Raw genomic sequence first — 72,089 nt, forward strand, 5'->3', positions numbered from 1 at the left:
TTTACACATAAAATATTTTTACTTATTATAATATAGTATTTTTAATGTATTATGGTAAATAGATAGATAGAGAAATAGATAAACTATAGATACGTAAAAACAACGTGATACAACACTATTTTTTATTTATTTAAATCAGCATAAAAACAGTTCAAACAAACACAATCATGATGTTGAAATTTAAATAATAATTCTATATTGTTTTCTGTTTTCAGTATTTTTTCATTGTAGGTTCCTAACTGGAAATGCTTTTAAATTTCTCATTTATGAAGTAATTTCTCAGTTGTTTATTTTGATTATGTGGTGAACCGTGACAGGTTTCGTGAGATGCGTCATGACATCGGTTCAGTGTCGCGAGCACGTTGTGCACGCGCAGGTTTGTGTTGTAAAACAGGAAACGGTGAGAGGCGTTAGCAGCAGTTAGCCTGTTGGCTATCAGAACTGCGCACAGAAACGAAATCAGAGCATAGCGTTTATCTGAAGAAGGGGATAAAGAGTATCGTCTGCCCGGTTGACTGGTTTCATCGGTGGGACCGACATGTCAGAGACGTACGGTAATGACAGCTCATTTGTGTTGTTGTTAGCGCGTTTACAGCTAGCGAGAGCTGGCGCGTGCGTGTGGGTGAGCGCGCGTGCTGGATCAACATAATCATTATCAGGCAGACGAGTTCTGACTCCAAACCTGTAGTTTTTACGTAAACATCTATTATTAGTACGTGATATTACAATAATATACCTTTCGAGTCATTACTGTAATTCTGGCCTGCTCAGGTTGTGTGTAAATATGTGTTTATTGGGAAATTTCAACGCTCTCAGATGGGCCTGTCAAATCAGCTTGTACTGGTGATAATGATATCTGAAATAATATGTGTAACTACATAAATATGTTTGTGTAAGCCGGGCAAGAGCTGCTAAACTGATTTGATCACTGATAATAAATATTCCATCAACTAATATATACATAGCTGTAAAACTCATTTCCTATCTACTTAGAACTGCTGTAAGCTATTTATTTTTAATATCATACAATACTACACAAATAGTGTCCTTACTATCCAACAGAAATCACACGTGTGTTTGACAGTTCTAGGCTCTGTAGACAGCAGTAAAGACGAGGGGTGCGGTCCGCTCTTATTTAGCCAATCAAAACCCTTCTCTGCCTGTCAGTCATTTAAAGTGAATTGTGACTTTTTTCTCTCAGTATTGTGAGAAATAAACTCGCAATTGCAAGTTGTAATGTCTGAGTTGCGAGACATAAACTCACAATTATGACTTCGTTTTGTTTTTTCTCAGAATTACAAGTTTATATCTCACAATTCTGGCTTTATTGCAATTGCAAGAAATGAAGTCAGAATTGTGAGATATAAACTCGCAATTCCTAAAAAAAAATAGTTTTTCTTCAGAATTGGACATTATAACTTGCAATTTTGAGTTTATATCTCACAATTCTGAGAAAATAACTTAGAATTCTGAGATATAAACTCGCTATTGCTAGAAATAAAGTCAGAATTGTGAGAGATAAGCTCACATTTATGACTTTTTTTTCTCATAGTTGCGAGTTTATACCTTGTAAGAAAAATTGTCTGAATTAAGAGATAAAAAGTTAGTTACCTTTTTATGTCATATTCAGTGACGGAAACAGACTTCCATACTTTATCAACTTTATCTGCACCATTAGCAAAAACGGAGCATTTTTGTGTGTATCATTGAATCATTCACTTAACCGATTCATTAAAAATACTAAGTCATACATATTAAAATTTGTTTTTCCATATATCTCGTGAGCACTTTGCTACAAATGATGACAATTCATGTCTTTTTTTCCCTCCATTTTGTCCACTCTTGGGCATGACTTTTATCTAGATTTGGGGGAAAAGGCATAAATGAATTAATAGTTTTTAATAATAATATACTTAGTTTGGACGTTAGTCATTTTAACACAATCATAATCCCTTCTTCTCTTTCTCATTTTAAATGAGATTCGATTTCTTTTGTTCAGTCAGAAGATCCTTGTTCACGTACAGTTTTGTTGTTTGTTCAGGTTGTTCATGAATAAGTTGTTTTGTTAGCAGATCGGATGGGTTTTTGAACAGTGTGGTTGAATGGATGACTCAATCTGGTGAAAGTTAGCTGAAATCACTTACAGCAGCTTTAATAGAAACTTGACGCCTGTGGTTTAAGGATAGTTTCTTTGCACTGACTTTGTGCGTGTGATTTCCGTCTTCAACATCACGCATCATTGCTCTGCATGAACTGTGTCTATCTCCGTTTCATTTTTACACACTGAGAGAAAATCACTTCTTCAAACAAGCACCACTTGTCCTTGCTGTGATGAGCACTGATCAGTTGAAAAGGGAATGTTTACTAGAAGAGGTACTGTATTTTTCTTCTTTAATGTTAGTGTAACACCACCACTACTACTAATTATTTTATTACTGATATTAACGTTTTCATGCACATTTTGCAGTATAGCTGCAGTATTATGCAATATCCTGCATAAAGTTAAATTACATTCTTAATCCACTTTCCTGCTCTTATTGTACAAGGACATGCCAGTGTGAGTTTTTCACTCAAAGTTGCAACTAAAAATACGTCTGTTCAAACTGTAAAATGTTTTTAGTATGTGTGCGAGGGGGAGAAAAGGGGTCCTTAAAGGGATAGTTCACCTTCAGTTGCTGGTCCCCATGGACTTTCATGGAAAAAAAAAAAAAGCACTTTGCAAGTCAATAAGGACCAACTGAAGGTGAACTATCCCTTTAAAATGTTACCAAAAAAATTTTTTTAATGAAGTTTTGTGAAATTGTGAAAGTTGATCCATTGATGAATGTTCTTCCAAAGAAAACAAATGTTTGTCTTCATAATCAGTGGGTCATATCTTGTACCGTCTCTGAAACTTTGCTTTTAGGTTGATGTCACCAAGACTAGAGGTCGACCGATAGTGGATTTTACCGATACCGATATCGGTTTTCACAATGGATACTGAAAGAGAGCTAGTGCTTTACTATTTAAAAAAAAAAAAAGCAGCAACAGTACTGAACCATACTTTGTAAATAAATAAAAATATTAATATTATTTACTATATTGATCATTAAAGTTATTTCATAATTTGCTAATGTTAAAAGAAGAAACTTTAAAATGTAAAAATATAGCCTATTAGTAGCTAATAGTGAATGTTGAAATGAAAACATTCTAACAAGGAACAATACTTCTACAGTTTTCATTAATGCTACGAATGGACTTTTATTGTTAAATGTTACCATTTAATTTCAACAGTCATGCTTAAAGATGGCCATGTTTAAATATCTACACAAGGCCATAGCATTAAAATTACATACATATGGATATTGTGTGTGTACTCACACACTTTATTTGCTTCTATTTTTAACACTTGATAATTATCTAATCAAAAAAAAAAAAAAAAAAAGTTAGTCGCGCAGCGCTGCATCTAGGAGAACTCAGAGGTATCACACATACGCACACACACACCAGACGCTTTGCGTTCAGATCAAGTGGCGGTCTAAAACAATTTATTTAAATCACCAAACGGACATAAGTTTGCTTCAAGAATGAACAATGTGGCATAAATGAGTTTGAAGTTCGGTGTTTAAAAAACAGAGCAAGTGGAAAGAGAACGCGTGATCTATTACAGCTCTCTACATGAAGCATACCGACTTTATTAGAGCCACAGAAAGACAAACGTTTTGCTGAAAAATGCACAATACATAATTTATAGCCTAGGGTGAAGTATAATGTATTTTAATAGAAAACTATGTGAATGGCGTTCTGTTCAGCCGGCAGGCTTTTCTGTCGGCTGTATTTAAATGCGCGTCTGGAGTTTCCCGCTCTGTGTAGCGCGCAGTGTCACGTGTCAAAATAAACAACACGTGCTGTCAGTGATTTCCGCCTTTAGAGGCCGCTCTCGTACTGTATAATGCCAGCGGACCCTTCTCAGCCATTCCGGCAACGGTTGCAAACCGGAAAACTATCGGCATGGATTTTTGCCGATAACCGATAGTTGTGGCAAAACCGATGAATCGGTCGACCTCTAAACAAGACAGCACTTTTCATGGTACAGTCAGTTGCAAATTGATAAAATCAAGTTTCCTTTGAATAGTTTCACTCAGAAATGCGACATTATACTAAATTAAAATGACTTGTGAAAGCAGTTTAATGTTGACTCTTCAGTGCCCTTAAGCCTGTTATGAATAGCATTCTGCTCTTAGTATTATCAACGGTGTATGTCATTTATTCAAAGTATGCAAATGCGGTATGCAAATTCTGGAAAAAAAATGGAATGATACCAGTATAAAATAGTACAGCATTTGCCAAAATATACAGTATAAAATGGAGCATACTGCAAGCAATAGGACTACTTTATCCCAGCTTATTCTACCTGATTTTCCATATATAGTATGATGGGCTGTAAATCAGAAATATTATCAACCCTGACTTTTAACTTATCTTTCTCAACATGCAGTGCAGTGTATACTGTGCAGTAAGCAATAAAAGTCACACTAACATTGTGAATGTAGCCATAAAGCATGTGTGGCCTCTTTAAATCACTGGTTGAAAGCTTCAGACATGTCTTTTGTCTGATTATCGACTGATGTATTTGTGCTGTAGATGCTAAAATATTCATGTAGTTAATGTGGATAGTAGTTTCATGTTGCAGAAATCTCCCCCTCACTCTCATCTCTTCTTTCTCTCCTCCAACCCCCATCAATCCCCTGTGAAACTGAGTCAGTTTCAGTGCACTTGGCCTACAAATCACCTTTCCATGCCAATAGAGAAAGAATGACCATCTTGCCCTGGCACTGTAATTGCTCTACTATGGCGTATTGATATCCTTAGCCAATCTCCAGGGGCACACTTAACGACAATCCATCGCTCATCCAGGATACCATACTAGAATACTGATCGTCTTTTTAACATGACTTCACTCTAGCATTTGTCATGAGTGATATACACAGTATGATTCATCTGTCCCACTGTAGCAGATCAAGCCCCAAAGACACTGAAATCATCTCTTATACTTGCTTTTTTCCCCTAAATACTGCATATTGTTTTTTTAGATGGTATCTGGCACAGTATGTGTTATGCAACAATAAACATGGCAAAAAGTAGGGCTGCAAAATCGATTAATCGCAAATAATCACTTTCAAAACAAAAGTATGTGTTTATGAAAAATATGTGTGTGTACTATTTAGGCATGTGCGGTATACCGGTATAGGAAAAATACTGGAATATATTATATTTCAAACGGTACGATATCATAATTTTGCTCAATTCAGTATTTCATATGCTGCGGTTGCGACGTGCACCTGTAGGTGGCAGTGCTTCCCAAATTGTTGCGCAACCGGTAAATGTGAAAACAGAACAACGCGATGGATCAAACAGATCAAACTCTCTCAACTCACCTGAAATTAATAAAAAAAGAGAATAGTAGAAGTGAAATATGACATTACTTCGCATACAAAACAGAATGAACTGACCTTACTGCACCTGTATGCAAGCGTTGCTATAAATCATGTGTTGCCACAGGAGGCAACACATCAAACCTTTTTAAGCATTTTTCGCTTGCTCATCCTGATCTTTTCAGAGAATTAAGAGATTGACGAGTGCATCATTCATAAATCCAGATTTAATTTTAACTTTTATTTACAACTGATCAACGCACATACAGATGTGATACAGTAAGTGCAAATGTGTGTGCATGACACGCTAGAACCAGTGAAGTTTTGGTCACATAATATAAGCACTTGCATTTTATACAATCGAATATTAATTGAATTTGAATTAAGTAAGTTTTGCTATATTAATTTTGGCTAATATGAAGCAGCCGAGAGAGCTAGAGAGTGAGATTTATATTTAATGCTTTTTCTTTGGCTATCCGAGTCTGAAATCTGAAAAAAAAAATCTGAGAGAGAGAGAGAAATAATAACGTGATTTTGAATATTACTTTGACTGTTAGAATAACACTTTACAATAAAGCAACATTTGTTTTGTTATTTCAGTATTTTATTTTTTTTCTTCAAACTGTCAAAATATAACCTATGTTCCCGGTAGGTTTTTATGTTACAGTTTGATACAAATTGATTAAGATATGAATCTGTATTTATTATTATTATTTTAATCAAGTTGTTTTCAATTCACTTATCTTTTGAGGCTGGTTATTTGTCACCTATGGTATCGATTTAGTATCGATACCGAGGTATTACATTGTGGTATCGTACCGAAGCCAAAATTATGGTGTCGAGCCATCTTTAGTACTATGTGTATACACACAAACATGTATATATTTAATAAACATGCATATATTATGTAAACACATACTTTTGGTTAGGAAGCGATTAATTGTGATTTAATTGATTTTTCAGCCCTACCAAAAAGTAGTATGCTACTCAATACTTTGCATGTTTAATTCAAAATTGAGGTTGATATTGCCTGGTCACTCTGAAAATTGGCAGGTTGAGAGCAATGCATTGTGGTAGGGCTGCAGTATTTGGGGGGGATATCTGAACCCAGATAAAAAATTCAGGATTGCTATGTATTTTTGTAGGGCTGCACAATTTGGCCAGAATTTTGTGATATGTCAATATGTCTATTAGGGCTGTGCAAATATTCGAATGCGACAATCATGCGCATCTAGTCAGTAAAGCCGGTTCTGTGATTAGTAGTAAATCTCCTTCATGTGCTTTCAGATGGAGCCGCATTTAATAAACAGAGCCGTAGTTCGCTGACAATCTACGCAATATTGCATTCATAATCGAATGCGATTCATCTGCGATTATGAACACGATATTGCGTAATCATTTTGACGACGATGTAAAATTAGAAAATATTGTGAATATCGAATATTTCAAATTCAAGCATACCTTCCCAAAAGAACAAGCCGAACGTCCAATATTACGTCCCCTTACGTATTACCACGGAAGAGACGTGAGGTGGGAGACGGTCTTTTTTTAACACTTTACCAAAAACCTCTGTATTTTCCTAAAAAAAATTTAAAAGAGACAAAATGTTATTGCGGACTGCTCTACACGCCTCTACTACACAAGCTTTCATGAGTGTGGTTGCCAGATATCAAGAATTCAAATCCCCGAATCAGAGCTTCGCTGTTAAAAGGATACATTTTCTATTCCGTGTTTTGCTTATTTTAAGCAATCTGGCAACCATGCGCACACGCTCGCTCCTCATTGCGGAAGCCCCGCCGACGATGATCTGAAAACACCGACAAACAAGCTGGAGTTAAGCGATCAAAATGAAAGTGTCACTCAACCTGTCTATGTTCTGTCATGAGATCTCGACTGTATTGTTTGCGATTGTGATCGCTGAATAAATGCACGTTGTTAAATGCATAACTAATAAATAAATTAGGGATGCACCGAATATTCGGCCACCGAAAGACTTTTAACACCGATCAAACAATACGGCCGAAATGTTGTGATGACGCAAACAGAAACCGCGACCTGCACGTGCTTGTCTGAAGCAACATGTCTGCGGTGTGGACGGATGTTTTCAAATGGAGCGGCATTTAATACACAGAGCCGTAGTTCACCGACAAGCTACGCAATATCACGTTCAATATCGCAAACGATTCATCTGCGATTCTGAGCGCGAATTGCGTAGTTTGTCAGTGAACTACGGCTCTGTGTATTAAATGCTGCTGCGTTTGAAAACAGGTGATGGAGATTTAGCGCTAATCACGGAACCGGCTTTACTGACGAGATGCGCATGACTATCGCATGCAAAATATCGCGCAGCCCTACCTGAAATCCAAACATTCCGATCGCTACGCTGAATATGAGAGGAACGCGTCGCGGCACAGAAAAGGAAAACGCCTCCGAGCACGCCCGAGTGTCTGTGGCGGACGTTTTTGAAAAGGCAAGGAAGTTTCCCAGTGATGGTGTCAAGGCAAAGGGCATAAACATACACAAAAGTTAACATATGGGATATGGCAGTCTTTGTTTTGATACACTATTATGTTGAAGGCCTACAGAGAAAATATTATTGTATCTTTAAGCAGTTGTACTTATTCTGAATGCACTTTCTTGTAGTGTTCCTACAGAGAAAAATTTAAAATGCATTTGACCTAAATGCACTTTGTTTTTATGAGAACATTTAATTTTACAACCTTTCAGCAGGCCAGTAGGCCTGTACATTATTATTTAATGTACACATGAGTGGGGTCAAGTTAAACATTTTATACTGTGCATTGTTGCAATGTGCTAAATAAATATTTGCATAATTTGTAATTGATTTATTCTTTGAAACTTTAATATTAATTTATGCAATTGCAATGCCTTGATTTTAGTTAGTACACAGTCATGGCCATAAATGCAATGGTACTAATAATTGGCATAATTCTTTTCGGTGTTTCGGTTTTCGGCCTTGGTTTCCTCTTTTTCGGTTTTCGGTTTCGGCCAAGAATTTTCATTTCGGTGCATCCCTAAAATAAATGCATAACTGCTGTTGATTGAATAGAAAAACATAGGCTATTGCAATTTGGAATTACTATTAGGAATTTCACTGTTATAATAATTTTCATTTGTTTTACCAGTTTTCATAATATAGACCAAGGGGTGTCAAACTCAATTCCCCTGCAGAGTTTAGATGCAACCTCCAGGAACTGAGGTTGACACCCCTGATATAGACAGATAGAGTGCATAAGTCTTTGGTATTAATTTATAAAAGCCTATAATGAATCAGTACACTGAGGTAAAATAAACCATGTATGAGTCCACATTCTATTGATTTGTGCTCATGGTGGTGGAGCATCCATGAGGAACATTTCCCCAAATTTGCTAAATAGCTAAGAAATACCTGTGTTCCAGCAACTAGCTCCCCATCTGAGAGGGTTTTCCGTGCCAGTGGGAACATAGTTTCATGCCACAGAGCTTCTCTTAAACCAGAGACAGTTGACAGACTTGTGTTCTTGTAAAAAAAATAAATAAATAAAAAATCTTATCCCAGTTTAATTATTTCCCCCTGTTGCACAGTGTAAATTGTGAATTGCATGTACTAAAAAAAGTTGACAGAATGCACTTTCTTACATGTGTTCATTAATAAAAAGCAGTAAGTGATCACTTGGTCTAGATTTTTTTTTAACTGCTTAAATTTGCACTAAACATTTTGTAGTTACTTTGTAACAATAGCTGTTCTATCTAAATAGTTTTTGTTGTTTAAATGGGGGCAAAAGAAAATCGATCATGTTTTTTTATTATTTAAAAGCAAATACAAACATATCGAATATTGTAAAAATGTTGACAATATTGAGATATCAAAATTTTTTATATATCGTCCAGCCCTACTTGTCAGTGAACTACGGCTCTGTGTAGTAAATGCCGCTCCATCTGAAAGCACATGAAGGAGATTTACTACTAATAACAGAACCGGCTTTACTGCCTAGATACGCATGATCATCGCATTCGAATGTTTGCACAGCCCTAATGGCTATAAAGATAATTGTTATTATTTTTATTTACTAAATAAAAATCTAAAATGACTAAAAACAAAATACTATTATTGTAGTATTTCACTGTAAAACAAAAAAAGCAAGTATAATAATAATAAAAATGTTGTTGTTTTTTGCATTCCAACTGTAAAATTACATTATTAATATATCATTTTAAAAAATGCATTTTAAAATAAACAGTACCGAATGGTATCGTGGTCGGTACTTTTGACAACACTAATAGTATTATTTTGCATTATTAGTAATTTTATCTTAATGTCTTCCTTTTCAAATGTTAAACCATTTAAATATTTATTATTAAAACTTTTATTTATTACAACAAAAAAAAAAAACAACACTTATCTGCTAGTATGGGAAGCTGGTTGACACGTTGCTATCCTGAATGCATGTTAAAGTGGTGGATGGGTAAGAACACAGTGCTGTGCTTCACTCTTAAACATGCATTTCATATAGATATATTATTAGATTAATCGTTTTCCAGTTTGATAGATTAATTGTTGCAGTCCTATGATGACGGATATGGTATTTCATTATTTCAGCATAGACTGTTATAGGAAGTGAAATATGAAAGTCATTTGTTAATCACATGATCTTTTGACTTACTTTGCCTTATAGCCGAGTATGGACTTTTACCAGTATTTGGAAGTACTTCGGTCTGGCTGTCTTACTAGTGGTGTTGTGCATCTAAACCAGCAGTTACATTGGTAAACATGGGCCTGAAGTTCAGTCCTCTTTAATATTTACATCACTTTTCAACACCCTTTTACTTCCCTTTAAAGTTCATTAAAGGGAACTGATACATCTTACACATGTCAGATACAAGTAATTTAGTCTTAAACATCCAAAAACTGATGTTTAAGCTGCTAGTATCTGTACAGACTGGCAGTGAACATTTAGTCACCAGCTGCTTTTCCATGAAGACATCCTCAAGGTCATGTTGTCAGAGTACACACACTCGCACCAGAAATAGCACCCATTAGCTGACTGTCTGAGTCTGGACCACAATTTAATATGATTTATTATGCCTAAATGTCATGTTAGAGTGATTGTGAAAGTCATTTATGCATTGAAGGTCCTTGCCTTTTTACCTTCTTTCATTATGACAGAGTATTCATGAAAGATCTGTTCCAAAACCTTGTTGTCTATATAAACTGAATTTTGAGGCATCTTTTATTCAATGGGAAACTTATGCACTATCGTTCAAAGGTTTGGGGTCGGAAAGATTTTTTTTTTTCTTTCATGTTTTTGATTCAAAATCATTGAATTAATAATTTATTTGATCAAAACTACAGTAAAAAGTCATATTGTGAAATTTTAAATTGTGATTTATATTCGTGTTAAGGCAAAATTTGAATTTTCAGCATTATTACTCCAGTCTTTAGTGTCACGTGATCCGTCAGAAATAATTCTAATATGTAGATTTATTGCTGAAGTAATATTTCTTATTATCAGTGGTGAAAACTGTTTAGTTTTTTTTGTTTTTTCAGGATTCTTTGATGAATAGAGTTCAAAGGAAAAGCAGTTATTTGAATAAATCTTTACTGTCACTTTTAATTAATGCATCCTTGCTAAATAAAAAAATTTAAAAAACACCAATACTTTGAATTCCAGTGCATGTATCATTTGTGAATGTTGTCAATCCTATAAAAAAAAAATTATTACAATTATGCTCTCTTCAATACTGAAAATAGTCTGTGTAAAAATAAACTAATTTAACTTTTAAAATAATTTTGTAAGTATACTTTTTCAAAATCATTTTAAAATAATGTTTAAGGTGCTATTTTACTTGAAATTGTGTTTATTTATTTTGTACAAGCAGATTTACTGCCTATGTAGACTATTCAAAATAAATGTTGATGTCCATGACTGTTATGATACTGCCTGTGTAGACGACAGACACCTCAGAAGGTTTGATGTGAAACAGTTGATTTTTGTCCAAAACGCTCTGGCACACTTTCAGTGAGAATATACATGCTGTTCTGTTCAGGGTTCATACGGGTGCTTGAAATCCTTGAAAATGCTTGAATTTTAACACAGATTTTTCAAGGTTTGAAAAGTGCTTGAAAATGCATTTGCATTGGTGTCATGAAAAATAATTTTCTTACGGAATACTTCATATTATATATTTATAAATATATATATATATGATTTTTTTTTTTTTACATAAAATAAGCTACAGCTCCGCTCGAGTCCGTGTGGCTGTAGTGTGATCTGTCTGTCTTTATTGACGCACGCCCTCTGATGGAACCGAGCGGGAGATAAAAACACGTCGGGAGGTTGCCGCTTCAGTGAGTGTTGGCTTGAAAACGGCAAATACAAATTATGGTTAAAATAATGTAAAGTCTCCTGTAAATTCTGCTTTTTTTCATGGGAGAGTCTGCACTTTCAAGTTGTGTAAAAGGTAAGCAGAAATGCCCATACTCAGTTAAATTAAATATGTTAATATTTAATTTAATTAAATTTAATTTAATTTCCACGATTAAAGTGAAATAATAAAATAAACATTTCAAAGTCACAATGCAGGGCGGGTGTTTTTAATATTAATTTATCTCTGAAGTGAACCGACTGCCTTGGCATTTTCGTTTCATCTCATCGACGTACAGTATAATGTCTGAAAGTATCATTTATGAGCACAGCTTTGCTTTGTGTTCAGCCGTTACCGGGGAAACCGCTGTATCAATGCAGTTCCAAAAGCGCCACCTAGTGGCAGACAGAACCTCATATTTTAGCTTTTAAATTATTTTTAAGAAATAAAAGGGATGAGTCAAAAGTGTAAAGAACTATTTTAATTTAAAGCACACAAGACATCTTACTGTTTAAATGTTTTAGATTTTTGAAGGCACAAGCTTTTTGTTCTGAGTAAAAACAGCAGGCGGGCTTATTGAAAGTGCAAATTAATCCTCTGCCAACATAGCCGCTGAAAAACTAAATAATTCTTTATACTTCTGACTCATCCCTTTTTGTTATTTCTTAAAAATATTTTAAAGGCTGAAATGTTAAGTTTGTCACTTTATAAAACTCTATTTGTGAAAACATGTATTTGAACTGCAAATCTTGTTTTTTGCAGTCATATTATAGTTTAATGTTACCATAGAAATTGCCTTTCCCCACTCATATAGTATTTATTTGTTTTGTGCAGGTCTTAAAAAGCCTTACATTTTATTTTAAAAATGGTGGTACCCTGTAAATTATTTCTTTCTTTATTTTTTATTTTATAATTTATATACTTTGTTATACAATGCTATATGCGATCCAGACTGGTGGTTTTTAAATAACATTTGATTTAAAGTGAAAAACTCAAGTGTGTGTGTAAACATGTAATTTACCACAGTTTAAAGTGCTGGAAAATCTTGAAAATGCACCTTGAAAGTGCTTGAATTTGAATTTGGGAAAGGTGTAAGAACCCTGTCTGTTCTGATCCATATACACTTCCATACATCCTCCTGCTCCACACAAACCCTGCTCTGTTCCAGCCGCTGTGGCTGAGTGCATGTCATACCCACACATGCAAGTACTTCTTTTTCTGTCCTCTTCCAATACAAAGAGCTTTTGGGACGCTCTAGTCTCACCCTGTGGCCTGCTGCGTGGGCCGTGTCGAGACCCGCTCCGACCCCACTGAACTTCTACACCACACACTCCCTCACTACTGTGACATCCTGCCATTGTGTCTTCAGCAAGGACTCGCAAGCATTTCTTTACAATTTTGATAACTATTTTATTGCACTGATGAATAGCCTATAAAAGTTTATTATGTGATGTTTGATGAGCTAATGATATTAGATGTAGAGTGTTAGTGCGGAGGAGTAGTTGTCAACCAATAGTGGTTGTTTAATGGCCGATGCCAGTATCTAGAGAGCATTGTGGTTGGATATAGTCATAGGCTAATTATATATCATAAATAAGACTGATTGTTTTTTATATATAGTCAATGCCAATCCAAGAATTTGAGATAAAGGTGGGTGATTATTTGTGATGGACTATTACGTTGACCAAAATATATTAAAAATTTTTTAAAGTTCGAGATTTGAGTGAATTTTTAAAAGCCTTTGTAAAGTTTAGACTTCTGTTTATCAGATAACCTTAAGCTGGCCAAATATTGTCATAGCATTTTTTTTTTTAATTAATACTTCAATTGAGCAATAATTTGATAAAAGCAGACATTAAATACATTGTAACAAAATATTTCTATTTCAAATAAACAGTTCTTTTGAAATTTCTATTCAGAATCATCATAACAAAAATGTATCAGTTTTCACAAAAATATTAAGCAGTGCAACTGCTTTTAATATTGATGATGATAAATGTTTCTTGAGCTGCAAATCAGCATATTAGAATGATATTAGAAATGATGCTGAATTCAGCTTTGCTTCACATGTATAAATTACATTTTAAAATAGATCAAATGTATAACAATTACTGGTGCTTTAAATTCCAATAATCTTTCACATTTTTATTATATGTTACTGTTTTTACTGTATTTTGATCAAATAAATGCAGCTTTGTTGAGCATATGAGAAAAATCGCTCTGCTGGATTCATCTTTGGCAGAATCAGGACTGCCACATATGCATTGATATGAGCAATCTTCAGTTTAATGCATGTTTAGTCAGTTACTTGGCAACTCTTCTTGGAAGAACATTGCGTTTCACGATGGATTTAATTGTTCATGGAATACACTCTTCAATTTGACTGACATAAGAATGGAGAGATCATCTGTAGTTCAGATCAGGATGGCCCAGCGCTCTGAATGGCATCCAAACAGCCGTTAAACATGTTCTCTGTGCAATGCAACAGCGATATTGATTCTGTTTCCTTTTTTCTCTCCCTCTTGGTTTCAGATTTCCTGTTTAAGTTCCTGGTGATTGGCAGCGCTGGGACTGGGAAATCATGCCTCCTTCACCAGTTCATAGAAAACAAGTGTAAGCCCATATTAATGTTGCACTCTCACAAAGACTTGAATTAAAACATGACCTTTAATTCTCAGCAGAGAGAAAGAGGGCGGCTTTGAATGTTAATTCTTTGTGAAGCCAGAGTAGCTTTACATGCTTTTGAAACATGAATAAAGGTATGTTAAGCAATAAATGGAAATCATGTTGTCAGTGAGCTTAGAAAATCCAATGCCAATCTCAATTTACAGAGAAAATGGAAAAAAAGAGGCTTAATTGCTGTAAATTATGTCTTTGACATTAAATGGATTTTGAAAGACCCTGCCATTTATGTTGTTTCCGAAACAGAAACGAGCTTTGAATGTTATAATATAAAAATTGAAAGCGTATTGAGTCTACATGGGTCATATGATAAAACAAATCGAATTTTCTGTGATATTTTGATGTAAAATTTCTGTGAGTGACAAAACACACTGGACTTTTGAGAACTCGTATCCTTTTATTATTTATTAGTTTCAGTTGATTTCATTTCCATTCCATTCCATTCCAGAATTTGTTTCGTTGTATTTAGGTTGATTCAGTGATGCTAAATAATGTTTTTTAATTTGAATGAATATAGATGTTACCAATTGTTTCAGTGTAAAACTGATCTAAAATTAAAACTGAAACTGAAATAAAAATAAATTAAACCTAAACAATAATATTTAAAAAGAACAAAAACTAATAAAAATAACAAAAGCACATTACAAAATGACTAAAAATGTTAGTTCACCCAAAAATGAAAAATCTGTCATTAATTACTCACCCTCATGTCGTTCCAAACCCATTAGACCTTTGTTCATCTTCGGAACACAAATTAAGATATTTTTGATAAAATCCGAGACCTCTCTGGCCCTCCATAGACAGCAAGAATATTACCATGATCAACGCACAGGTTACAAACAGCGTGAGGGAGAATTTTCATTTTTGGGTGAACTATCCCTTTAACTAAAGTTAAAATGAAAACTAAAAATATAAAAGTAAATTCTAATTAATAATTTTAATAAAAAACTGTAATAGTTCAAATAATACAAACACAGCACTGCTGGCATCAAACATCAATGAAACGATCTCTTTGAGCAGTTTGTCAGCTCAGCTTCTAACCAATCATCTTCTGTCACAGTCAAACAGGACTCCAACCACACCATCGGCGTTGAGTTTGGCTCCAGGGTTGTCAACGTTGGCGGCAAAACGGTCAAACTGCAGATCTGGGACACGGCTGGGCAGGAGCGCTTTAGGTACTTGCCTGTGATTGGCCCATTAGCACATCCTCACTGCTCTGTGCTGACTCTGATTGGTTGAGGTCATTCTCCGCTTGTGTCTTACAGGTCGGTGACCCGCAGTTACTACCGTGGAGCAGCAGGGGCTCTTCTCGTGTATGACATCACAAGGTAAGGCAGCTGGGGGGTCACCCGACCACAAAGATATATTTTGTTGTGAAATGAAAAAAATAATCTTTTAGCTGCAGGAAATGAACTAAAACAGAGGCACATGAAGAGAATGATTGCGCCATTGAATTGAATGAGCTCCAGGTTGCCATGCAGCTGTCCTGGTAATAGAGACACAGACAATGGAGTAATAAAGACTGACAGTGCTGTAATAAAATGTCATCTTCTGGCGAGCGGCAACTCTCGGTCCATTAGACGGGTTGTGAGTACAGTGAGAGAGAAACATGAACAGAGTGATGGATTGTGTGTGTTTGATGAGGGTCGTCCTTCAGCACTGAACTCTCGTCGCTGCAGCTGCAGACCGTTTTCACTGCTTTATTCTCAAACACATTTACCACGCTCCCTTTCATCTGTTGCTGTGGCCACAGGCTAATGGTTGCTCTGGAGACCAGTGACTCAAACAAAACAAGATTCCTTGAAAGCATGACGAACGCACAGTGAGGAAATGTGAAGGACAGCATTATGAGTCATGTATTGTCTCACTGTTTCTCAAAGCGCTCCGAGGTCGTCACAGACATTGACTTCTGAGAAGCGGTATTAACAATTAAGTATGTTAAGTGTTCGCTGTTATTGACTCTCAAAAACGGTTTCTCTGGAACTGATTATAAATGGTGGAAATCAGGGTAAATGTTGACACTGAAAATTAGTAACACGCTTGGCAATTCTCTCAAAGGCAACATGTAATAAAAAAAGGTTGACATCTGGTAGTAATAATGTTCACACCAAGCACGATAACTATAAAGATAACGATAAAGAGAGAGTTCTAAAAATCGTTCTCAATATTAAAGAATAGCAGAGTCCACACCACAATTGACATTGACATCCAATCAGAATACATGCTGCTATAAGGAGCTCAAGAATGTAAAGCGGCAGACGCACGTGCACTTAGAATAAACAGACGATATTGTTTGTTGATGTGGACGCTAATATCGTTATCTTTATAGTTATCGTTCTTGGTGTGAACATGGCTTTACTCTGCACAGTTTGTCTGTGTAGGTTTTTAAATATTTGTGTTCATAATTGTTATTAAAATGTAACTTGCAAACCTCTGAAAGCATTTTCCTTTTCGGCTGATGTCGCTTAGGTTCCTCAGGCTATTGGTTAAAGGGGTCATCAAGGGGTCATTATTTTGTAGATTTGGTGTAATGCAATGTGTTTATGCGGTTTAAGGGTGCTTTCACACTAGCACTTTTGGTGCGCACCCAGGTTCGATTGACGCCAGAGTTCGGTTCGTTTGGATGATGTGAACGCTGTCTTCTGAACTCGGGTGCGCACCCGCGAACCGTACCCGAGTCCACCTTAAAAGGGTGGTCTGGGGTACGGTTCATGTATGGTTCGCTGCTGATGTGAACGCAATCTTACCAAATCACGGAAGTGAACCGCTATTCATGACGTATTATTTGATAAAAATGTAGGTTTGTGTGTGTTTCACTCACTTTCCTGACGAGCTCCAAGCAGTGAGCTGTAGGTCTCATTTCTGTTCGCTTTCAGCATTGTTTAGAGCATTTGCAGTACATTCATATGACAGACATAAGTGCCGTTATGCACTGAAGCTTTGTAAACCAAACGAACGGTACAAAACGTCAATATATAAAAGTGCAGAGAGCAATGTTATGCATTTTGACGCGTTCTCCTGCGCCGTCGTTACTAAGCAACGGGGTAAACAGCTGCTGGCTTGTTGACGCAAACAAACCGCGGTTCAGACCCAAATAAAATAAAATGAACGCAGTCCGGCAGGGGCAGGGGGGAGCAATCGAACTCTGGTTCGGACCAGGCAAGCGAACCAAGTGTGAAAGCACCCTAAGGTTCAAAAAACACATTATTTTCTACATACTGTACATTATTGTTGCTCCTCTATGCCCCGCCTTTCTGAAACGCACCGATTTTTACAAAGCTCATCGTTCTGAAAAGCGAGGTGTACGCTGATTGGATAGCTATCCAGTGCATTGTGATTGGCCGAATACTTCAAACGTGTGACGGAAATGTTACGCCCCTTACCATAATGTGATGCCGTGTCCCGGCGTGATGACACAAAAACAATAAAACCCATTACAAACAAGGCATTTGTTGCATCCAGTGGGGACATAATTACTTATGCTGTCTTTTTATGTGTTGCGTTGCATATTGTGCCACGTAAACATAACACCACGTTTGCATTTGTGATCAGAGAAACGACAAACAACAAGCACTACTCTACACAGCTCAAAATTTGCGTTTGAATAGTAAGTAGCAAATTCTTTAAATAAGCAAACATACTTGAAGGCTGTGAGTTAGAAGCGCCAGACTGTCCTTGCAAAGTTGGAATTGCCCCACTTTATAAAAACAGCCTTTGTGCACAAGCTTTGTAGGCTACTCTCTTCCCAGGTTCAGGAAACCACTGATTTCTAGTTGTGTACTCGTTTGGAAAGCCAAACAAAGTAGTTTCGCTTTCACAACGAAACACAGCGTCTCCACGACATGACGCCGGCGGCACCAACAATACTACAGTGAGAATAATGTTCCGACTTCTTTCTTTGTGTATACATTTGGGCGGTGTTATGCAAATCTTCCCACACAGTGACGTAGACATGTGGTGGGGGCGTGTATAAATGAGGCGTTTTAGGAGGGCGTGGACGAGTCTTGACTTTTATAAAGAATATCTCTTTGGGTTTGAGACTTTAGTCTTTGCAACTTTAGGGATCTTATCTATGCACAAACAACTTGTAACACTCCAAAGAGAAAGGAAAACTTGAAATCACATCATATGACCCCTTTAAGGCTTATCAGTAGCTATTTTGGCATTGTTTAGGCCCTATGAAATCTGTTTTAATTTTTTTCAAAATTCAATTTTTTCTGTTTCAGTTTTTCTGGATTCTGTTTTTTGTTTAAATGGTTAAATTAAATTTTATCCATCAAAAAGCATGTCTTATAAAACTTAAAATAATGCTTTACGTGAGTATATGTATGTATGTCCAACTTTATCTGCATACACACAGTATAATCGCATAGGGTAATATATTATGTAGCAAATCTCAGCTGCTTGATTGTATTGTTACAAAATGTGAACTATATTATCGCCCAGCTCTAATCTGCTAAATGCAACGATAAGACATGAAGATAGTAAGATATTATAAACATTAACATCATGATTTTCTGTAAACCTGCTTTGAAACTGTGAATTATGGGAAAAAAGCGATATCTAAATTAATTTGTCTTTGTGTTCATCTTTGTTCTCTAGTCGGGAGACCTACAATGCTCTGACTAACTGGCTGACGGACGCACGGACACTGGCCAGCCCCAACATCGTCATCATCCTGTGCGGAAATAAGAAGGATCTGGATGCAGACCGTGAGGTCACCTTCCTAGAGGCGTCTCGTTTTGCCCAGGAGAATGGTTAGAGCTGCTCTTTAGGCATAACACATTTGTAGCTATAGTCCAAAATGACTCTTTTCTTTAGGGATGCACGATATTGGATTTTTGCCGATATCCGATGTGCCGATATTTTTCAACTCATTTTGGCCGATACCGATATATTTATTTTTGTTTGGAAACAACACCAAGTCTCTCCTGTGTGGAAATAATAAGCAATTTTGGTTAGTTTTTAACAAGACCTTATTTGTTAGAATTAATACAAATGTCATGTTTGTGATTTTTTTTTTTTTTTTTATTTATTTTTTTTTAATTATTATTCATGTAAGCTATAGCTTCTGACCTTTAAATCAAAACATACTTGTGATTTTATGACATCAATTACTGCTTTATTTAATCACAGTCCAAGGGCCCTATCATACATGCGGTGCAAGGCGCAACGCAAATGTTTTTTGCTAGTTTCAGCCCAACGCAGTAATCATTTTCACGTCCTGCACCACGTTGTTTAAATAGCAAATGCATTTGCGCCCATGGGCGTGCTGGTCTGAAAACGAGGTGTGTTCAGGCGCATTGTTGGCGCGTTACTATTTTGAGGCAACTGAAATAGTCTGACCAACTAAAACCTGGTCTAAAGTCAATGGCGCATTATTTTTGTTGTTATTTAAAGAGCACGTTAGTAACATGCGCCTATAGGCAGGTCCACACTCTGCTTATGCTAACACAAACATGCCAAATATAAAAAAATTTAAGGATTATAACGTAAAAGATTATTATTGTGTAGTCTACATAAATATAAAAATGCCTACATGTCATAATGGATAGTAATTGCGGATATCAGAATTAGCCTACTTATTTGCTTGCGCATGAGCAGAACCATTTCCTCTCTGGAGACGCGTTCAGTCTTTGCGCTTGCAAATTCCGCTGTATAAATAGCGAAATAGCAGACCGTTTCTCCTGTCATTAAACTAGCAAAAGACGATTCGGACACGCCCTAAGTGCACCTGCACCTTGCACTTTAGACCATGCGCTTAGATCATTAAATAGGGCCACAAATGTTATTTTGCGTATTTTACATTCATTTTATTAGAAGTAGGCCAACAGCGCCCCCTATGGGGCATTAGGACCCGGGGGAGGCTGCCGCTGCACATGCTATTACTGTTTTCTCTTTCATACACCTAACGCGTCATTCTGTACGTGCATTCTCTGTTTAAATGCGGCGATCCAAAACAGTGAATCTAATCACCATTCAAGCAAAACTTTGCTTCAAGAATGAGCCAACACTGCTGACATGATCTGATCGCTAGCATACTCATGAGCAGATGTGAATTAATGTATTCCTCTTATCTGCAAGACATATCGGCATAATTTTTCATATCATGCCGATATTTACATTTTAAAGCTATTATTGGCCAATTAGTCTGATAATATCGTGCATCCCTACTTTTCTTTTCCGGTTTCTGCCTTACAATGTGACACAACATCAATTTTCTCTTGCTTCTGGCACCTGTTTGTCATATATCTAGAGAGATCTGTTTGTATTCATAATTCATAATTGACCAAACAGATGTGTGCCACTGCAGAGAGTGCGTCTCTTTCTCTCTGTTGTTAGAACAGCAGGATTTTTATGAGCGGCTCATTTACGAGCTCTTCTGTATTGGTCACAAGGGTGCTGTAGACACGGCTAAAGACCATAAGTTGGTTCTTGCGGATGATGCTCTTCACACTAAAGCAACCTTATGTAACTGACACTTAGCAAGCCTGATAACAGGTGTCCATATGGACCTTTACAACACAAAAGCATTTGTAGGGTGAGCAGATGATTTGATTTTGATGTGTTAGCCTGACTATGTCCTTCCTCAGAGCTGATGTTTTTGGAGACGAGTGCTTTAACCGGGGAGAATGTAGAGGAAGGCTTTCTCAAATGTGCTCGTACCATCCTCAATAAGATTGAGTCGGGTAAGTGAAAACTGCATAATAGTTTACTATTTCTTGATACATCAGGCTTTTATGGCTCATAAAGTATGATATAGGAGAATATAGAGCTCATATTTGAGGAGGAAAAAGAACAAATAATTTTTATTCAGAGGCCCAGATGGTCACACTTTATTTTAAGGTCTATTTCTCGCTGTTAACAAACCATTAACTATGACTTTTGCCTCAATAAATTCCTAATTCGCTGCTTATTAATACAGTAGTTAGTAAGGTACAGTAGTTGTTAAGTTTATGTATTGGGTAGGATTAGGGATGTAGAATATGGTCATACAGAATATGTGCTTTATAAGCGCTAATAAACAGTCAATATGTTATTAATTGGCATGCTAATAAGCAAGTAGTTAATACTGAGAATTGGTCCCCATACTAAAGTGTTAGCGTCCAAACTGAGCAAAAATATACAATTTGGTGCAGATGATGATATTTTTATGACCAAAAAGTAAGATGAAATGTAGCTTGTAAGTCAATGAGATCTTTATAACTGACAACTTGCATAAATGCATATAAATATCTGTTGTCACTCTATATTTCCCAGTAATATGTCTTAATAAGATGATATTTAAATACTATGGTCAAAAGCTCTGTAGTTTTTACTGTCGTTGGTAAATAATAATTAATAATTGTAAAACATATAATGCAATACAATAATGATTGAGACTATAATAAACATTCCTCAAAAGCCTGATGTATCATATTTAATACTTTTACTGAAAAATTATATATGAATGATCTAGTAAATCTAAGTTGCTTCAGTCCAGTAAGTGTTCATCTTGAAATATTACAGACCAGATATGTTATTCTTATGTTTACTTTAAAAAAATAAATAAAAAAAATCTATCAAAATTTCACAGCAAAACATGTTTACCACGACCTGAAGGTGGACATTTTACAATTACACTAAGAGGCCTTATTATAGGCATTAAAGGGATAGTTCACCAAAAATGAAAATTCTGTCATTAATTACTCCGCCTCATGTCGTTCCAAACCCGTAAGACCTTCGTTCATCTTCAGAACACAGATTAAGATATTTTTGATGAAATCCGAGAGCTTTTTGACCCTCCATAGACAGCAATGCAACTGACAAGTTCAAGACCCAGAAAGGTAATAAGGACATTGTTAAAATAGTCCATGTGACATCGGTGGTTCAACCGTGATTTATGAAGCTACGAGAATACTTTTTGCGCAGAAAGAAAACAAAAACAACGACTTTATTCAACAATTCTTCTCTTCCGCGACAGAACTTTAATTTTTGAGTGAACAATCCCCTTAAACGAGACGGCAGAAGGCATGTAGTAGATTAAATACAACAGGTTTTTCAGCAAAGTTTTGATCACATTGATCATTTAGAAGCCGTAGAAATTTGTTTATCAAATATGATACAGTAGGCTTTATAAGGTTAAGGTTTGTGTTCTCTTTATGCTCACACAGGTGAGTTGGATCCGGAACGGATGGGTTCTGGGATCCAGTACGGCGACGCATCCCTGCGGCAGCTCAGACAGCCCCGGGGCTCTGCTGCACAGGCCAAGCAGCAGTGTAACTGTTAGGGGCCTGGACACCCTGACTGCTACCAGACATCAGACCATACACACACAACCTCCCCCCTCAGGTCAGTTCAGTGTGACTGGGATATATTAGTGTTTCTTTCTATGACAGATTTAGAGGAAGGTTCTGGGATTACCACCCAAAAAAAAAAAAAAAAAAAAATTTGACATGCCCTGACACGCGCACATCTGATGTACAATAATGCGTTTACAGTGGAAACCTAAGGGGCAGTATGTTACACCAATGCAATTATTAATAAACACACTATTATGAAAGCATAATTACAAGATTTAAACATTGTGTTCATTAATATATATTAAAATAGTAAACACTCATTTTAACTTGTAATAGTATTTCACAACATTACAGATTTTACTGTATTTTTGATCAGGTAAATGCATGCCTTTTGTAGCAAAATATGACTTGTGTATTATATTACTTTATATTTCCTATTAACTGTAATGTGGATGAACTTAAACTGTAATTTATTTCTGTGATGCAAAGCAGGATTTTCTAAAGGATTGTCACATGATCCTTTAGAAATCTTTCTAATATGCTGATTTGACAAGACCATGATATTTTTTATCAGGATTTTTGATGAATGAGAAGTTCAAAAGAACAGCATTTATTTAAGGAAAACATCTTTTGTAATATAAAAGTCTTTAGTGTTAGTTTTGATCAAATTAATGTCTTTTTTTTCTTTAAATTGTACTGACCCCAAACTTTTTAATGATAATATCATGTATCAGATCATATTTATTTATTTATTTATTTAATTCAAATTGTCTAGGGTAATTGAGCATGCATCACAGATATAACTTAAGTTTTGTTGAAAATAATAATAGCGTTTTTAAATGTTCTTGAACTCTTTCTTTCAGCTCCGGGTGTCTCTGGGTATGCACACCCCTTACCCCTCTCCCAAATGTGACCCTTCCACACCCAGACACATCTGGATCATTTCTCATGATGAAGTCCATCTGCAAACTTTGACCTCTGACCTCAGAAAGCTGTTCACCTAGGACAGATCTCCCTGACTGCTTTGCGCTGGGCTGGGAGACCCCTAGCGAGGGGCACGGGCAGTAGAGGTGAATCAAGACCCGACTGAGAGACTGTGCGTGTTTTTAACTTCTCCTGTGATTCTTACACACACAGTCCCTTCTTATAAAATAAACAGCCATCATCTAGACTTCACTAGACTGGGAGAAACCATTCAACGACAGCAGTAGATGAGACATTCCTAGGTCTTGAATCATTTTATACATTGTGACATATCAGATCTTTGTTGGTGTTAAACTGAACGTCCCCTTGATTTTGTTTTGACATTCCCAAAAATGACAAATAAGCATATGAGTGGTCTGTGCAGGTTAGTTGGTCACTTATTACCACAGACTACATTTTTACCTGCTAAAATATGGCCAGAAAGCTAAATATTGATCTTCTGAGAGAACGTACAGCTCTTAAAACCCCATATACACAAAGATATTTACACTGTTGCATTGGTTGTGTATTTAAAGCGCTTCTAAAAGCACAAAGGAGGGGAAGGGGAAAAATAAGCATCCATTCCGATCTTGTCATTCGGTCGGCACTATCTGGTGAATATCAGATGTTTACCGCCATCTCAGTCTGGCTTGGGTTAGAGGTTATCGTCTAACTTAACCTCACCCGTCTTTCTGCACAGACCTCCTACCGTCGGATTTATTTTTAGAGATTGGTGGTTTAAAAATGTATTTCACGAATGCCAAAAAAAAAAAAAGAAAAACCTGCATACAAAAATAATAGATTAAATTTAAGCTTTTGGAGTCTGCATGGGTGAATCTCCCAAAAACTCAAGGACATGTTTAAATCATATTTCACCATAATGAAATTAGAGATACGTTTCCTAAAGAAAATAAAGGTTACTTTAGGACAATTAAGATTTTGGAAATTTTGACTTTGACAATTAAGCACATTTCCTCCTAACTTTTCACAAAAATAAATGATTCTGATTTTAAAATATGTTATTATTATATCATAGTGATGCAAATAGGATTTTTTTTATGCTTAATGTTCAGATAAAAAATGTCACAATGCATAAAAAAAAATTCTGATAGCAAAATTTCTTGTGATTTCTTGAGATATTTCTTCGTGAGATTCAACCCTGTTATTGAGTTAAAGTTACTTAAAAAGTGTACGCCACAAGTTATATTGTTAGAATGGAAGAATATTTCTGTGCAGCAACCAGCTCAGACCCTTCAGACTGCAACACGATTAATCTTCCACTGTAGCTGTGGTGTTTAGTCGTGCATATTTTGGGTTGATTTGTTCGTTGTTTGCTCTGGTTACCCATGACAGGGAGATCTAGAGGCGATGAGCGGCGCAGGGCCCCGTTCCCTCAGTGACATAATCATTATGCACCACAGACAGACCTGTTTTGATCTGTGTTTTAAATACTGTCTACGTGATGTGTGGTTTTTCTTTTTTTTTCTTTTTTTCTCTGCAAGTGCACTTTTTTTGACTGTTTATATACTGTACCTACAGAATTGTAAAATTTATAGTAATTTAATGATATTAAATGAGAGAATATTGTTTGAGGAGTGATCATTCCTTACTAAAGAACAACTGAGACTAGTCCGACACCATTTCAGCGGTAAGGAGTCGTCTTTCCACCTCAGCTGTGGACAAGAACATGTTGTTAGTCGTAAATATGGGGTGGGTGATCGCCACATGTCTTCTAGTTCAAGCACAGCCTTAACTGACTAACCGCATGATTGTTCTACATCATTCAAGAGGCTGCCTCGTACTCTCATAATCGTCCGACCTCTTAAAATGCACTTAAACTGTTTTGTTTGTTTATTCGGGGGTTTTTTTATCCATCAAAAATTTGGACTCAAAGTAATATTCCAAGGTAAATACATGTTAAGCTGCACTCACACTAGACTTTGAGTGTGCAAAATTTGAACGGATACTGCAATGTTGATATGACGTCACACTCATTTTAAAAACATAATTCAACATGTATCTAAAACCAAAAAAAAATTGCAATCTAATCCAATTTGCTGCAATGCCATCTTCTGGTCAAATGCGGGAATTCATTCGGCTGTTGAGTGTAAATTGGCTGACGCTTATTATTGTGGTGCATTATGGAATTGAATGAGTGCACTCGATAATGTCAGACACTGCAACAAATGGCTGTCTGCACAAATAGTGCCCTATTTAAGGGTATAGGGGGCGATTTCGGACACAGCAAAGTACATTCTTTCTTTTAATACAGCTAAGAGTTTGTGTGTGACATGTCTTCTGTTGGTCACATGTGATATGAATTTGTAGAGCAGAGTTCACCAAACTTAAAGCGAAATTCACATGCACTTGCGTTTTCTGTTTTCCGCATTCACATGCTTAACTTGTGGTCACATTTAATGTAGTTTGGCAAATTTTCGCAGGTGAGATCCAGCCAGTATAATAGGAATTCACGTAATCATGCATTTCACGCGACAAGAAATTTCACGAGAAAGATTTCCCCCATGCAGATTTTGCAGCAGGTTCAGATTGGTTATGCAGACTCGCCACGTTGACAAACCGAAAACTTAATTTTAAGATTTAAAAGTGACTTCTTTTTGAGGTGTGCTTTATACATTGCTCCGTTATTGTTGACAATAGACAGTTGACATTTTTGTCTGTGAAATTTCACCAAAATTTCGCTAATGTGACTGCACGCAATCAGTGGAAGTCAAAGGAATGAAAACTGTAGTGTGACTGCATTGCTTTCCAGAAAATTATTTCAATTTTATGCACTTAAGGTACGGTCACATTTATTGTTGCGCTGCAAAATTTCGCTGGCAAATTCCATGAATTTCAACAGGAATCTGTGCCATTGAGAGTTTCACGCAAGTGCGAAAAAGTTCGCCAAGCAGATTTTGCTCATGTTCAAGTTGGTCACGTGAATTCGCCATGCTGACCAACAGATAACTGCTTTGTTTGAAAGTGACTACTGTGTGAGCTGTGCTTTATACATCGCTACACTATTGACAAAAAGGACCATTTACGCAAAATTGCGGTGAAATTTTGCAGACAAAAAAAATGGTCCATTTTCAATTTCCTGAATGTGATCACGCCTATACAAGTGGGGAAAGCATTGTTTTTTCAAGTATGTTACTGATGCTGCCCAATGTATTTAACCTGGAATATTCCTTATGGTGACGATATTAGTGGGTTTGAAACTTTAAATTTACAGAGCGATGCTTTATGGTCCCATTGAAATGTGTTAAACGATGTTAAGAAGGGTGATCGCGATTATCGTTGCTCAGCTAAATTTAAGTTTATTTTAGTTTATTTATTCGTCGTTTTTTTGACAATTCCACCAGGAGAAATTTACTGTTCAGATTTTTTTTTTCTTTTTTCCCTTTTTCTCTGTGTGTGCGAAATCCATTCATTTGAATAGGAATCCACTCGATCGGGAATTTCACATGATGGTGATAGATTTCCCCACGCAGATTTCACAACTGCTTCAAGCTGTGTGGTTTGAAAGTGACTCCAAATGCGAGCACCATTGACAGTAGACAATGGATGTTCTTTGTCCACGAAATTTCGCGAATGTGACCGAACCTTTAGTAGAGAACCACTACTTGAGCCAGAAGATATTCAATGGCTTATGCAGTGGAGTTTGGTAGCATTTCATGACCAAATATCAATATGGATTGCATTTGAAGAGTAGTTCAAAGTACTGCATAAAACCAGTTGTTGCTTAGTAACCAGTGTGATTTTTTTTTTTTTTTTCATTCATAAATATTGTATATCTGAATCATCTATGCTGTAAATAAGATTGAATTTGTTTATCGGAGTGTTTTGGGGGAGGGGTGCTTGTTCATTTTAAAGATTAAGGTTATAATAAAGGTTTGCTTGTTTTTTATGTTATGTGAATGTCGTCTTTCTGTGGTCTCTGTTTTGTGTGGGAGTGTGTGGCGGTGAGCAAGTTGCCCTTTCACTTCTTTTTCCTTAACAAATGCTGTTTATTCAAATTAGTATCCAATTATCTCTATTTCTATGGTGACAGATGCATAAAATGTGACATTAACAAGAAATTTAAATACTCCAAACCCTATGTAACTATTTTAAGAGGTGGCGATTTCATATTATTTTTACAGAAATATGATTTCTGTATGAAAAAAAAAGCAAGCATGATGGTCCACCCCTAAACCTAACTGCATAGGCCTTAAGCAGATTATATAAAAACACTTTCATACAAGATTTCATACAAATTAGCCACCAAAATGTAAAATTACTAATTGCTATATGAGTGCTGCATACTCCAGCAGTTCAACAGAATCTGGTTTGGAGCATTAAAGACTAGTTAAACATCAGGTCTGCAATTAATCTGGTTTTGAGAAGATTTAAGAGAATTAGTAAGCTTTAAAAAAAAAAAAAAAAAAAAAAAAAAGATAATAATGGCCAATACCTAAAACTAATAAGAATTACTAAGTAATACAACATTTTACTGAATGGTGTTAAATGTTAAAACATTCATTTGTCATTGGCGTTTTTATTAGTCTCACAAACCACATGTAAAGATGAAGGAACAGATTAAAATGCATTAAATTAATTTACTATTTTATTGCTTTATTTAAAACATGAACTAAACAGTTTTAAATGCATCCATTTTAAAAGATTTTTTTTTTTATGTGTAAATTATTAAATTGATAACTTTTTCCTTAATTCAAATTAAAGTGCCGCTCCTGGCATATCAGGCTGAGGTTATTAGAAAAATTAATTTTCACGACTTTATATTTTAAAATTACTGTAAAATGATATAAAACCCAAATTTATATAGATTTACATTATACGTTTTTTTTATTTTTTGGGGGGGATTGTGCCTATACTCTCCGCTGCCCATTTCACTTAAAATCATTTTCTAAACAATCTCCTCACCTGCAGGTGTCAGAAGGATGGATTGTATGTCAAGGTGGCAAATAACAGGCCTACACGTTAAGCTAAAAATTTTTTTTTTAAAGTAAACCTTTTCCCATATATATATATATATATATATATATATATATTTTTTTTTTCTCTCTCCAATACACGGGACGCCTCGTGCTTAACGCGGTAAGAAATATCCCTCTACTAAGTAATCAATCACTCGTAATTATGTTGTTTGTATGCGCCTTAACTTCGATCACTTATATTTTACTATATTTCACATATTCACGCATTAATTGAATATCAGTTTTACATTCGCTCGTTGACAAGAGACCAAAATCCATCAGTAACTTGTGACCTGGTCAAGTATTTGCATAATCGTCAGTATCCGGTAGATGGCGGTATAGTACATGTAAAAAACGACTTTCAGAGCACATTCACTGATCAGCGCTCAACGCAATATCATTGCATGAAATACACACACTTGAAGTAGTTTTAATTCTCTTTATTTCACCTGCATGGATATATACACTGACAGCAACGCACACGTGAGAGTAACACCACTTACATCAACTTTTACTCTGCAATCTCACAGGGACAAATAGGCAGATCTAGAATAATCTAAGGCAGAAGGGACAAAAAGAAAGACAATATAAAACACACACATACAAAATAAAGACAGATTCTCATAGAAACTCATGAATCGATCTGTAATGGAACGTTTCAAGGCTGAGCAGTTGCCATAGAGCTCTTGGCGCGAGGGAAGCGGCGCCACAAAAGGGGAAATTAAAAGTAGACCATCTTTTGTCATTTTCCCCCTGAGTTCCATTCTTCCACTCAGCCTTGTTCTCTAAAGCGCTCGCTAATCGCTGGCTCGAGTTCTCCATAAAACCAACAGACTTCAATGCAATTACAACGAGCAGAAACTGAGTGTGTTTAGATGCCTGGAATGACTGGTTAGTTCATAACATTTACATTTAAAATAGATGCATATATAATGTAGGTATATGTACACAATACAAAACAACATTCACAAACTCTTAACATTTGATTTGGATATTTCATTAACTGAGCTGGACACATTTGGGGAAGATTTATTTGATAAAATCAAGTTTTATATATAGTAGTGCAGCCCATGGGTTTTGCGTTTCCGTGCCATGGCAGATTTTGGCTGGCGTGATGCTATTATCTGTGTTAGTGTTAATGAACGGGCTTGGAGACACTGAAGTCTACTGTGCTATAAAATTGCTGAAGTATTCAATTCTGGCTATGCCAAAGAATAATTAGGACAATCACCAGGGAGGTTTCATAGACTTGCAAATTTAAACAGAATGGCAACATCCTTCATCGTGGACGTGAAATTTAAAGAAAAGGTGAAATGTTTGTGGATGTATTTCAGCAAGACGACATCCATACGCAACGAATAATATGGCTTGGCTGCAGCAAGGGTGGGCGGAGCCTGTGGAGGTGGGCGGAGCCTGCAGCAACAGTGGTTGATTGATTGACAGGCTCGTTACTCCAAAGACTGCAACATGAGGAGCTGCTTGAGCACCTTCGTCTGACTGGTCTCTCTGATCTCTCCTGCCAGAAACATCTCGTCCACCACGGTGTACACCTGAAACACGACAGCAGCCGGCATTTCTAACAGTTCACAGTTAGTTTTAGAACAGTTCATTCAAAAGCGTACCTTATCATATTTTATATGCAAAACCTCTAAATTATCAGCATGATCAAAACTTCCTGAAAAAACAGTTTTATACTTTTTTTAGCAAGTAAACAGCCTTTTAGTATAATAGTAAAATAGCTCACATGTCTTTTTGCTGTGAAATCATTACTGCTATTGAAATATTGTTAGTAATAACCTCATACTGGACTGAATCAACTTTAGGTTCACTCGATTATCCATACATCTTTTTTTTTAGAAAAACCATGTTAAAATGTATTTAATATGTTGTCAGACTTTTAAGGCATTTTTATTTAACTTTTATATAACTATGTAAATAGTCTGTTATACTATTATAAAGATATCACTAATTTAAATTACAAGTGATCAGAATTTCATGTTTTTTGGCGATATTAATATCAGCGACCGCACCGAATTGAAATTTTCTGCTCAGTTTGGGTCTCTGAATAAAAATTGTGCTTTTGTTCTACTTACACTAAATAAGATCTCCATATTTTACTCGAAGCCATAAAAGCCTGATGTATCAAATATGATACTTTTTACATATTTTGTCTAAAGGTTTAGTAAATTGTTCCATTTAAAAAAATCTGATATTTCTGACTTATTTCATAAAGTAGGTTTTACAGGGTTAACAAAAACCAAATCTCATCCCACGTTTGGTGTGGGCCAAACTGTTCACGCAGTAGGCGGAATCAAAAAACACATCAGGTAATTAGCGGAGCAGAAATCAAATGCAATTAACTCTGGCAACTTTTTTTCTATAATTACTTATGGTTTTCCTACAGCGGCAGCCTCTCTCTCGTGCTGAATGGATGTGGATGTTCTTAATTGTATGACTGTGGTAATTATGCATAAAATACCTGTTGCCATGGAGCTGCATTGCTGCTGAAACAGAGATAATTACATCTTTTTCTCGCACTAGTTTTTGCTGCTTGGGCCCTTTTTCAGCTCTTCTAAATGTTCCTCTAACTGAAAGACTGCATAGATAGATGCAACCAAGCATTTACCTTAACAATAACACCTCTGACTGATTAAGGCAAGTCATACTGAATCATGTCACTACATTTTTTTTTGTTTGTTTGTTTTAGAAGAAATAAATACTTTTATTTGTCAAGAACACATTAAATTGATAAAATGTGCCAATAAAGTAATGTATAATGTTAAAAAAGATTTCTATTCAAAGTAAATGTTTCTTGATGAGAAAAACAGGATATTAGAATGATTTCCGAAGGATCATGTGACACTGAAGACTGGAGTAATGATGCTGAAAATGCATCTTAGCATCACAGGAATAAATTGCATTTTAAGATATATTTAAACAGTAAACAGCTATTTTAGATTACAATAATTTTTTTCACATTATGTCTGTTTTTACTGTATTTTTAAGCAAATAAATGCAGACTTGGGGAGCATAAGAAACTTGGAAAAAAAAAAAAGAAACTTACCAACCTTTTCATACTAATACTTGTATGCGTGTATATATATATATATATATATATATATATACACACATACAATTTTTTCATAGTGTTTAATTCTTCACTTACCTTGTAGAAATTGAAGACCAGATCTAATTCGCACACATTGTGGAAATACTCGTTCAAAACCTGTGATAAAAATAAAAAATACAGATCAGTTCCAATCAATTCAACATCTTCACAGGATTCACTTAACTACAGCAGTCTATCGTTCACCTCGAATAGTAGCAGCAAAATCAGGGACGGGTAGCTGTTGACCATTTTAGGCTGGTGACCCAGGCATTTGTTTTTAATCCAGTGTTATTCAACATAGTGGGCTGCTTTGGGCTCAAGAGATGTGGGAGTTGTTTACAGTAAGGGTCAAAGGAAGTCCTAGAATCCATGTCACAGTGTTCTTGAACTGGCTGCTGGTTTCCCCTCACGGCCACATTCCATTAGTCTCTCAGACACGGAAAATTACGCCAATAGAAGTGCTGTTCCTTCGCTCCTTTATTTACCTGGTGAGTCTCGCTGAAGCCGTCTAATTATCCATGTTACGTTAAAAGGCATTTAGATTGGAATCGTTCAGGGTAAGATTGAGCATTACACATATTCATTAAGAACAATATATTCAGTATCATTTTGTTCACAATATAAAATTACATAACACCAGTGATTTTAATGCGGTTTTTAATTAGTCATTTAGTTCCCTAAAGCCTGTGGCAGTGGTTCAGTTTTATGCCTGTTTATGTCATATATTTCTGATTTAAATATCGATTGCAAAAATTATCAAGCTTGAAAATCAGATTAATTTCAAATGATTCAATGATCTGTGTCATCACGTTCCCTGTGTAGCATTTTGAATGCTTTAAAATCTTTCAGATAATAATATGCATAGAAATATTGCTGTGTTTATGATGTACTGGGACACATAAATAAAATGATTCTCCCTTGTTTCCGTTTAATAGAAATAAAAGAGTGGAAAACATGCTTGCTTGCTCTCAATTTTTCATTTTTTTTAAACAAACTTTACTGCTTGCATTAAACATTTTGTATCTGTTTGGTCAAAATAATGATTCTTCTTATTGGAGGTTTGGGGGGTGAATTACCCTTTAAGTCATTTCAGAGCAAATACATAAATATCAAGACATATCGCTCATACTCAATCTTACAGTATTTCTTTTAATGACTAAGAGCGTGATTATGCTGATATTTGTGTTATTTGAGGAAGAACAAGCAGGCAATCACTTTTAAAAACCAATGCAAAGCACATTTATTATGCTGAACATTAAAGACCTTCATTAATGTTAATCTCCTGATGTTTCAGAGCTAACAGCCCACACGTCCCTTAAGAGTCTGCATCTCATTTTGATTTTACGCTTAATAAAAAAAATTAAATAAAAAAAAAAGTGCATATAAGAGAGCTTTTTAATTATGGATTCTGTGCAGCGTAATCAATTTAGTACTCAGGAAGCATGCTGATTACACCATTTAGCTACTCAACTGAATGCAGAACACATTAGATGATGTTATTTGGTGGGAGCTGAATATATATATATATATATATATATATATTTACATTTATGCATGTAGCAGACGCTTTTATCCAAAGCGACTTACATTGCATTCAAGTTACAGTTTTTACGTTTTATCAGCTCTTGCTTTCCCTGGGAATCGAACCCATGATCTTGGCGTTGCTAGCGCCATGCTCTACTATTTGAGCTATATATATATATATATATATATATATATATATGCGTGTTTAAAAAGAGCTATAAGGAAGAGTTTACCAAAAAATTAACATTTGCTCACCCTCATGACATCCAAGATGTAATTTAGTTTGTTTCTTCATCAGAACAGTTTAAGAGAAATTAAGCATTACATCACTTGCTCATCAATGGATGCACTGCAGTGAATGGGTGCCATAAGAATGAGAGTCCAAACTGATAAAAACATCACAATGATCCACAAGTACTCCACATGACTCCAGTCCATCAACTAATATCTTGTGAAGCAAGAAAAATACATTATTGTGACATTATGGCATAAACAGTGCTTGATCTGTGCATATTTTATCCTGATTCAGATGAAACAACTCCTTTTTCATAGGAGAAAGCAATATTATGGATAGAGAACTCTAATTTTAAGTTAAAAATGTGTTAATGATGGAAAGTTTATAACAAACACGCACTTAATACATACACATTAATTGATAGACTGGAGTTGAGTGGATTACTGTGATATTTTTAATCAGCTGTTTTGACGGCACCCATTCACTGCAGAGGATCCATCGATGAGCAAGTGAAGTATTTCTGAATTTATCCAAATATGCAAACTCATCTATCTTTAATGGCCCATATTCAGCAAATTTTCATTTTTGGGTGAACTATTCGTTTAAAGCTAGCTCTTCATTTACCTCAACAAAGTTGTGAATAGCTTCCAGGTAAGCCAGGTTGTTGTCTGTCACATCCACACAGATGCAGAAGTACAGGCCAGCGTACCGCCTGTAAATGATCTTGAAGTTTCTGAACTGCAGAGGAAAGCGATATTAAACATGCAAGACTCCTTGATTTGTACATTTCCTGGATAAGACCTTTAAAACAACAATTTACACATGTAATTATGTTTTTTCCAATCCTATAAGAATTATATTCATATTTTAAAAATGAAGAGTGAGTACAAAATGTTAAAAGTGTTGTACCTCTACAAAGTTGGTGTGTTTGGCATCACGGACTGTCACAACGGCATGAACCTCTTCAATCAGCTTCTGCTTCTCATCATCATCAAACTGCATGTACCACTTGGCCAGCCTGGTCTTCCCTGCCCGATTCTGGATGAGGATAAAGCGGATCTGCACAAGAACAACAGGAGAAAAGTTTAGACCTAATTCTCACAAATCATCCAATATTATTCACAGAGGACATGTCACGTGCTTTTATGCATGTATGCATAATGACAACGCATTGAACAATTTTAATAGCTCAAGATGCATGAGCTGCCGCTATAAATGTACTATATACTGTATTATTTTAATGAAAATACATTATTTATAACGGAGAAATTATACAAAGCTTGCATCAAATAACTAGCCATGAGCATTTAGCTTCATTCATTCATTCAGCGCTATTTCTTTTCTGACCCGAGTTAGAATAATGAAAGGCAGATTATTTTTTTCTTCTGGGTATTAAAGTCAATACTACATATCTTTATAGTTTGATTTATGACCTTGGTCGTGTTGTTATAATCGACATATATCACACTAGCCTGTTAGCTGAGAAGAACAGACAGTCGACCTACTCAAAATAAGTGATTGTAAAAAGCAAAAATAGGCATCTGCACTTACCATTGTGCTCGGTCTTTATCTTTCACGGTGGTCTGAGTTATTTCAATCAGTGTTTAATTGATTTAATTACGAAATACAGCAGCCTCAGACTGAGTTAGGTTCTGTAGCCGCCCGCTATCTTCACCGGACAGGATGCGAGCAGAGGCCGTTGGTGCTAGGAATGATGGGTAATGTAGTTTTCTAAGCTAGCTGATAACATACAAGTGTATTAAGAGTATGTACCCTTCCGTACTACAATTACAATCTTACACCGGGGTTGAACTGTCAAGGATAGCACATGACTTAAAGGTAAGATTAAACGATTATAGATGTTTCATATGACTTTTGCTTTGGGTTAGTTTCTAAATTAATAGATATTTATTGTAAAAAACTTCATATTTAATGGAAGACCTGCCAAGCGTAAAATTAATATTGATGACAGGTTTTATGAACATTAATTTCGGGGGATTCAACCTTTACAGAACCGGGGACACATAAATAGCTTTAAAAATGAATATACAATTATTGTACTACATTTGACAATTTGAAAGATGTCATATGTTAAATATTGTTTATGTTTGTTTTAATGCTGTAGTCTTTTTTATACATTTATTTATAATACATTTATACGTTTATTTATTTATTTATTTTTAAATGACTTTCAATATATTCTCTCTCTTTCTCTTTCTTTCTCTCTCTCTCGCTATATATATATATACATATACACACACACACACATGTATATATATATATATATATATATATATATATATATATATATATATATATATAATTTATTAGTTAATACATTTCATTAACATGGTCTGATCTATTTTCTTTTTCTTTTTTAACCTTTTTTTTTAACCTTTTTTTGTATAATTGTTAAAATGCAAATGGTCAGTTCTGTCAAAAATGTATTAACAATAATGTTACTTATTATTAGGGTATTATTATTATTTAACTTTTATATAAGAAGACATTATGAGGGATAATGCTTAAGTGTTACTTTACTATTTCTGATATGTCTTTTTTTGTGAGGCTCATTCCAACAGCTTATCTATACACATTAAAAACAATAGCATCTGGACAGCAGCCCCTGCGGTGTGAGTTCAGTCTGAAAACATGCCTCATATCCTTTTACGCATTTCTTGCCATATTTCTGGATACATCATATAAAATGGAGAATCAGATCTGTGTTACATCACCACACCTCTGTTCTGCACTTCAGCTTTTTTTAAGGGTAGTAAGTTTGTCTACTGCAGAACATTGTCCAGATAACTTGGACAGGGTCTCTGCACATAGTCAGAAGGGGGTTGGGGCTCTGATTGTTAAGAGATTGCACAACTGTGAGAGCAAAGAATGTGGTGGCCCTTGGGACTTAGAAATATTTCAGCTGCAGTCTAGAGGTGGGAGCAGAGACCTTCGCAGTTTCTTCACTTCACCAAAAGCACTGTGTGGAAGGCTGCTGTTTTTTTTTTTTTTTTTTATTAACTGTGTCATGATAAATACTAACTGCAAATCACTGGATTTAGCTTTTGTTTCTGTAATATTAAAACCACACTGCATATATAGTTTTGTAGGCCTATTTATAGATAAAAAAACAGAAAGCATGATAACTTTTTATTAAACTTTTACCCCAAGAGACTCTCTCTGATTAAACTCACAATATGATGGTGAGATCGTAAGAACTGAACAGATACACAGTAACAGTATGTGGAGAAAAATCTATATTTTATCACCTTGACAATAGGGTTTAAAACTGAGGTAAAATTATAACAACACAACATTTGAAGAATTCAGAAAAAAACTATCTATATAGGGAGAGTCATGGGAAATTATATTATATTGTATTATGGGGTCAACTTTAATCAAAAATGTCATAGAAAAGTGCTAGTAAGTTGTGACAAGCATATATATATATATATATATATATATATATATATATATGCCATGGTCTGTCTGAATACTGGATTCTGATTGGCTGGCAGGTGTTGATTAAATTCGTTGAACTGCAGGTAGTTCCAGGTCAGTTTAATCACGTTCCATATTAATGCGCTTCCTATAAATATTGGTAACCATAGTAACATACAGTTACAGTTGAATAGTAATACAGACGAAAATAACCGTCATTTTTATTGTTCCGGTCAAATATTGCAGCGCAAATATTATTAACATCTTTAATTTGTGAATTCTGGCAAATGACCATGGCATAAACGAGATAATCAACGGCTAGCTGTGCATTAAACGATTTGAATGCACGACGTGGGAGGGTGGTTGCCTCACGCGAAGTGCATTCAAATCGTTTAATGCACAGCTAGCCGTTGATTATCCCTTACACACACATATATATATAGGATGAAATCAGCTAAAATGGGCCAAATAAGGTTGTATCTCTTTATTTTTTTTTAAATAGGTTTATAGGCCTAGATATGTATCCATACAAAATCTTAACAGTCTTATATAATATATATATATAAAAAATATATAAATTATATCTGCAAAGACTGGGAATGCAGCAAAATATCTAACTGGCCTTACTAGGTGCAATGTAAAGACCAACAGTATACAGGAAATGTTAAAGTGTTTTTGTGTTTTTTTGTCAAAGATGTCCTAATCTTTAACAAAACGTTTGACAAATATTTGACAAGCATTCACACATACATGCACACAAAAGACACCAATGCACAGAAACACACACCTATATAACATGATCAGTTTATTTTTAATTGCATTGTTTAATGAAATATTCCTTCAACTTTCTATTTAATGAAATACATTTATGGTGTTGTTGGTATGGCACACTAAAGAAAATAGTGTCAATTTACTGTTAAAAATAAAATGATTTCAGCTGACCCATTTTACCTGAATGTTGTGCCGTGGCTCAAGAAGGTACCTGCTGATACTCTAACTCTTATAATTTTAAAACAATTATACTTTTTCACATTTAAAAAATATTTATATATTTAAGATATAATTTGCTAATTTATAAAAATGTCATTAGATCTCAGCTTATTTGATGGTATTATAAGTCATTTACCAAAACGTGGCCCATTTTAGCTGACTTCATCATATATACATACATATATATATATATTATTACCCCCCCCCCATAAATATTTCTTCATGTAGGCTAGGTTTTATTGTCGCACTGTTGGGGTAAGTTGTCACAGTGGGACCTGCCATTAAATAGCATATTATAGGCTTTTCATCCAATTTTAAACAGTACAACAATGTAATGTGTCCAACCATGTGACAACCAACATTATTTTACTATTATTTGTATAGTGCTGCTACTATAGTATAGTGTAGTATTATAGTTTTGTATTATTTCTGTAATACTTATATTTTATTATTTATTTATTTTTTTTTATTAAAATCATTCAGTAGCTTTTATTTTTTACATTTTCTGTTTTAATTTTAGTTACATTTTTAGTAACTTTGGTATGTGCTTTTGTCATTTTATTAGTTTTTATTCTTTTTGAATTTTACTAGTAAAATTAAAGTTTTTAAAAAATGTCATGTAATATTTATATTTAATTTTGTTTTATTTCAGCTTTATTTCATTTTTTAGTAAACTTAGTAAATGAGTTATAGTTTATTAGTTTTAGTAAATGATACTTACCATGGTGATAACTTCATGAAATATTTATTTTTATGAAAAATACCCTTGTCCTGGGAACGCAGTTCAACCTTTCAGTGTAAAACCAAATGAATAAATAAATCCTTCATTAGAAACTTTTATACAAAAATATTTTTAACTTTTTGAATGATTTGATTTAATATTTATTTTTATAAATAAACATATAAACATTTTTTTTGGAGGCTGACTGCCTTGACTTTTGACTCAAAACCGTACAGCTGCGGCAGCTCTCCCATCCTCTCCTCTATGGAGAATGTGTGTTACTGACTAACATCTTATTTGTTTTCATAAGGAAAAAACAACAATAATTATAACACCAGTCCTAATTCCGCCGGATAACAGCATCTTTAGTTACGTATGCTGGCGTTATAATAAGTGTGTGAGCTCGCGCGCGCGTGTGTGCGTGCGGTAATTGTGTCCATGCGCGAGACTACAGAGGAGGGAGGAGAGACCGAGAACGGGAGAAGGGCCGCCATTATTGGGAATCTGAAAAAACACATTAACACACACATTCACACACGCTCCGTCACTGAATTTCGCCTTTATGCTGGGAGAAGTCCTTTTTTCCGCTGGAGACTTGCGCTGTTCCTCACAGACCGCGTGTTGACGGCTGAAATGTGTGATAAACATGGACAACTCGAGATGTTTTGGACACAACAAAGGAAATTATAAGTGCTCAGAAACAACGTGGTGAACCCAAGGGAAGACACGGCGATACAAAGCTGTTTTTCCCTCTCTCTCCTTCAACGCCCCCTCCTTTCCAACAAGAAACAGTGATCTGATACTCCAGCCTGGTTTTTCCTCGATGCTTTTTGTCTTTTGTGCTGCGTTTGGGAAGAGAACCACAAATCAGTTTGTTGAAAACTTTCAGAATACAATCAGTCATTGAAAGAAGAGATTGTATTGCGCTCGGACAGCTGCAGAAGCGAAACGCCGATGTTTATGGGACTACTGCTGGACTAGTATTATTGTTATTCCTCATCTTGATGAATTTCTGAGCCGGTTACTGCTGCTGCAGATAAAGGAGTGAAAGAGAAGAGAGAGGGAGGCATGCTGTGGTATGCACCAGTCTTTTTCTTTTCCTTCATCTAACGTTACATTTCCTAATTTCATGGGATCCTATAAGCAAACTGGTTTGCGGCTATGCAAACTTTAGCTATTTATTGAGGGCAAACTAGAGGGGTGTATGTAGATTTGTTATTCTATTTAACTAAAACTGGTTTCCATGTGATATTTTATGACTGGTTTCATATTCCTTCACCTAGATCAGGAGTTTGTTACATTGCCTTTAAACGTGTTCTCATATCTGTGCTCAGAAACCCAGTCTTACAGCTGTCAGGCAGTATGTGACAAATACAAGGTTTCAGAGCAGTCTTTATGCTTTACATCTTTTAAAATAATTTCTGGTAAATGGTTTATGACAACCAAAGCCAGTAAAATCATAAACGTTGCTAGGTTTTGTGTAAACTGAGATGGGTGAACGATTGTCTGGTATCACCCAAATAAAGCACTGACGACTTAGATCTGATACAGTGTTTATATGCGCAACAATATTCAGAGTTTGATCATATTCTGTTTATATAAGACTCATGTAAACATTAGAATGAATGCCTTAACTGGATTACGCCAACATTCCAGTTAATTAAACAGAATTTTGAGCCACTTATTCAGAATGTCCAACAAATTCTTCACATTTTTGGGTAATATCACTTTTTTTTGTTATTGAATTATTGAATTAATTAGCTACTGTCTAAAATGACTATAATAGTAAATGGCCTGTCAAATATTTTCATAAAAGAATGCGCTTGACTTGATTTGGATAATGACGATTACATTATAAACACCTTTTTCAGAATTAAGTGTTAACCAAAATATAGGCCTAGACCATAACTGGAAAATGGTGTGCATGTAAAAGTGGTTATTAATCATCTTGAGCCTTTTTGGAACATTGCTTTTGGCGTATGGCAGGATAGTTCAGTTGTTCTCTGATTTTAACATTGTGCTTTGGTCTTAAATGACATTTTGTGTTACAGAGAGAAATGAATACTTAACAAAGGTTTGACTTTGGTTGAATAATCCTCTAGCTGGTGACGTTCCAAAAACAGCTGGTAGTGACCTACTCCCTGTACATTCAGAACAGGCTGGGGAACTGGTTTGAAGCCCATTCCTGACCTATTGCACGATAGTTCAGTATGACCAGAGAAGCTATTTACATACACTGAACTTTTCATAAAAAGCAGTGGGAATCTGTTATGTTCATTTATGTCATATATATCGTCGTGGGCTGAAGTTGCATCAAATTGAGTAAGATACAACCCACTCAGACCCCTGGGTTTTCAGACCCCAGATGTTACAGTGTTTTGCAGTAGGAACTAGCAAATTCCATACTGTAAGGCAATTAAGTGGCCAATGTTCAGTGCTTGGAGATTATTGGCATGGCTGATATCTGGCTGATTAATAGATGTAGTTTAAGAAGTAGAAGTAGCTGATTAATTTTTGATATTTCAAAAAATTCTTATAGTTAATATTGTCTAAAATAATGCTGCTTGCGTTAGGCTGTTTATATTATATATACATATTTTAATTGGCAAATGAGATGTCAGAATTGCTAAATATCCTATTACTTGACCTGCATGGCTGACATATTGATATCAGTGCACATGATACACTTATCAATCCTTTTCAGGTTATTCTTTATCTAACTTCTCGTAAATTCCTGCCTATACTTTATCTGGCACAGTCCAGTCCACATATTTCAGATTGGTGTTTGTGTGCTGGATGACTGCTGTTCTACTGCTCAACGTCAGATGTGCAATAGATTAGACTGTAGTCCTTAGCTGGAACCTTTTAGTGATGTGTTGACTTCCTATATTCAGGTGCATCAGTTTTAACCCCCCTTGACAACGTAATATCAATCGAATCATACTGATATTTCTTCAGGGAAGACTTGATGCAGCTTGGAAGATATACAAGAATATCAGTGAGTGCACAAGTCAGACGGTGAGGAATTTGTTTAGGATCCACGATTGAGTAAAAATGAGTCGGTATTCCTCAGATAAAGTCATGCAGATGAAAGTTCATCAAATCAGGAATGAACGATAAGGGTTGGAATGTCTGTTCTGTCAAACTCTGGGACCATTTCCCATCGGAGTATTGGCAGAAAAACTCATTTCAGTTATTATTTGGCACTTTTACAGGACATTTAAAGGATAGTTCTTCCTGAAATTAAAACACTGTCATCATTTACTCACCATCACGTCATTCCAAACCTGACTTTCTTTCGTCTGTGGAACACAAAAGGTGATATTTCAACACACTCCAAATGCCATTCGTAACTATTTTACATTTTTACATTTAGTGGCTTAATTGTATCTAATTTTTACGTTTTCAATCTGTTTGCGCCCAACTGACAGTTACGTTTAAAGATGGGCCTTCATGCTTTTTTCTAAAAATTATACATACGATACAAATCACTTTGTATGAAATCACTATCTCCCAATAGTGCACCGAATACATTTTCTCATGAGTTTGGGTTGGATAGTTTGAAATGACAGCCAATGGGGTCCAATGTTGTTTGGACCCTATCATTCTTTAAAAACAGCATTTTGTCATTTTGTGTCAGTCATACAGGTCTGGATCGACATAAAAGTGAGTAAATGACAGAATTCTTGGGTGAACTAACCCTTTAAGATATTTGTGCCAGATAAATTGCACAAAGAGTCAGTAAATGAGACATTCTGTTCATTTACTTGGTTGTCTGTGAGTAAATATCACTCGTGAGTGCTTATCATCAGAAGTGGCAATTTATTCTCTTTTGGTGGCTTGCTGGAAGTACATTCCTCTAAACAGTGTACTTGGATGGCATGTGCTTGTATTCCTGTACATGCTTAATAAAGCTCATACTTGTTACACTGCCTTCCTGTTACAAAGCCAGAACTTTAGACACTCTAAATTGTTCAAGTGAAGCATGTGTTCTTTCCTATGATCTTTCATTTCTGAACGCAGACCCCACGACCCCTCCGAGCCCCTTAGTTGAAATGTGAAGAATGCAGGAGGATTCAATGTAATCAAACTCTTTGGGCTTCAAGCACAACTGCCATGTTTCTCCTCCCCTTGCATGTGCTCTGAGTAAAGATTAAACGTTGAATTTGTTGATGGTTTCACAGTGAGTTCTTTTTTAAGGAGATGGATCACCCAAAAATGATAATTCTGTCATTTACTCACCCTTATGTCGTTCCAAACCTTGGCTGCATACTTTCATTGTATGGAAAAGAGCAGCCTGGACATTCTGCTAGATGACTGCTTTGCTGGACGCAAGAATGTTTGGAAAAACATGTGTGAGATAATGATGACCGAATTGTCATATTTGGGTGAGTTTCACCCATGACTGCTTTGGAATTCAGTGCAGAAACTGAAGTGATTTGTTGTTGTGTCTTGTCTCCATAACTTTGAACAGGTAGACAGAAGTCAGAGACGCGTGATTGCAATCTGTTGTAGGAGCGGCTTTGCTTTCCCAGAATTCACAAACATTTTTAGCCGGCCGATGGAAAGGCTTGATAAACGTCATGGGCTTATGAGAGTTTAATCTCTCATTCCTCAGCCCCGTTCACCTTATCTCGCGTATATATTTCAGCTGACGTGAGCCAGTCACCATCTATGCAGTCCAGTCCAGGCATCGTATGCGCTATTTTGGAGCCGCAGCGGTAGATTTGGCTGTAATAAGCGTGATATTTAGTCATTTGTATTTGACATTAGTATTAATAGGGACATTTGCTGGACAAGCACACCCTCTAAATGCTATCCACCTTTGCTAATATATGTGTGATTTGCACGAACAGAAGCGTCTGTGATCTATCTAAGCCCTTTTGCTGTGCCTTCAGCGCTAGCCACTATTCATCTGCCAAATGTCTGGCCCATAAGACCTGTCCACTTGCCAAACATTGCAGAAAGGGTGATTGGTAATTTAATCCTCCTCATTTATTTTTCCAGTTCCATTTTCTCCTTGAATTCAGCATGTCACGACTGAATAATTAGTTGAGCTTGCTAAGGCAAGCATCACTATCACTATTGCTCATACTCATAGGGTTGGGATTTAAACAAACCTTTAGCCTTAGCAACCACCCTGAAACAATGTTGGGTGTATAGTGTTGCCACAAATAGCAAAGATACGTTTCTCAGTTGTAGCATTGCTAGTTTTGAAATAATGTAGGTTTTTAGTGGCAAACCTGTTTTAGTAATTAAGTATTTAAAAATTTAGTGTGATAGTTTTCATTTTTTCAAGCAATATTTACAAAATGAAGTCTGATTTGAGAACAAATCTTTTTTTTTTTTTTCAGTCAGTCCTTTTCAATAAATCAGCTTGTTGATTTCACATTAATGAACAACATGAAGTTTAAATGTAGAAAGTTACTTTTGCCATGTATTTTGTTTTATAGCTACTTTCTTTTAGCTTAGTTTATAGCTAATTTTTCAACCAATATGAACACCTTAGTAACCACATAATAAAACCTTGGCAATAATTATGGAATTTTATTACGTCTATAATTGAAACTGAAAATAATGTTTTTCGTAATTAAATTTAGATAATTGAATAATTGAGCGCAGTATGCTGTCCATAGTATAGTTTTCTTGCAATATGCCGCCTCTCGATATTTCAGCAGAAGAAATTTAAAATTTGTCACGTATTTTACAAATTGTAGGTATTGCTACTCTACAATTTTTGGTAATTGTGAAGTGGGTCCACACTGCTGATATATTTGTCCACACGAAAACTATGTTTTTTTTTTTTTGGCTAAATACTTTGGGTTGCTGATGTTTGACTACATGGCAAACTACCTCAACACTCTAGCATGCTAGCAGTGAGTTTGCACAGTCAAGTGCCGCTTTCTAATGTAAAAATGTAGTCATGTCCTTGCGTTAATTATATCCTAAGATTGTTTATCATAAACAGTGTTTGGTTCCGATGTCTGTTCTCTTACAGAGGAATCTGAGCTTTATTTAGGCTGCAGTCTTTGTGTTTGTATGGAAAACAAGCAGATGGCTGAGATGTGGCCGCTACACACATTGACCAGCTATGGCACTGTGACACAGTCTTAGTTTCCACAGGATTGTTATGTTTCTCAGAGTGACCTAAAAGTCATATTAACGCAGGCAGTCGTTGTTTTGAGGCAATTTGCCGCAAGAATGAAACCCTGAACGCTTTTTGAGTAGGCCTTTGTTTGATGTGAAGGAAAAAGTGAGCATGAATTGAGTTGAGAATTGGGTTGTGTTTGATAATGTAAAGAGCTAATTATAGCTTGTTTAGCATGCATTCCCTAGATTACACCACTTCTGCTCTGAATTGCTGCCTTGTTTGAGTCTGGATTACAAGGAAAGGAAACTGGCATTTTCTAATGAGTATTCGAATTTCCATGAGGAAATCTGCTCCTAACACTCCCCCCCTTTGTTGTTTTTCTTGACATGAGGCATTTGATCATAGTGGGCAACAACGAGAGAGTCTCTGTGGGGTAAGAAATGCTGCATTAAACATGGTAGCAAATTACCCAGAAACCCCCAGTAGAGTCTAGATGTCCTGGAATTGATAAGAAAATGACTCCGATTAGAAGTTTCATTTGTGTTCAGGAGAAATGAACACATTGTCATGGGTTTTGAGAGGGGGTGGCAACCCTCGCATCTACAGCGGGCAGCTATCTATTGTCAGAGAGTTTCGAATAGCCCGCTATAGCACTTTGCAACAATGGCCTGTCACATTGTTTTAAAGAATGGTGTCCATGGCGATGAAGTTCCTGGATGTTCTTTGGGTGGGAGGTTTGCTATCAGCAGTTCTGCTTTAGTTTCCTAGGCTGCGTCCTAAATTGCATACTCTCAAATCAAGTCTCCTCTGTTTATTTAGCACTTTATACAGATTGTTTCAAAAAAGCTTTAAAGTGATAAACAAGAAAATAGTGATTGAAATTAAATTAAATTCTTCTCAAATCTCTGAGTAAGGAGGCCTACTTTTGAATAAATACATACTTCCAAAAAAAAATTTCTATATAGTATGAATGTGTATAGTATTGGTTTAAATCTTCCTGGGAAGTTTGTATTTACAATTTTGGAAGTCGTAATAATGACATCAAATGAGTTTGGTCTGTATAAGATGGCTATGGACCTTTTCAACAACAAATTCAACAAACATTTTTTTTTTTAGTTCTACTTCTACAAATTCATAAATAATGTGCATCTTTTTATGTTTTCATTTAATTTTTGAATGTGCTGTGAATCCAGTTATATTGTATCATATTTTGCACATGCAACTTATCTAGTTAATAATAATAATTTCATTTATTTTGACAAATTGCACTGCATTTATGGAATCAGTAACGTTTTCAAACCCTCAACTCTGAAACTCTGAGCTTAAAAGAATTTACAACTCATTAGTTTGTCATGGCATTCATGTGTTGAGCTCATACATACAATAATGTTTTTCAAATACAGAAATATATAACTACAATAAATATTTCCAACACGACTTGAACGTACCATATGAATGTAATCTGGACATACTACATTTGTCATGTTGTCATGTGACCTACCCGCATCAGTTACGTCGCTTCCCTGCCATTCACAACTCCTCTACAGTGGGATAGTAAAGTGTCCATTGGATGAGCACTTTAGAAGCTTACCGGATATCATTTGGGAACTTTTTGCCTGCTGTTTTATGAATACTGTGAATTCAGATTTACTACTGTTTTGCTATCTAGTAAGGAAGTGTGCAATGTTGGATGCAGCCCAAGTGTAGGCATCAATGCACAAAAGCTCTCATGAAATGGTTTGGTAGTGTTATATATCCATAAAGCAGCCTCCCAACCCTTTCCCTGGTGCCTGTTCCCAGAAACTGCATTGGCTCGTGCGGATCAGCAATGCACATTCTGTCAATAATCAGTCTCTATGCGGTCTCCAGCCACTCCTGTGGCCTTGAGTGCAGCTCTCGGTGACTCAGCATTTTACCTACAGATGAGAGCATCTGTGAAACGAGAGAGAGATAGGCAAAAACCGAGCAAAGATGGCCCACAGGAAGAGCTTTCTGTAACATTCAGGAATTTCACCTCCCACAGACATAGCGGCCTCCCGCCAAACTGAAGCTATTTCTCCTTGCGTCTGTATTTCTGGGCTTTGGGTATGTGAGTGTTTGGTTCACACCAAGGCAGAGAAATACGAGTGGATCGTCGCCACGGCCTCCTCCCACTCGCCACAGTTTTTTGCTTTATGTTTTGGTGTCTCCAGTGTTTGCTGTTTTTATATTATAGGGAAGAAAACACTCGGCATGTGACTTCCAAAAAAGACTTTTTTTTCGGTCTCCCTTCTTTGTTTGACTTTTCAGCCTCCGTTTCCTCTGGAGTTGCCCTTGCAGTTTTTGTCGCTACTTTGCGATTGTTGGGATTCCCCTCTTTCCTTCAGCCGTGCTCCGTTTCCTGCAGGATGTCCACCAGAGATGCCCCTGGTAGGGGGTAAGTGAAAAAACAAGGAGAGAAGGGTTGTAGACTGCCGTATGAAAGGGCTTAGCTGGATGTTTGGCCTCTCTGTGGGGGATGAACATTATTACATACCTCCGTTCCTTCGGCTATAATTTGCTAACGGTCAACGGATCATCAAAATTAAAAACGTGTGCTTCGTTTGGCATCCATTTTATGGGTCAACGATGTGCTCTTCTTACAGAAATATAGTAAAAAATGCAATTTACACCATGGCTTAATTACAATCTTCTATAATGAACGTGGTTTTTCTCTGTATTATATAACCGCATATGTCAGGGTGGTGCAACTGATATACTGAAGAAATAATGTTATTAAAAGAATGTAAACCTGAGGTGGTTTAAGTAGGCTTTATCTTTTATGATTCATTTGAAAAACCTTTACCTGGAGTCATTTGATGTCATTTGGTGAGACCAACAAAGTCATGTGGTCCAACCAACATGCAGAAAAATGCAGAATATAAAAGACTCTGTCAAGGTTAACAATGCTCTTAAAATCTATAATTTCACCTTATGTAAAATAAGGCTATATATATCATGTTGTAAAATTCCATATGGTGTGACTTCTCTAAATCTTGATGACATTTATAAATTAATAATTCATGATATTTATAAAAATACTACTACCGTAAAAAAAAAAAATTGGGGTCAGTTAAATTTTAATTACGTTTATTTTGTGAAAAATAACTTTTATTCAGCAAGGACACATTAAATTCATGATATCTGACACTGAAGTATTTTATACCAATATATTATACCCCAAAAAAATATACAAATTTGAATGTTGCAAAAATTATTTAAAATACATGCAGTTCTTTTGAACTTTTGATTTATTAAAGAATCCTGACAAAAAAAAAAATCTAAATGTATCACAATTTCCACAAAGATATTAAGTGCTTTCAGCATTAATAATAATGTTCATAGAAATGGAAATTCTTCTTAGAATAATCAGCATATTAAAGTAATAACTTATGGAATATGGAATTGTTTTTAAAAGTTTCATATTCTAAAAACTTCTAAGATACTAGATTTTTAAAAGATTTTTTCTTTTTAGTTTTTATCATTGACTCTCTAGTACGTCATTGATTTGTGCAAGTAGAGCTCCGAAGAGCACAAGCAGGCGCTCGTAAGTGAACCTTCCTGATTATGACTTCATCAGATAAAAAGAAATTACATTACATTTACTGTTTAGAAACTCTTTGATAGCTTAAACTGTGACTTGTATTTCCACCTGCCAGGCAGAAATGGAGGGAGAGAGTCATTGCAGTGTAACGTATAATTAGATATGGCAGGTTTAATCACGAGAAGATGAGCAGTCATGAGAGAAGGGGGTTTGAAAATGCCCAAATGTGTGAACGAGTGAAGGCATGAGTTCCTGCAGTGGCCCTCTAATCACACTTCCCTCTTCCCATCTCTTTACGTCTGTGCTTAAACTCCGGCAGGCGCCCAGGGTGCCGGAAGGCCAGCACCTTGTCAGAAGCTGTTAGATGAGGCTGTCTGCTCGCAGAAACTTCGTTACCATTGCAGTGGCCTTTAACACTGACCAGTGCTTACTGAGCGAATTCAGTCACCACAAGGGTGGAGTGAAGCAATTGGCCGTCTTGAAATGACCTCGGAGGCAGACAGTGTTTGAATAAAATTAGGGCTGGAAAGAGAAGAGGCAGTCTGAGTAATACGCACAACTGTTGCACAGGTCTCTAAGCCGCCTTGAGTTTCGGTCTGATTTACTGTTGTTCGGCAAATTTTTCAAATTATTCATTTCAACAGGAATCCATGCATGAGGGTGAAAGATTTCACCACAGATTTCGCAAGTAGATTGTGTGAATTTGCCAGGTTGACCAACAAAAACTATTCAAAGTGACCTCTCTGTGAGCTATGCTTTGCACATTACAACACTATTGACAATAGACCATTTTTGCCTGCAAATTTTCGCCAAAATTTTGCTAATGTGACTACATATTTACTAGAATTGTAATATAATTACATAAACTACATAGCAAAATCAACAAGTCAGTAGTGTAACTAGTCTTAAGGTCTTAAGGAGGCCCTGTTTATTTTGGTTAGGGATGGGGCACAATAGTCAACTAGACAGCTGAATAGTTGACAAATGTATCCATTTTTATTTTTTATTATTATTTTATTATTGTTTTATTGTCTTTTAAGTTTGTTCTAATATTTATATTTCTGTTTAAATTGAAGCTTTAATTGTTTGTAAGTCCTTACAAACAAGTAAAAGCATATGAAAATTAACTAAAATGTAAACTAATTTATTTATTTTTAAAAAGTGACGTGACGTGGCCAAGTAGTAACCCATACTCGGAATTAGTGCTCTGCATTTATCCCATCCTAAGTGCACACACACAGCAGTGAACACACACACACACACACACCGTGAACACACACCCGGAGTGTTTTTGCTGCAGCGCCCGGGGAGCAGTTGGGGGTATTGAGGGTGGATAGAGCGCCGTACATTCACTGCCCCCACCTACAATTCCTGCCAGTACCGAGACTCGAACCTGTGACCTTTGGGTTACGAGTCCGACTCTCTAACCATTAGGCCACGACTTCCCCAAAAGTGGGTGTAGCGACAATGCAATAAAGGAATAGTTCACCCCAAAACAATATTTCTGTCATGATGTACTTCGACCTCATCATGTCAATCCAAATCCAAAATGCTATTTTTTTTTTTCAGTGTAACTCAAAAGATGCTTCTAATACTACTCCTATACAAATATAGAGCATAAATATATCACATTATTTGCAAGCTGAGGCATAGTAAATAATGATTTTTTTTAAAGCAAAACTTGGCATGATGATAGTCTTGGGAAAGAGTTATGCTAACGTATTGGTCATTCTTTTTTGAGGTGTGTTTTGCTGCATAATGACGAACACATCTCCTTACATCGTGTGATAAGAGAACCATCTGGGAGCGTTTTTTATCTGGCCAGCTCTTTCCTTATCTGGCGACAGTGCCGGCTGCTCGCTCATGAGTAAGTGCTGCATTGCTTAAAGGTGCTGGGCCTGGTGTTATCGAGCGCCCCTGCAACGGCTTGTCATCTTGGTCACACTTAGCTATCGCCGGCAAGCGGGAAAGGAGCTATAAAACGAGCAGCGTCATGGCTGGGAAGATGGATGAGATTCATATGAGACAGCAAGTCAAGTGCTTCTCAGGCTGGCGGAAAAAGGGCTTTCACTTTATTTCAGCACTTCCATATGGCTTCTCACAAGAGGGAATAGATTTGTGTTTATTTAGTTCTACTTCCAGTTGCTAAATGGTTATCTGTGCAATCTGGCTGGAAATTGAAAGCTCCAGAGCTGTCGTATCACTACACCGGCATAGTTTTTCAAAATGTTAGCTGCTTTTGGACAGCGAAAGCTTGATTTGTTGCCTTTTTGGGGTCTGTCTCTGATATTTTGATCTCTTGCTCCAAGTGTAGCATTTAAAAACGATTGTAGTCGGCCTCGGTGTCAAGCAGATGGCTTGTCAGGATCCAAGGCGACGCATAGGAACGTCACGACCTTTGCTTCAGGGACTACTAGACCACAAAGAACAATTACTTCAAATGTCAGGAGCACTCTCAACCTCACTCCCACTGTAATAATAGTTATTAAATTTAAGACATGTGACGGGAGAGTTATTGCACCTTTTGTGGATCTATATGTATCTTGAATCAATTTTTAGGGCCTTGTTTTATGTTGGCTTAGAGATTGAACTTTATCTGGAGAATCAGCTGTGAAGTGCAAGCAAAATTAAAAACTGTTCAGAAGGGAAATGAGTGTCTATAAACCAAAAACCCTAAGATGACAAGCTTTGTTGAAAACCAATAAGAGGTTCCACGCATGGTGAGTCCTGATCTATTGATTTATTCAGAGGTACTCATCTTCTATCATCAATTCTTCTAATTTAAAATTTATTTTTGTGGCATCAAGTCAAAAATATCAGGGTAATGCAGTTGCCATGATAAGGAAGAAAAGGCTGAAAAAATACTTTAGTAATAATAATAATGATGCTCTTGATTTCATTTTTCTTTGGCAAATCAAAGTCATGTGGTGTAACATAACGAAAACAGGAACAAATGTAAAACAGGAAATTATATCATAGAGAGGACCCCTGCAGACCTTCATAACTGTGTGGCAAGGTCAATAAGTTTCTTAAAATAATAAACCTTTTATGGGAAGGCAAGTTTAGTTCAGGCTGTTAATTGTCAGGTGCAACTCCCCTGAAACATAATGAGATTTATGAATTAATATTTTATGACATTTCAAAATCTAATTCAAAAACTTGAATTTGAAAATAACGTTTAAGATGTACAGTCACTTTTTTTCATAGTGTGAGGGAAAATGTTATTACTTTTAACTTGGTGGTTACCAGTGTTATGGAATTATTTTTAATTAGATTTATTTTTATTTTTAAATTTAATTTAACCATTTTTTAAATTTGCTTTTGTTTTACTTTTTATATTTCTGTGCAGCTTTAAATATATATTTCTTTCAGTTTTAGTATTATTAGTACTTCAGCTTAAACCCATTTCATTTCAGTCAGTTACAAAGGCAAAATATTCTTCAAATATTTTAATACTTTATTGTATTTCAGCTTTATTTCAACTAAGGAAATGATTTTCTTTGGTTTTAGTTAACAATGACAACACTGGTGGTTACACCACATGACACTCAATTCATTAAATGATTTTCAAAACCATATGAAACCAACATGAATACATGTTTTAAATGACATAAAACATTTTCCTTATCCTCGACACTCATTGACAGCAGAACTCAAAACATGGTCAGGGTTGTGCAGCAACATAATAGCTCTACTAGACACGATATGCTGTTGTCAAGAGAAGTGATCTAAATAAGAATGAAGAATGATAGTTTGTGGTTTTGATGAAACAACATGATGAATTTCAGGGGAATGCAGGTACCGTGTCAGGTAAAAGCGCATTAGCGGTGGAATGCAGTTGGTCCGGTATGGTCCGGCTCTTGTTGTTTTTCTATGCTGCGTATATGATACAAGAGCTAAAATAAGAGGGGTGTGCAGAAGAGGGACGGGTCTCTGCGCCGCCCACTTTGTCTGTTGACATAACCAATCCAGATTGGATGAGTCACCATGCGAAGGCTCTGAGACATGTTGTCAACATGCATTTCTCCTCGTTACGTTTGTGACTAGCCTCCGTGTAAGCCAAACAAACAAGGATGTTTGAGAGAGTGCAAAAACACACTGTAATCGCACATTTCCTGCGGTGTCCCATGGAGCAGGCTTTGTGCAAATCTACCCAAGCAAATCCAAAACCCCCTTCCTTCTCTCTCTCTCTCTCTCTCTCTCTCTCTCTCTAGGGTCAGGGGTGAGAGGAACCCCGATCTGGCCCTTGGCGAGTGAGAGGTCGATGGGAGAAATGAATCTGCATTGGGTTTAGTGCAGTTCAGGAGGGAACCCTTGTTCTTTTTTTGTTTGTTGTTTTATTCGCACATTGCCGCTAAAAGACAGACGCAGGATCTGTGCGGTTTTGCAGGATCCTGTCTGGGTCCTGGGGGAGCGTGGGCCTTTTGTTTGTTAACCATTCCCTATGGTGTGGGCAAAGCTTACAAAAATGTACCTTTGGTTTTGCTGCGATGCCTTGACCTTTGGAATGTCGACTGCAGCCGTCATGCCTCTGTTCCTCCGGCTGTGCAGCTGCTGTACACCCCACTTTGTCAATTATTAGTGGTGTTTGCTAAGGCGGGCATCACCGCTTCTATGGCCCATATGTTTTCAAAACGCTGTTTTCAAAGACTGTTCGAGTCAGCCACACCACACAGATACGCTGTTTTCTATGTTTATTTACGCTTTGATTTGGACGAAAACAGCGTATCCGTGTGGTGCGGCTGACATAGAACAGCGTACGCTGTTTGCGTCCAGCGGATATTCTCCAAAATGGCGCTACGCTGACGCAGAGGAGATGAATTGTTGAATAAAGTCATTATTTTTATTTTCTTTGCGTATTCTCGTCGCTACATAAAATTCAGATTGAACCACTGATGGTCGATGGACTATTCTGAAGATGTCTTTCATACTTTTCTGGGCCTTATTCCGCCCCTATTGTTTCACTCGGATATACATCAAAATATGAAAAATCTGTTGCTGCTTTTGGTTCGTCGTTACTTTAATCAATAAAAACCTTTTACACTGAAAAGCTACATACTTTAAAAACAAACACCTAGTAGTTAAACTACTAGATTCACTTTTTGTAGTGACACTACTGCTTAACACTACCAGTGAGCAACCAGCTAGCACTGTAGCAACGTAGCAATCACATAACACTAGCATTATGACAGCGAGCAGCCTGGGTAAGCACCGCTCACTTTTTCCTCAGAAAATGTCAAAATCGAGTTTCTTTTATTGGAGAACATTTCCGAGGGCCTGGTTTCTGGTCGTTTTTTGTTTGAAACGACATGTCCAGATCTGTTTGTCAATGAGCGACTCTCTGCCTCAGGAAGAATTTGACATTGACTGAGGGGAAAAAAAAGGGAGGTAATCTCATGTATGCAGCGAGACACAGAGAGGATTGCGGAGATGGTTTTGATGGGCATTATGGGTACTTGACTACCTGCAGGGTGGAACAAGGAAACCAGACAAACCAACGAACATAACTGGGATCAAAAGAGGAAGAGGTGCGAGAGCAAGCGATTACAAACAGCAGATCTTCAGATCACACACTCAACAGTCTGCCGCTTTCCTGGAGGGAAACACGAGAATAATGGTGTTCGGTTTAATCTCGTAGTGTTTTTTTTTTTTTTTGCTCTCTCTCTCGAGTTTGATTAGAAGAGGTAAGCTAGAGTCAGAGCAGAGAGACGGCCTGCGATTGGCCGTGTTAAAGCCGGGCTCTGGCTGAGTCATCTAATCTCACACAGATCTGGACTGATGGGCTTCGGGAGAATCGGTTTGGTAAATTACTGTTGCAGGGTAGGACAAATCCCCTCTTATCTGATGTTCTCTCTCTCCTTCTGTTTGGTTGTCTCGTGTCGTGCTGCTTTGCGAACAGGTCGACTGTAGGCCCGGTGGAGTGTGCGAGTCTATGATGGTCTCGCTCGGCGCTGCGGGCTGTGTCTTCATTGGAATGGAGCGAGGTTGATGAACTGTGCTCAGCGTCCGTCCACTGATCTGACAAATTGGCATAAGCCCTGATGCATGAATGTGCAAATTATTACAGATCCTGTTTGCTTGCTTTTCTCTTCCTCCCTCCCTTCCTCAATCTATTCCTGCTTGTCCATCATCTCAAACCCTTGTTTGCTCGGTGTCCTGGTGTTTTGTGTAGATGAAGCTCCTGTCTAATTCGTTTACTCAAAAATACATTAAAATGTGTTATTACCTGCAGTTCAGAGCTGGTCTCAAACCACTCAAACGATTCACTCGGTGAGTGAGCTGTTTTAATGAATCGGAATGAATCACTGACTGAGTCAGAGTGTTTTGCTAACCTGATTAATTGATTCGTTCATGTTTTAAATTTCTGAATAAAATAAAATAAATTAAAAGTAAAAATGTCAGGGGGATATGACTATCCTGATAACATACTGAAGAAAAATGATAAAATAATAAATTAAACTTAATCTTGCATAATCTTTTATTATTGTTTCTTGTAAGAATAATTAAACATGAATAATTTTTAATATTGAAAAATATGTTTCTCTTAAAGTCACAGAGAGGGGTCCTGAAGAGCATCCTGCTGTCAATCATATAATTTGACCGTTTATTTCAAATTATATTACTCCATAATAATATTTATGAAATTCTTAAAAAAAGAAAAAAAAAAATTTTTTACATTTAAATTTATTCAAATATGTTTTTGAAAATGATTAGTAAGAGAATTCCTGTTAAATTTATGGTAAAAACTGGCAGTTTTGGCTGCCATAAATTTACTGTAAAAAATATGGTGATAATGTTTCAGGTATTACAGGATTGCATATTTATTTTTTTTATTACATTTATTATTATTATTTTTTAATTCATAACTGTATATTTTATTAAGTGATATAATGTTAAATACTTAAACTACCAGAATCTACTTTTTACCTTAAATTGCGCTGATAACTACCATAATAATGCAGGTGATACATGATGATAAATGAATAGAAAGACAATAGAAATGCAATAGAAAGCCAGATGATGATGAATCATATATAGACGTGTACAGGGTCATACACACAAAGGCAAAACAAGGTAACACATGACACTAAAATAATGCAATATACGTGAATTAAATAACACAATGCAAAATCCCTATTGTAGAATATTGATTGAACAAAATTAAAAGAAACAATTATTTTTATAAAAGTGTTTTTATGCAGAGACTTCTTGTAAAAACATTGATTTTGTAAATTATAAGTAAAGATTGTGTATATATATTATTATTATTATTTACATTTTTTTTACTGAAAATCGCATTACTTATCTTTACTTATAATTTACCATAAAATGCTGTCAAAATGAATATTTTTACCAATAATTATTTAAATTTTTGTATGCTGTATTCAAGATGTATAGAAAATGTTAATGGTTAAATGTTAAACTCTTCCTGAAGTTTGCATCAAAGTCGTTAAAAACCCTATGAAACATGAACACAACAACATTTTTTAAGCTTGGCACATGTGTTTTAAAGTACATTTTTCCTTTTCTTTATCTCGTATGTCACTGACCCGAGGATGTTGTTTCATTTTAGCTCACACTGTAGCTCCCTGAGCCATTGAATGGCTTACAGTGATCGGTATAATGGGGAAAAACAGAGAGAATACTGATGGTGTAGGAAGTGTTATTTTCATTTGTGTGGATGAACCGGACAGACCGGTTCACAGGAAGCAGCTACTCCTGGTTTCAGCAGGGCTGGGTGATGTCAACAGGTATCGTCCTACTTGAAACACTATGGCGTCTGCATTTGGGGGGGGGTCTCTGCGTGCCTCACCTCGCCTTGCCCCGCCTCGGAGTGAGGAATCTCTCTTAGAGCTGCAAACAGACTCCAAACCGATGACAGAGCGCTGTCAAAGAACGTGAAGCGGAGGCATAAAACCGCCATGATTATGCGTCTGGGTTAAACTACGACAACTGGCACAAGAGACCCCGCGCTTTCCCGCCTCCGTTGTCACAAGGTGCACCTTTTACTGCCTCCCATTTAATTGATGTAATTACAGGCCTGCTCTGCCTCGGGGTCTTTTGAATTCACCTGTTGTTGTGTGTAAATACCACCGTAGTCTAGCATTAGCATTAGAGCTCGGTGACGTCTTTGGTATGTTAACTTCATTCAGTACTGAACTCAGATTGGCAGTGCATCTCGCATACACTCTCAGAAATAATGGTACAGAAGCTGTCACTGGGGCGGTACCTTTTCAAAAGGTACATTTTGGTACCTTAAAAGTACATATTAGTACTTAAAGTGTACATTTTTGAACCTAATAGGTACAAAAATGTACTTTTCAAAAAGGTACCGCCCCAGTGACCGCTTTTGTACCTTTTATTTCTGAGAGTGTACTCTGGTCTTTGGCACTATGATTTCTATGATTCGGAAAATGCAGAACGTATTTGTGGAATCTAGTCATTAAAATGGAATTTACACTTTTTTCATCGGTTTAATTCGAACAGTAAACCTTAGTTGAGTAGCACTTTGTCAAAAAATTAAATAATTATTTAAATCTAATTTGATTGCATTTTAAATGATTAATTGTTTTATGCGGTCATTTAATTACCGCCATATATTTTCATTTTCATATATTTATAAGTCATAAAACAGAATGCATAATATCTGAGAAATATTATATCTTATAGAGCACTGCTATTGTTGTTATTTTAATAAATTAAGTTTTATGAATTCTATTAATTCAACACATTTTTATTTCTATTATAATGTAATTGATCTATTAAAAGAGAATCAGAATAATTTAAAATGAGAGAAAAAAATGGAATTTCAGAAAATTAAATAAACGGATTTTAGGGAAAAACAAACAAATGTATTTTATTTATTACTATTATTAATTTATGTATTTTATAAATGAAATGGCTTAGACATCTTTTTTAAATAATTGCATTTTAAATAAATAATTAAACTGAATCCATAAATAAAATGTGAAAACACTGAATTTTGGGGGGGGAAAAAATCTAATTTGGAAAAAAAGATAAATTATTTATTTCTTAAATGTGTGTGACGTAATTGCTTAGACATCCTTTTTGATAATTACATTTTAATTAAGCCATTAAAATGGTATACAAATAAATAAATTAAATTAAAAAATCAAATGGGCAACGTGAATTTTCCGGGAAAAAAAAAAAATCTTTTAAAAAAACAAAAAACAAAGATCAATTTATTTTAAGTATTATGAATTCAATTACTTAGACATCTTTCTGTATAATTACATTTTAATAAATTATTAAAACGGACTCCATAAAAATTAAAATGGGAAAATACTGAATTAAAAAATAAATAGATTAATTTATTTTAAAATTTTATAAATTAGAATTGAGAAGAAAAAAAGAAAAATGTAGAGTTTTTGTTGAAGTTTTATAAGTTTATTTGATTAGACATCTTTTTTGATTATTACAATTATTTTATTCAAACATTAAAAAGAGAATCCAAAGAAAAAAAAAAAAACTGAATGGAAAAAAAAACATGGGAATTTAGGGAAAAAAACAAAAAACAAAACAGATTTCATAGGTCCCTATAGTCTCCTAGCCAAGCGGCTTGATTCCTTGTTCTCTTTCTTTCTTAACAGACCATATCATAGCATACAAGAGAACCTCCGGCTTACAATACGGCTCACATCTCCGCCTCGAGGCACAAGCGTTCAGCCAAGTTACAGCGTCCATTCCAGCTGGTTGTGTTGCAGCCGCTTGCGTGTGTCAAGCTAATCTCTGGGCAACAAAGGACGCGGAGAGGAGGAATTTGTGTCGTGCGTGTTAAGGAAAGAAAAGATGACGGGAGTGAAATCTTTTTAGCGTGTTGACAGATAAGGCTCTTCTTTTCTGTGTAGTGGCGTTTAAGCCACGGTAAGCTGATTAATTAGTCATAATCTACGGGCCCCAGACTGAGGCGTCGCTAATGAAGTTAAGCGCCCAAATCCCATCCCACTATTTCTCTGCGTGGAATCGGATGATGATGGAGACGATGGGCAGTCTTGAGTACATCGGTCTGATGGAGGATGGATATGATTTGCAGAGTGAATGGAGGATGTGGGTGAAGTGCAGAAATTAGGAGGTTTTCTGGCTTTGTGTTTTTGAGAGGAGTGTAGGAGGTCTGTGATTTCTCCTTGTTTTAGAATGCATTAGCGGTTCGCTAGTTTTGGCAGTGCGGGACTGTAAGGCAGTGGCAGGGCAGAGGGCCATGTTTTCCCCGACACTTCACCAGGGCTGTGCAGGGCGACGGTTTTGCATGCATATTAAAAATTATTGTGTGAAAAGACAAATTTTAACCCTTGCAGTGCACTTCAGTTCATTGCTATTTACTGGCATTTGGAAAATCAGCTAATGTCATCTACTGAGAGAGTTGGACTTGATTACTTGACTGTGCTTGAATGTGATTGCAGTGTCAAGGACTGAGGTAGTGTTCGTTCTGTGTCGCATACTGGCGTGACAGTTCTGATCTGCAATTTTTGGTTACGTGCAAAAAAAAAAAAAACTGAATGGAAAAAAAACATGGGAATTTAGGAAAAAACAAAAACAAAACAGATTTCATAGGTCCCTATAGTCTCCTAGCCAAGCGGCTTGATTCCTTGTTCTCTTTCTTTCTTAACAGACCATATCATAGCATACAAGAGAACCTCCGGCTTACAATACGGCTCACATCTCCGCCTCGGAGGCACAAGCGTTCAGCCAAGTTACAGCGTCCATTCCAGCTGGTTGTGTTGCAGCCGCTTGCGTGTGTCAAGCTAATCTCTGGGCAACAAAGGACGCGGAGAGGAGGAATTTGTGTCGTGCGTGTTAAGGAAAGAAAAGATGACGGGAGTGAAATCTTTTTAGCGTGTTGACAGATAAGGCTCTTCTTTTCTGTGTAGTGGCGTTTAAGCCACGGTAAGCTGATTAATTAGTCATAATCTACGGGCCCCAGACTGAGGCGTCGCTAATGAAGTTAAGCGCCCAAATCCCATCCCACTATTTCTCTGCGTGGAATCGGATGATGATGGAGACGATGGGCAGTCTTGAGTACATCGGTCTGATGGAGGATGGATATGATTTGCAGAGTGAATGGAGGATGTGGGTGAAGTGCAGAAATTAGGAGGTTTTCTGGCTTTGTGTTTTTGAGAGGAGTGTAGGAGGTCTGTGATTTCTCCTTGTTTTAGAATGCATTAGCGGTTCGCTAGTTTTGGCAGTGCGGGACTGTAAGGCAGTGGCAGGGCAGAGGGCCATGTTTTCCCCGACACTTCACCAGGGCTGTGCAGGGCGACGGTTTTGCATGCATATTAAAAATTATTGTGTGAAAAGACAAATTTTAACCCTTGCAGTGCACTTCAGTTCATTGCTATTTACTGGCATTTGGAAAATCAGCTAATGTCATCTACTGAGAGAGTTGGACTTGATTACTTGACTGTGCTTGAATGTGATTGCAGTGTCAAGGACTGAGGTAGTGTTCGTTCTGTGTCGCATACTGGCGTGACAGTTCTGATCTGCAATTTTTGGTTACGTGCAAAAAAAAAAAAAATAGATACAGAAACTGAGGTAAAGGATGAAGAATCTTAAATTCAACTTCTATTTTTGGAATCACAGCTTTTATTCTCCAGTGGGGTATCTTAACAAAATAAAGATATAAATTTATTTGTGAATAAAAAAACGTAAATAAAATGTTATAATTATTTTTAATTAATAATAATAATAACACAAGCCTTTATGTGTAATGCATTATAATGGGTTATTAAAGGGTATAATGCATTAGGCTATAATTATTCATAATGTGCATTGTAATACATTATATTTTGTCGTAATACATTGTAATACATTATACTCTTCATATCATTACTGTGAAATAAAATTAAATAAAATTACTTGTATCGTGATTACGATTTTGGTCATATTGCCTACCCCTAATAACTGAATTTAAAATGCATAGTATGTAAATTGATAAGTGTTATAATGTATTAACTGTAGTTACAGTTGTTCATGAGATTGTACAATGCATTATAATGCATTTATTTTTCTTTATAAAAATAGGGATTTACATAGCTTAGAGAAATTATTTATTAACTTTATTACTTATAATTTTATAAACATTATATAAGAGTTTATAGTAAGGTTTCATGTTTTTGAAAGAAGTACCTTTTGCACCAAGACTGCATTTAGTTGATAAAAATACAGTAAAAACAGTAATATTTTAAAATATTATTACAAATTAAACTTGCTATTTTTGAATATATTTTAAAATGTAACTTATTTCAGTATCATTACTCCAGTCTTCAGTCACATGATCCTTCAGAAATCTTTCTAATATGCTGATTCGCTACATTTCTTATTATTATTTTAAATGTTGAAAACAGTGTGCTGCTTCATATTTTTTTGTAAAGATATGCATTGGTTTAAGAATTACAATCTTTTGTAACATAAGTGCTTCACTGTCACTTTTGAATAATTTAATCCTTTCTTGCTGAGAAGTGTAATTAAAAAAATGGTATGACTCAAACTTTTAAATGTATTTTTGTAGTCTAATCATTGTTATTGTTAGAAAGCAGAAAAATTGTTTTATGTATTGTTTGGACACATAATCAGTCTTCATTGTTGGAATCTTTCATGAATGAAGCAAAATTGGTCCATAGGCATAATTCTAGGCACTCGAGGCAGCCAGAAAGTTTTTCTCTGCATTAAATGTTCTGTAAGTCCTTCAATAGCTTAATCTTTTACTGAGTAACTATTAATAAACAATTGCTGAATTACTGTTTGTATCTGTTAATCAGCGGAACCTTTCGCACCACTTTTAAGTTGCTTATGGTAGTGAATAGATGTTTTTCTCTCGACCCTTGCGTGAACCGCAGCCTGTATCTGTTTCACCAGATTCCCTTCTTGGTTTCCTATTGTGCTTCAAATTCCTAGTTTGCCTGTTCGTTCTCTCCCTCTCTTGTCGCTCTCTCTATTTTTCTCTTTCGCTGACACACTATTGCTCCAGTTAGCTGCAGTTGACCCATCCCCCCTGAATTTTACCCACATTCCTCAGTTCCTGCAGCCTGGAGCCATCCCAGTGCCCTTGTATGTGCATAACCTAGGCTATGTGCTCGCTCACGGAGCAGTGGGGTGTGTGGATATGTGTTGATGTTCCACCCCTGAGACCCCAGGCTGATTTTTGTGCTTCTGGAATGCTCACTCTCATGGTAATGACATTCAACAGGCCTATCAAATACTCTCCAGAACACTTAGAAAGTGTTATAGTGTGAATCCAGATTCTTCATTGACTCACGCCTTTCCAAACACCCGTATTTAGATGTGCTTTCTGTAAGGCACGCGTCAGTAATGCTGTTGCTCATACGTGGGGATTTGGATATGACGACCATGCTTTTAATTTCTTTAAAAAATTCAAAAATAATCAAATTCATTCACTTTGGTGGGATAAAATAAAAATGTCAGGGTGGTATAACTTTACTGGTATCATACTAAAGAAAAAGAGCATTATTAAAAAGGTTGTCAAAATCTTTTAGTTTACTTCCTTTAAGAAAAAATGTTTACTTTACAAAACTGCTTATTAATAATTGGTCATGTGGTGTAACCAACATGCAACCAAAAAAAAAAAAGGAATTATCTGTCAGTAAGTCTCAGCCTAATGATATTCATGAATAATTCATGTTTTTTAATTTATTTATCATGAATAAATCACTTTTATTAAATGTTACAAAATTATTTGACTTGAAAAAATAATTTTAAAAATTAAAACGTAGTCTGAATGATTAAGATGTTTACACTCACATGTATCCAAGGTGTGAGGAAAATATAACTTTTTACTTTACATCACATTACTTTTCTTTTATTATTAAATATAGTCATTCAATTTTAACTTTATTTTAAAACTTAAAGGGCTAGATTTTTTTTTCTAGATTTTTTCCTAATGTATGCACGAATGTTTTGCTTCCATGGACAAAACCAATATATGATATTATATGTATAATATATCATCTTTATTTTGTGTTCCAAAAATGAACATTATGAAATTTGAATACATTTTGGTAAAGTAAAATATATATTTTCTTGGTTACACCACTTGACATTTTTATTATTATTATTTACAGTATGTGTTTGTGTGTGTATAAAATAATAGGCCTATATACAACAAACTTTAATGTATGTAAATAGTATAATCTTTCAAAATGAGCAATTTTAATAGATTTTTTAAATATAATAATTTTTCTTTCATTATGGACAGTCTTATTTATCACTGGCCCGTATACCTTTTCTCTCTAATTGGTCTTGTGTTTTTTGGCATGGTGGCTGATAAAACCGACATTTGTCAGAGTCATCAACAGATTCATCTTGTCCTAGTTCTCTCTTCGTCATTACACACTGCTTTGCCTTGCTTTTCTTAGTGGATAATTACATGTACCACAATTACGTTATGCCCTGTTTAACCCTGCACGGCGTTGTTTAATTATCTCACAACTCCTCTGTTATCAACTTCATCTCGCTCAAGTTTCACAGGCTAAATTATTAGAAGCCACAGACAAAGTAATGGTCTACGCAAGTAGCGATGCACAAGTTCTTGTGTTATTGCAACCCTGGGTGGTTCAATGAGGCAGGCATTGTACTGCTGTTTAATCGATTAGGCCGCTGTAGGTTAGATGATGCCTTCATTCAGAACATAAGTGGCCTTGGTTAATTGCAGTCGCCCGTTTGCTTGTTACATCAGGGTCTCGCTTGGGCAAAGTGTTTGCTAAAGGCAAAATGAGTTCTTAATGTTAATGGTTCCTCTCTCTCTCTCTCCCGCAACTTCCTTCCTTTTCCAAAAACCTCAAATCACCAGCTTCGCTCTTTTTAACTGTCTGTTTGCTTTCCGTCGCGCTCTTTCTCACCTGAAGCTTTTGTTTGCAAGCCCGTCTGTCTCACCAACCTGTTTCCTCTCTTTCCTACGCAAAGTTTCTTTGTGCCTGTCCAACTGCAGGGAGTCTGGAAGTGTGATGGCCGGGTGGAAGTTGTTGATTAGACTCCAGAGTGCTTAGGGCTGTTTTGTTTGGCCGCTGAATGGACCGCGAGCTTGGGAAGAGTCGCGGTTCAAAGAGAGCTTGGAGAAAGTGACCTCTGTGTCTCACAGAGTGCGAGGAATGAACTGAATTTCCAAAAGCGAAAACCGTATCAAGAAAACCGAGCACCGGCAGTTTAGGATGAAAAGGAAAAAGTATGTCGCAAGTATGTTTCTAGAAATTTCTATCATTTCTAGTGGTTAATCGATACACTAATGTAGGGAAAAGGTGCTACAGACCTGTTTGAATGAAATGATTTTATGGTTTTTCTCAAAGTATTCCTCAAACAGTCATAATACATGCTGGAGGAGTCATGCCATATGTGCATTTTTTGAAGTATTGATATTAAACTGTTTTTCTATTGCGATTAGAGTCCACTCGTCTCTCAGCGCTGCTCATGACCCTGACCGCCTTGTTTAATCAGAATTACAACATGTTTGCTTGCCGCACTGACCGCCTGCTCAGGTTAATATGTATTAGCTGGATTAGTTAATATGTATTAGCTGGATCTGCCCGCATGTGTGTGTGGCCTTGACCAATATTATCAAATTCTCAGAGCAAACTTTGTGCAACACTGCAGCTCCGATTTGAGTGCACTTTCATCTCACTCAAGCTAAGCTGGACCATGACCGGGAATATAATGCACATTTTCACAGAATTAGGGGGTGTTCATAAAGAAGAGAATGAATTGAAAAGAACGGCAGGTCTAGAGACACGTTTTTTTAAAAAGTTGAACAACTTTAAATTCAGCTCAGTGTATTTTTTTTATTTGAGATTTGCAATATCTGAACACTATGTCATTCATTATTTATGGCACTCAGGTATGTTATATCAGGTATGCAATTGTCTTGATAGAGGGAAACAAGATACATTTCTAGTTTTAACATTTTGTTCTTCAGACCTTTCTCTTAAAAAAACAAAAGTATCAGCTGAATGCAAAGTGGCCCACATTTGGTATTTGACCACTGACAATGCATACAATTTAACGATTTACTCCTGGAGCCATATTGAGATCCCAATATCTCTGGAACTGAACCATACAGGGCCTTAAAAATAAAGATGCCACAAGTTTAAGACTCAAAATCTAAAAGGACATTATAATATCTTTAATACTTCTTGAGTTACAAAAACAAAGTGCTTTTTCCCGTTTTTCAATGCTGTCTACAATGCTCTCTACAATGCTGTCATGCATGAGATGCCATCTATGTCATGTTTACACAGAAAAATTACAACATGAGATGCAGGGTAGTGGAATCAAGGAAAATGCAAGGATGCATAGAGGCATGTTTTTTTAAAAAGCTGAACCACTTTTAAGTTGAGTGCCATGCTTTTAGAGCAGCATGTCTTGAGCAAGACTCCACAGCAGACGGTAGACACGAACGCAACATTCAAATGTGTTCGTGTAAAGCATGTTTAAATAGAAAAACAATGGAAATGCCGTGAAGTAGAATGCTGCAAGAAGAAACGCAGGGTAGTGGAGTGAAAAAAAAAAAATCCTAATGTATAGAGGCATGTCTTTTTTTATTATTATTATTATTATTTATTTATTTTTACTTGTGTGCATGCTTTTAGAACACGTTTCTTGTGCAAGACGCTGCTGAAGATGCAAAATGCAAGCGCAAAACTCCATCTAACATGTTTTATGAAAAAACTGCATATTGAAATGTAAACCCACATTCTTTATGAAAGGCCCATTTGAACGTCCAATGCTAAAGAAGTACTGCACATTGTTTCCTTATGTGTTAATTTACTAAATTTTTTGGCAGATTTGATTGGGCTTTCGGTTACCAATAAGAGTATACCATTCTCACCTCTGTTTAAGCCATTATACCATTTTTAAATCCATAATTTCTCCTCAAATTCAGTACCTCTGAACCATGAACATTAGACAACCAGCATTAAAGTTTAATCAGGACTGTAGTAGGCCTAAAAGCACACAAAATGACTCCTCTCTGAGCTTCTCTTGGCCTAGAAGCACCGCTAGCTCCTCCACCTCTTCTTCAATCCTCCCTTAACGTATCCCATCATCCCCTGGATTACTGTCCCTCACCCAGACTCGCGTAAAGACCACTACAAATCCCGCTAGCTCTGCTAAGCTGTACTTACCGTATCTAGATTGTTTTTGCCCCACAGAACCTTCTCTGAACCGAGCCAAGATCATCGCAGCCTCTCATTCAGTACTCCTCCTCTATCCTCCCTAGCTCTGAAGCTCACGCACAGAATTTGAACGGTGCTGCCGTTTTCGAGAACACTACGATGAATTGCCGTTTTGTCCCTGCTGCTCTCAATAACTGTTGGCGTTAGCAGCAGACTTGGCAGCAGAAATCGTACCCTATTTTGATTTTGGATGACAGTAAATGTCAGGCATAATGCATTAGTATTAGTTCCTTAAGGATCGCTTGAACTCTCTTGATGTGTGCAGTTGTTTTTTTGTTGAAACCAGAAGTGTGGTGGTTTTTGGTTTCAAATGGCTAATAGGTTTTATTTGTTGTTGTGCAAGATCCTGCCCCCCTTGAACAGAGTGATTCCTTTGACTGAAACAACCATTTTTATGTGTGCATTATATAAATAAAGCTAAATAAAACATTTCCCTTTGTTTGTATTTTGCCTACTAGCTTAGCATAGAATTAACTGGTTCAGTAAAGCTCTTTTATTAGCTAGAACAAGATTTGTTTTTTAAATTGCATATCAAATATTCCATTCCATTACCAAAACTGAAATGGTCAAATATACATTTTCCCTTTCTTAGTGTTCTCAGTACTAGCTTAACACACAACGTTAAATGACTGCTTCAGAAACCCCTACGAAATTAACCATGGTTTTACTACAAATAAAACCAAAAAAATCATGGTTATTGTAGTTAAATCATTGTAACCCCAAATTAACAATGGTTTTGCTACACTAACCGCAGGGTTCGTCTCAATCAGCTCCCTAGCACCCGAGCTCGTGAATCAGTATATTGTGAACACTATTTCGGTCACTGGAAAGTTCCCTGGCTCACTGCACATTGGAACAGTGATCAATTTCCAGTGACACGACTATGTACATCGTCAAAGGACAACATAGTAGAATGTCACCACTGAAATTAATAAACAACAGGCTGGACCAATCACTTTTTATTTTATATTGTTTTTATTCTCTTTAAACACATGTTCTGTTTCTTACAACATTTTAGCCGGAATATTAATTATAAATTTTAACTTGATGTGTTCACTACCTGTCTGTGTGTGTTTATGCTGAAATATCCTAAAAAAAATGGTTTGTCTTTTCAAATCTTCTATCGCATGTCATTTAAATTTTTCTAATTAGCTTGTGTGGTTTGTTTCACACTTCACAAATGTTATTTCTGGTAAGGGAGCATTGTGAGCACCGATGCTCCCTAGAATTTGTGATGCATTGTGGGATTTTTCACGGAGCGAACGTTCCAGTGCCCTGGAAGGATTTCGTGATTGAGACAGCCCTGAACAAGGGAGCTAATTGAGACGCACCCATAGTTTAACCATGGTATTTGTAGTAAAACTGTGGTTATACAAATTGTAATCAATCCGACAAAAAACATGGTTGCTACATTTTTGCTATAATAAAACCATGGTTAATTCTCATAAGGGAAAGCTGTTTAATTATCCTTTGGTTAGCAGTTTGGCCTACTAGTTTAGCATAGCGGTAACTGGTTAAGAATTTTTTTTTTTTCTACAAAATTACATATCAGATTATATTACCAAAGATAAATGGTCAATTTAAACATTAGTTTGTGCTTTCAGTTAGCTTTTGGTAAGCAAGCTAGCAGCTTAGCCTGCTTAGCCTTAAAAAAGCTATTTTGATTAGCTAGAAAATTATATCACTTTATATTATCAAAGCTAAATGGTCAATTTAAATATTTGCCTTTGTTTTCTCAGTCGACCTATGGTTAGCTAGCTTAGCCTACTAGCTTAGCATAGTGTTAACTGCTGCAGAAAGCTCTATTGATTTGCTAGAAAATTACATATTAAATTACCAAAGCTAAATGGTCAGTTGAAATAGTCTTTGTGATTTTTTTATTTTATTTTATTTTTTTTAGCTAGTTCAATTAACAAGCTAACAGTTTAGTCTATTGATGGTAACTGGTTAAGAAAAGGTCTTTTGGTTAGCTTGAACAAGTTTTTTTTAATTTTATCTTCACTTTAAATTACATTACCAATGTCAAAATCCAACAATTTATTTATATTTTGTCAGCCTTCAGCTTACAAGGACAAAGCTCTGCCTACAAGCTTAGCATAATAGTAACAGGTTAAAGAAAAGCTCTTTTGATTTAGTAGAGCAAGATATCACAATAATGTGAGATCGGGAGATAAGATCTTGACATGATGCATAATGGCTACGCACTATAATCTGTTACTTGCTAGTCAGTCGGAGGTGGAATTAGTGGGAGGGACTTTTTCACTCTAGAGAGCATTTGATTGGGCAAGAATCTGTCTAGTGCAGGATGAGTCATCAATATTTTTGGTCTGTTTTCCTGAAATTGAAAGTCAGTAAACTTCAGCATCTAACTGAATGCTAATTTTGTTAACTTTTAGATGTATACTAACTTCAGACAAGGACTGAAACTCACAGAAATCCAAAGTTCTGTCATGAAACTCTAGATTAGGGCTGCAACAACGAATCGATTAAATCGATAAAAATCGATTACTAAAAGCGTTGGCAACGAATTTCATAATCGATTCGTTGTGTCGCGCGACGCCGGAGACGCTTGATTATTAAAAAAAAAAAAACTTTAGTTGAGCGCGGAGCGGAGTGAACACACTCGGTCTCTCTCGCGCACGGATGCTAGCAGAGTTTGGCGCCTCATAAATAAAAAACAAAAAGTAAAAAAAAAAACATGGTAGAGGAAAGATACATGGCGGAGGCAGAGAAATCCGTGCGACCCAAGTCATCCAAGGTGTGGGAGCAGGGGCGGCGTTTGCGTATGGCAGAGTATGGCAGTTGCCATACCCTAGCCCAGTCAGGTGCTGTGAAAAATTATCCAAACTTGAGTCGCTTATAATTCGTTTTTATTATTTTAAATCAGAGAGTTTTAAAAATAGTAAATCAATGATAAGCATTAAAATAACTTGTCAGTAAAACTTTGTAACGCCATTGGATCATCGAGCTCTCAGCGAGACCTCGTAACTTCACCCCGCCTCCGTTCAGATTGATGCGCCGCGCACAGCCTGGAGAAGATGAGATCTCTGCTTTTTCGCAATGCAAGGGTGAATAAATAATTGGTGTTTGAATAGTACAGCGTTTTCTTTACTCAAACACTATGTCAGTAAAGGATAATGTTTTTGTGTGTTTGAAGAGTGGAGAAGAATTAGTTATTTGCTGTCTATATCGTTTTAAATATCCTGTGCATTATGTGCATAAGCGCTTAATTTGAGATTTTGGCCAAGTGTATTAAACAACAAGAAAAAACTAAGCGCCCATATAGCTACAATCAAAGTTATATAACCTGTAAAAGTTGATGAAAGCATAATGCACTTAATGCACTTATGCACTGCATAACAGCCGTTCTAACGACAGACAAAACACTCCATCTCCGTCATTCTCTGGTCAAAAACATTATTAACTCCATTTGAGCTTGATCTTCATATAATGTTAAGTGCAGGTGTCTGATACAATACCAACGCTAACGACGCAGTGTTGTTAAATTATTTAATTTTTGCACTCCCAAAGTCTATATATTTGGCAGATGTAAAGCATACATGTGTATGTTTTTGTGTTAGTCCATTTTATTTTATTTTATTATTATTATAACAGCTCAGGGATGTTCAAGGAGCAACATGTTTGTGCACTTTCTAAAGATTTTAGTTCTGTTTTTGAATAAAGGGTTGGAAATGAATGCTTTTTTTTTTTTTTTTAAATCCGATTCATCGATTAATCGAAAAAAATAATCGACAGATTAATCGATTATTAAAATAATCGTTAGTTGCAGCCCTACTCTAGATGATGCAGTCCAATAAGTCAAACCCAATCTGACATAATGACATCATAATCATATGGTGCAGCTGATTAATTCTTTTTTTTTTTTTTATCAGCAGCTAATGAGCTTGCTGCTCAACTTTCAAATACTTGGCTAGTGCTTGCAGCGTGCTTCAGAAATCCTCCTCCTTCCCCAGCTCCACCTTATAGATCTGCTGCAGGGTGATCATGTATGCAGTGGGGTTATTTCATAAGTTATGTGCAGCAGCAGTATTTCTTACATGCTCACAGCAGCATGTTGTGGATGTATTGGCAGTAACAGTAGCGTAGCAGATCTATTCTGCCAAAACCAAACACATTAACATTGCCATGTACATTACCATCCCTCCAAGAGTTGTCATGACGGAACTCTAATTTTGATTTCGTGTGCACATCTACGAAGAGAGCTTCTGCTCTTCAAGAAAACGTTCGCCTTGCATTCGCTTTGGTCAGTTAGCCGCAGTGCACAGCTTTGATATTTGCGCTGCTTAGCTTTTGTTCATGTCAGTCACAGTCGCCTTGTGCTTTGCAGGTCCAAACACACACACACACCCGTCCAATCATTGCCTACAGCGACGTGTCCTTTGCTAGGCCCGAAACGCATCTCTCTTCTCTCGTTCTTTCTGTGTCACTCACATATACATAGTTGAAAGAAAGAAGCCCTTATCTTCCTCACCAGAGACACTTAGTTCATGTGCCTGCATGCAAATGAATAAATATTCAGTGTCCGCTCACTTCCTCTCTCACTCACACACACACACACACACACACACACACACACAGAGACAGCCGGATAGAAAAGCATTAATGTGTGTGTGAGGAGGGAGGTGCTGTCATGCAGACATGCCATGGCTGATAAATGCTGCGGCTGTGTTGTCACTGCAGTCAGGTTTGAGTTCTCTTGTGCTCGGCGTGTAGCGCCTGCACCTCACACAATGTAGCCGCCAGACGCCCAGAACTCCATGTGGGTGTGTGTTTGTGTTTTCCTCGCTATGTCTTTGTTTGTTTATGCCTGGGCAAGACCGTTTAGATAGAGCAATCATTCCGCCCTCCGCCACTAACGCCTGTAGCCACATTCATTCGATCTGATAAAACGTAATGTTCATTTGCCTGTGAAATTTTTTCCTTCCTCCACTTCCCTCGCTTTTCTTACTTCACACAACACCGAGATGCAAGGGCTCAGTTGCTCATAAAGCATGACCCTATATCACATAGTGATATATTTGTTCCCTGTGCTTCTCCGCTACGTGATTTTTGTGGTAATCTTTGGATGGGTTTATGAATCTGTAACTAGTTTTGGTCTTGTCTCATATGCAATATCTTAAGTGTACGTGCACATAAGTACTTGCTGAATGCTTATTTGACTTTATGGAGAAAATGGTGGGTCAAAAATCTAAATTTTTTGATGCAGTTATGAGCATTTATGAGTTTCTGACTAGTCTTTTATGAACTGTAGCAAGATGTTGCCACAGTATTAAAGGGTATTAATGTAAAGATGAAGTCTTCTGCTGTGGTCAGCAACCAAGCTGCAGATGGATCTATTTGGTGTTATGAGCGTTGCCATAGAAACAAATCATTTCTGAGTCCGAGGACAAGATCAGCTCAAGAGTAGAATCTTGTTTTTGTCGTCTTATGAATGTTAATTTTGACACACAACTTGAACTGTAGTGTTCTTTTAGAATTATTTCACTCTCTAAAACTTTGTCACTTTAATTAAAATAGTGTTTAATTAGAAAAAGAAAATATTTTTTGTGTGTGGAGAGAATTTCTTTCTTTTTTTTTTAAATTGGTACTTTTATTCAGCAGGACATAAAATTCAGTAAAGTGACAATGTTACAAAAGATTACCATTTTAAATAAATGCTGTTGTTTTGAACTTTTTCTGTTCATCAAATAGTCTTAAAAAAAAAAACGGTACAACTGTTTTCAACACTGATAATAATAAATGTTTCTTGAGCAGAAAATCAGCATATTAGAATGATTTCTGATGGATCATGTTACAATAAAGACCAAAGTAATGGCCGAATAAATAATTTGCATTTTGAAATATATCAAAATAGGTGTTTTAAATTGTAATTTTTAAACACTATTGCATATTTTCCAATTTTACTGTATTTTTGATTACATTTTAGGGGAAAATTCTGCATGTGATTTACTAACAATGCGCACATTAAAGAACACAGACGCAGCCAGATCATTCCAATAATCACCAGCACAATCTATGAGCAGCGCAAATTACCGCCTGCTTTAAGACATGCTTTTTTTGGCCGTTAAATAATGGCGCAAATACCAGTAATTCGACAAGCGCAAACTTTAGTAAATCTCATTGCGTGATTTTTGAATACTCCCCTTCCATGAATTTTGCGCAAGAAAGGGAAACTCCTACAAATGCATATTCAATGAGGTCAGGCGCAAAAATAACTGTCCACGCCTTTTTCAGCGCCAATTCTTCATTGCGTGTCTTTAGTAAATCCTGACAGTACTATTTTAATGTCAAAAGATGGTTTGCGTTGGTGCAAACTGTTAGTAAATCTGGCCCTTAGGCTTAGAGGTTAAAAAACTGTAAGCAACAGTGATGCTTTCCTCAGCAGATGTGTTATTACTGGTTAATGGTATAAACTGTATTTTTGAAAGTTTTTATCTTGAATGTTTTAATGTAATTCACTCTGTAAATATTGCAGTATTTAACCCAAGATTTGAGAAGACCACCCAGTTGTGTT

At 36.2% G+C, this 72,089-nt stretch overlaps 3 protein-coding genes across 3 annotated transcripts in view; 2 read left to right on the top strand and 1 right to left on the bottom strand.

The window, feature by feature from the left end:
- The first annotated feature begins 347 nt into the window (after positions 1 to 347).
- rab4b (RAB4B, member RAS oncogene family) lies at positions 348 to 27,491 on the top strand. The gene is made up of 8 exons (XM_058744415.1): positions 348 to 554; positions 14,313 to 14,393; positions 15,523 to 15,637; positions 15,728 to 15,790; positions 19,065 to 19,219; positions 21,056 to 21,151; positions 22,616 to 22,793; positions 23,608 to 27,491. The coding sequence occupies exons 1-7, from the start codon at positions 539 to 541 to the stop codon at positions 22,729 to 22,731; spliced, it is 642 nt and encodes a 213-aa protein (XP_058600398.1). The 5' UTR covers positions 348 to 538; the 3' UTR covers positions 22,732 to 22,793; positions 23,608 to 27,491.
- Positions 27,492 to 29,108: 1,617 nt separating this feature from the next.
- Positions 29,109 to 35,263, bottom strand: ap2s1 (adaptor related protein complex 2 subunit sigma 1). The gene is made up of 5 exons (XM_058745526.1): positions 35,103 to 35,263; positions 34,461 to 34,610; positions 34,176 to 34,289; positions 31,850 to 31,909; positions 29,109 to 30,233 (listed from the first exon to the last, which is right to left on the bottom strand). The coding sequence occupies exons 1-5, from the start codon at positions 35,103 to 35,105 to the stop codon at positions 30,132 to 30,134; spliced, it is 429 nt and encodes a 142-aa protein (XP_058601509.1). The 5' UTR covers positions 35,106 to 35,263; the 3' UTR covers positions 29,109 to 30,131.
- A 3,845-nt stretch (positions 35,264 to 39,108) lies between these two features.
- arhgap35a (Rho GTPase activating protein 35a) overlaps positions 39,109 to 72,089 on the top strand; it is a 79,657-nt gene continuing 46,676 nt past the window's right edge. The window contains exon 1 of the mRNA XM_058745209.1: positions 39,109 to 39,779. The gene's annotated coding sequence lies outside the window, so the exon portion shown is untranslated. The remainder of the gene's footprint in view (positions 39,780 to 72,089) is intronic.

The sequence above is a fragment of the Onychostoma macrolepis genome, chromosome 15 (assembly GCF_012432095.1).
Source record: "Onychostoma macrolepis isolate SWU-2019 chromosome 15, ASM1243209v1, whole genome shotgun sequence".
Lineage (NCBI taxonomy): Eukaryota > Metazoa > Chordata > Actinopteri > Cypriniformes > Cyprinidae > Onychostoma > Onychostoma macrolepis.

Bases quoted from the DNA above. Each gene is read 5' to 3' on its own strand.
- rab4b (XM_058744415.1), top strand. The intron at 15,791-19,064 runs GTAAGGCAGCTG...TTTGTTCTCTAG, and splicing joins CTCGTGTATGACATCACAAG to TCGGGAGACCTACAATGCTC. The intron at 21,152-22,615 runs GTAAGTGAAAAC...ATGCTCACACAG, and splicing joins CCTCAATAAGATTGAGTCGG to GTGAGTTGGATCCGGAACGG.
- ap2s1 (XM_058745526.1), bottom strand. The intron at 34,290-34,460 runs GTACAACACTTT...TTTCCTCTGCAG, and splicing joins AACACACCAACTTTGTAGAG to TTCAGAAACTTCAAGATCAT. The intron at 31,910-34,175 runs GTAAATGAAGAG...TTTTTATCACAG, and splicing joins CTATTCACAACTTTGTTGAG to GTTTTGAACGAGTATTTCCA.